The sequence below is a fragment of the Vitis vinifera genome, chromosome 7, assembly GCF_030704535.1.
Source record: "Vitis vinifera cultivar Pinot Noir 40024 chromosome 7, ASM3070453v1".
NCBI classification, from domain to species: domain Eukaryota; kingdom Viridiplantae; phylum Streptophyta; class Magnoliopsida; order Vitales; family Vitaceae; genus Vitis; species Vitis vinifera.
The window spans coordinates 6,101,670-6,173,758 of record NC_081811.1 but is presented as its reverse complement, the minus strand read 5'-3'; the positions used below and the strand labels follow the sequence as shown (position 1 = coordinate 6,173,758).

The 72,089-nt window shown below is 33.7% G+C and overlaps 3 protein-coding genes across 4 annotated transcripts in view; all 3 read right to left on the bottom strand.

Annotated features, from left to right (window-relative positions):
* Positions 1-254, bottom strand: part of LOC100852782 (transcriptional regulator SUPERMAN) — a 745-nt gene extending 491 nt beyond the window's left edge. Inside the window, exon 1 of the mRNA XM_003632340.4 lies at positions 1-254. This exon is cut by the window's left edge and continues 491 nt beyond it. Within this exon, the coding sequence (XP_003632388.1) occupies positions 1-64 (64 nt within the window). The 5' untranslated portion in view covers positions 65-254.
* A 5,218-nt stretch (positions 255-5,472) lies between these two features.
* Positions 5,473-6,015, bottom strand: LOC104879849 (transcriptional regulator SUPERMAN). The gene has a single exon (XM_010654248.3). The coding sequence runs from the start codon at positions 6,013-6,015 to the stop codon at positions 5,473-5,475; it is 543 nt and encodes a 180-aa protein (XP_010652550.1).
* A 7,436-nt stretch (positions 6,016-13,451) lies between these two features.
* Positions 13,452-65,445, bottom strand: LOC100265237 (myosin-9). Of its 2 annotated transcripts, XM_010654054.2 has the most exons (27): positions 65,069-65,445; positions 62,793-62,921; positions 40,930-41,073; positions 40,658-40,803; positions 40,415-40,571; positions 36,365-36,423; positions 35,608-35,767; positions 35,351-35,500; positions 35,124-35,260; positions 34,892-35,038; positions 34,631-34,732; positions 34,469-34,526; positions 34,283-34,384; positions 33,239-33,276; positions 32,933-33,059; positions 32,660-32,830; positions 32,376-32,507; positions 32,180-32,289; positions 31,975-32,035; positions 30,022-30,199; positions 28,629-28,834; positions 28,417-28,536; positions 27,104-27,202; positions 25,618-25,839; positions 21,929-22,068; positions 14,302-14,555; positions 13,452-14,065 (listed from the first exon to the last, which is right to left on the bottom strand). In XM_010654054.2, the coding sequence occupies exons 1-27, from the start codon at positions 65,117-65,119 to the stop codon at positions 14,013-14,015; spliced, it is 3,453 nt and encodes a 1,150-aa protein (XP_010652356.1). In that variant the 5' UTR covers positions 65,120-65,445; the 3' UTR covers positions 13,452-14,012. The 2 variants fall into 2 exon arrangements, with proteins under 2 accessions (XP_010652356.1, XP_059593943.1); XM_059737960.1 differs by lacking the exon at positions 13,452-14,065 and having other exon boundaries at positions 14,351-14,565.
* Between the last annotated feature and the right edge of the window lie 6,644 nt (positions 65,446-72,089).

Below are 72,089 nucleotides of genomic sequence, written 5' to 3'. Positions count from 1 at the left end.
CTTGCTCCGGTCTCTCGGTTTCTTCGCTTGAATTCCTAGCTTCCTCACGAGGGCCTGATTCCATGGCTGGATCAATAGAGAAAATTCTAGGGTTTCTGAGAAAAGGGAGAGGTACTATGTATTATAAAGAGGCAGAGGTGTAAAGGGTGATAGAGAAGAGAGACAATTAAAGGACATAGGCATTGCCATTGAGTTAAGGGTGTGTTTGATGAGGGAGACAAAGTCTTAGACTTTTGCTAGGAGAGGCATTCTTTTAGCCGGCTGCTAGTGGATCCATTTGTACCCTACACATTTGTTTATCATTTTCTCAATGCAGATTTGTCTCTCGTGTAGCTTTCATCTACCTTTGGTTTTCCTAACGTGGTCTTCACTTTGTCTTTTACCTACATGTTTATGATACCTCGTAACAATTTTCACACTAGAAAATATTAGTCACATAATCACTTTTGTCACAATTTTTACCATTCTTTCACTACCACAAAGTGGTTCAATACATTCAATGTATTCTCGCTACCTTTTTCCACGTCCAATCACATGTCATGTAAGATAATGATAATTAAACCGATAAAAATAATAGTACATGTTGCATTTGCATCATCCATTCACACTAGGTTTAAGGTTAGGGTTTAAGGCGAATTTTTCTCCGTTATAGTCTTGATCAATATATAACCAATCAATCGGTCACATGCAATTAAATAAAGGGTGCTTCCATCAAGCATATGAGATTTTGTCTATTTCGGGGAGTAATTCCGAGAATTGATTAGAGAAAAGTATTATTTTTCTTGGGTAATTATATATGATGAAACCCACTTCTTCATTTGTGAGCAAATAGCTATAATAATACTAATAAAATTGCTGACGGATGAGTTGTATTCTATTCTAGAACCCTAGCTTGGTATTTATCACATTCTAAGGAAAGATGTAGGAACCTTCCCACATGAAATGAAACGAGCAAATTAAAAACATTAAATCTTTGGATTTTGTTCTTGTCTTGCAATACGGTTTGAAGTGCTTTCTACGCCACAGCTATACGAAAATACGGCATCCTTATGTCACACCTCATCACAATCAACATCTTATAAACATGATCATGGGCACATTAGGAATTGTAAACTAATGATTCTGATTGTAAATTAGAATTATTTGGCTAATCTGCCTGCCTAGAGAGGAAGAAAAGAAAGTATATATTTGGCAGCCGACAATTTTCGTATCGTAAATACAGTTAATAATGACTTCATTGACATTGATTTTAATCTTAACCTAGCTCATTATTAATGATTATATATCTATATATACTGTTTCATGTGTACGTTTTGGATTTGGTTTGCTTAATTTATTGGAACGACAAAAGTTAGAATAATATCATTTTTAAAAAATTGAATTTTAAAATATGTGGATGAGTATATCTTCTCGATCTTACTCTTCATTAAAGATGATAATGTGACGGGTTTTTTCGGATACCCGTTCCATCCATTTGAAATTTAAATAAACGGATTGGGGGCAAATTTAAGATATATAAAAAAAAAACCCGAAACAGATTCGGGTATTGCATTGTCCCACCTTGCCCTATCTTGATTATATATAAAATTAATTTCAAAAATTAATTTAATTTAATTTTTATTTTCTTATTTTTAATATATAATAATAATAATAATAAAAATTTTAATAAAATAAGTTGTAAAAAATTATAATATTTTAATTATTTATAAAATATTTTTATTTTAATGTAATTAAATTCTTTTTATAAATTTTTTTTTTAAAATTTCAAAAAAATGTTAAACGGGTGGGTATGGAAAATTCGCATACCCTCTTGCACCGCCCTATCCTGTCCTACTTAATTTTTTTAATGGGATAAAAATGAAAATGATTTTGAATAAATGGGATAGGGTTGGGATGGGTCCCCAATCCATTCCCATCCCTACTCTCCCCTTCTCTCTCTTAATATATTTGAATTTTCCATGAAGTAGTTCAAAAGAATGAGCAGACAGAAGGTAGGGGTCATTAACTAAATGAAAATTGTTTTGGTGTGGTTGTCTCAAGGTGTAGCAGTTCGAGAATTCTTTATAGCATATAAGAAAGTGTTGATTTTGACGTGATCTTTATTTTCTCTACCAAATCATGTCTTCGTCTTTTGATTATCTTGTGTACATAGATTAGAAGGTGGATTAATTCCTCATAATGATCCACTAAAATAAAACAAAATTGTTTTAAATGGTTGTTTTCTCTTCTTTCATTTTCCTACTAACCAAACAGGATGCTTTGAACAATATGAGATTTGGAGTCATATGATAGGCACTTCAGCGCCAGATAACAAATAGGAAAAAACGTCCAAATCTTTTGTGGTTTTCTTATACCATCTTGGAAACTAAATGATCTTAACACCCAATTAAGAACAGTAAAGGTGGGCCTCTTTCTTCTTTGGCTTAGAAAGAGCCGGCCCATTTCAACTGTAGAATTTCATAAAAATACAGATTATTTGAAGCCCAAATTATTCGACTAGTTGGCCTGATGTGGTACATTGAATGAGCCAGCTCAGGTGACCCTTCTTAGTCAAACTTTTTGAAAGTCCAAAAGTGTAAGATAAATAAATAAATCAATTGCCCCCACGGATTATGTTTGATTCTTTGAGTAATATAATTGCAATTTATAAAATTGAAAATATTTATACATCATATCTTTTTGAAAAAGTACTCCATCAAGATCTAGTAACCAACTCACTCAACTCAACCAATATGGGCTGGACAAGCCCAACACCTTGGCCCAATTGGAGGCCCACTGAAATGGAGCAGCTGACCGGAATAAATGAGCATGAGGAGGTTCACTCTTTCACAAAAATAGAGGGTTTGGGAGGTGGGGTACACCCAAAATGTCCCTTTTTTTAAGAATGTTTTTGGGGGTGAGGACCCACCAAAGTATATATTTAATTATTTCCTATTAGGGAAAGGGGCATAATGTCACTGAGACCCAAACGAATATTGGGAACATGCAAAAGATGATAATTTGGGGAAAATTTAATTTGACAAGACAATTTGTACCAATGTACTCTCTCTTTTATGTTTTTGACAAATCCCTCTCTTCTGCATACCCATCAAATGATAGAAGTTGTTCTCAATTGTACCACCCCGGATTTTGACTTTTCATGGAGAGATTCAATTTAATGGAAAGAAAGATTACATTAAGCAAAATAATTTTTCTTTCCCTGCCTTGTGTTGTTTTGTAATAATAGTTTAGAGATTAAGAAGATTAATGATAGAAATTTTGTTTTGATGAAAAAGGATAGATAAATCTTACCGTGGATGTGACTCTAGGGTGGTATGATCACTTGATTGATCAGCATGTGATCCTCGGAGATATGCTAATGGATTTTCTACTCATATCTTGAAGGGACTAAGCAAGATGATATTTTCTTTCACTGCTTTGTGTAGTCTTGTAATAATTAAGTTTTTAGATTAAGAAGATAATGATAAATATTTTGTTGTGATGAAAAAAGATAGAAAAAAAATCTTACCGTGCATGTGACTCTCTGGAGTGGAGTGGTACTATGATTTGCATAAGCACATGATCTTCTAAGATAATATTAATTAAAATTTTCTACTCATTACTTGAGCAGACATGATTAATCATCTTCTTTCATGATTAAGGAGAAGAAGGAGAAAACATGAAAAGTAAAGAAAAAATATTATAAAAAATTGTTCATCTAGTCACTTCCTGTATAAGAAGATAAAAAAAAAAGATGGAAAGAGAAACATTTTCCTTGGATGATTCAATAGCAATGATGTCATTGAGATGTATAAGACATCTATCATTTAGTATATGTTGCTAGTGTTGCTTTCTTTCATATTTTTATTTCTTGGTCTTCAATATTAAATGGCTCATATGTTTCCAACCAGGCTTCTTTATCCTTTTGCTACGTCACTTTGGTACACACCAAGGAGAGAGAGATCATTTCAGGCCGAATTGCAAATTCAATTGCTTGCCGATAAACAACCCACTTCATGTAGATATCTTTTACTCTCGGTCAGAGTAGATAATATTTATATTATTAAAACTAGATCATTACAAACAGTAAAATAGAATTGGAACTTATCCTTGATCTTGACGTCAAAGCTTGTTTGATCTCATAAAAAGTATTTGTTTTTTTAACTCTGTAATCCTATATGATGTGATGAGTACATCATGTTTGTATAAAAAGTGATTGAGACATTTGGATAGAAATTTGTTTTTTTAGAATTACATATGTATGAGCTTTTCTTAACTATGTAGACACATTTGAAAGTTGTGATAATTTTTAGATTCAAAATAGATATTATTTACATAATTAAGAGTGAATTGTTACATATCCTTAATTGATTCATATGTGATTTTAAAGTGGGAATTTACCTATGTAGACGCGTCACACATTTGAAAGTCATGAGACATTTTAAACTCAAAATGAACAATATTTACATAATTGAAAGTGAATTATTATTTATCCTCGTATGATTCATATGTGATTTTAATGTGAGAATTTGCTTATGAAAGAAAGCAATGGACGAGATCTCATTAAAGGTTAAATTAATTTTTTTTTTTGTCTCAAATATTTTTGACTTAGAAGTAGAGCAATTCTTCTAGAATTACTGTGAAACAGAAAAATAGTACTTGATAATTCATAATAATATATAGGATACTAACTATGGATGTCTTGATTTAAAACTTAAGCAATTAATTGCTAACTTTAAAGTTATCAATCTTCATATTGAGGTAGTTTAGGGTTTATAATACAGCCATAAATAAATGTTGAGTTGCATGCATATAAATGAGCAAATTACATTGATAAAAAGACATGGATAACGTGCATAGAAATAAACTAAAATAGTAGTATTATTTTTATTGAATCATATGATATGTTTGAAATTATTTATCTATTGTATCAATATAAAATGCATAAACATATATGCAGGCCAACCCTATTGTAATTTTAAAATTGCTTTTTTCAATTGCCATTTGACTTGGTAAGCACTAAGCTAAACCTATGTAACAATTGGTGCAGGGTGCATCCTTAGGAATAATAAAAGTTTTCCGGTCCAAAATTTTATGCTCCTTGTTGCTAACTCCTTTCCCAAGAAGAATGACAAAAGGAGAAAGAGAAAAACACACCCAAAAAATTTTCAAAAAAAAAAAAAAAAAAAGGGTTTGCATTACCTAGGGCAAAACCCTAAAAAGAAAAAGTGCTCTGTGGATAACATACAATGGTATTGATCTGTTAGCAACTTGGTATACATGTGTAAAGCTATCTTCGGATATAAGCTTTTCAAGGGGTCTCCTGAAAATAAAAGAAAATTTGGAGTTGTAAGGTTCCAAATTTTCTTTTCTTTTCTTTTCTTTTCTTCCATATATTCTTGGTTGCCAAACGAATTGTGGTAGTAAACGGCAAGATGAGGAGTGCAAGAAGCTAAAAGTTACACAAAGTAAAAGAAAAAGAAAAAAAAGCACCTAATTATTATTGGAGTACCCAAGTCGGAGCTCCAAGTCCAAATTCTCCTTTGGATCTGACCTAATACCCTTCTCCCTTTTCAAAATTTTAACCTCATCTTCTTGCATGAAACTCTCTACTTTTCCAAGCCCAACAAAAGCTCTTTTGCTGCTCTTCTTCTCCTCCTCCTTGGTATCTCCATAATTCTCTTCATCAGTAGAGGCTGAGGATGGTGATGAAGAGAAAGCAGAGAAAGATGGAGGAAGTGAGGGAACAGCGAGATTGAACTGCAGGAATTTAGCTGAATGTGGTGATGAGAAACTAGGGTTAGGGTTATTATACTGAGAAGCCCAAGGGAGTGAGTGTCTCAACCAGGCTCTATCTCTTCTGTGAACATTCATATGACCCCCAAGAGCTTGAGCGGAACTGAATTCTCTCCTGCAGAAGCTACATGGATAGGATTTTGGAGGCCGTGAAGCACCATATTCTGAGCTGATCAACCTGTTACACTCCCTCGTGGCTTTGACTTGGCCACTGCTCAAAGTCAAAGGATTCTTCTCCATTCAAGCTCAAATGCATATAAGATCAAGAAGAGAATAGAAGAAAAGAAATGAACCCATCTCTCAAATTTTTAGACAGTAGAGAGAGATGTCGGAACTCACCTGAAGAGTGGGTGTTAGCTTAGGTGAAATGAAATAAGAAAGTGGCATATATGCTTCTCAGTGAAGAGAAGACGGTTAATAAATTCTGAAGCATAAGTGAACATCCCATTGAGAGCATACTCACTCGCAGACGTCTAATACTATATCTGGTTTTAATTTACTTGGCCAAATGTATGTCAGGTTGTAACTTGGCTTGCCTCATCTAAGGGAGATTCGACTGGGGAAAAACAAGAATGCGTGTATATAAATATATAGACACATAATAAATACTAGAAGTGATACAATTTAAATAGGCAAATCGCACGTGAGAATTTGAAGAAATTTTTTTAGAATATTTAGGGTTTGTTTGGAACTATTTTTTAAAATAAAATATAGAAAATATATTTAACCACCAAAATTTATATTTTATTTTTTATTTTTTATTTTTAAGGATAGAAAATATAATATTTTTAAATAACATGTTTTAATTATTTTAACTTGTTTTTTTAGGGTTATTTTGAGAAATAATTATACAAAAATGTCAAATAATTAAAAATAAAATCCTAAATATAAAATTTATTTTTAAAATATATTTAAAAATATTAAAAACAGTTTAAATTTTTAGACATACTTTTGTTTTATAAAAATAAGAAAATAATTTTTAAAAACTATTTTTCAGAATTATTTTTAAAAACAGTTATCAAACAAAGCATAAATATTTCTTCTTAATAAAATTTATATTATTTGGATGAAACATAAACAAATTAAGCAAGAGTAGAAAGAGAATTTTTTAGCAAAGCTAACTTACAGACACCTTAATAGAATTGTCGAATCTTAACTCTACCCTTGAGTCGCATGACTGAGCGCCTCAGTCGGGTAGACTGCTAGCTCTCTTGACCCTCCAGTGTAGTTTAACATAAACAAGCAACATTAAAGCCTTTTGTAGTATAAAAATTAATTAGATAAAATGGTTTTAAGAAAATGACTTAAAACTGTTTAAGTGAATGGAAAATTATGATCAAAGTGATAAGACACTTATTCTTTTTTTTTAAAAAAAAAAGACATGTTTTTTAAAAAAGATATGTCAAATGTCCAAAGATATCACCCTTCCAACCTGTGTATGATGTTTTAAAGTCACTATATTCAGAGAACCCCTTTTATGGCTTGTCATTCATTCTAAGTCCCTTCTTCCTATTGAAGTCATTCTTAAATATGGTATTTCATTTTAATTATGTCCGATGTTTTATTTTAAGGGATAATTGTGTTTTGAATCTTGTTGAACTAAAAAATTAAGTTTTAGTCCATATAAGTTCAATATTTAAGCCCAAGACCTAAAGAACGTGTGAGAATTGAGAAGAAGGATATGGATTTTTTATCTTTTCAAAAATGACCTTTATTGACTATGAAAAAAAAGAGTAAAAAAAATATTAATTTAAATTTTATTCCTTTTGTAAACCTTAATAAAATTTAATTTAATTTAGTGATTTGGAAAAAAATACACCATTTTCCAAAAAAAAAAAAAATATTATTATTTAAAAATCAAACATCTTGGAAAATATATATTTAAAATTATGTATATAAAAACTAACTAAAAATATGTCAAAATTATTTTTTTAAATATTTTTTAAAAGAAATTAATTTTCTAAAAATAATAAATTTTCAGAATAATTATTAAAAAAAATTAAGATAAAAAAGTTTGTCAAATATTGTGGTAGAAAATACTTAAAATAGTTTTGAAGGGTATATTGGTCTTTTTACATTTTATATCATTCTTATCAATTATGCAACTTTTATGAGCCAAATCTTAATTTTTGGGTCCAATTGGATCCAAAACACAATTGTCCATTATTTTAATTCATTTTCAAATATGAAATTTTATTCTAATAAATTATGAGTAACAAGTACGTAATTTTACAACGCTCAAGCCATTATTATAAACAATACAAAATATTATTTTGATTTATCATTTTTTGTGAGTTGAAATGCCACTATCACTATCATTATATTCTAAGTATCAAACGATTGCTTCTAATTAAATCATAAATACTTAAGCCCAAAAAAATCGTTTTAAGAACATACTCAAAACCCTAATCACAATAATCCTTATATTTTCAATAATTTCAACAACATAAACATCCAATATGTTAAATATTGGACTAAGTTTACAATGTGCTTATAAAACATGCAAGACTTATGATACAAGTGAAACGAGAGTTTAAGTTCAAAATAATCCATTTGTTGAAAAAAAAATGATAAGAATAATACCAATCTCAAAATATTTGTCAAACTAATTTTTTGTATTCACATAAGCGTTCACATAGATTTTTTTTTTTTTTTTTTAAGTGTAAAAAACCATCGTTGGTAACTATGGTTTTAAGAGTTTCAAAAATATCCTTAAAACCACAGTTTCAAAAAAATTATTTTTAATCCACGTTCGTTTTAATAATATTATGATGTTAATATTATTTTTAAAATATTCTTTATCATAATAACCATAAGAAAAATATTTTTTGTCATGATAATCATAAAACCACAGTTAGTAACTGTGATTTTAAAAATATCATAAAAATCACAATCACAGACGGTAGTTTTACAATTTTTTTTTAAAATCACAGTCATAAAATGTTTTAAATTTTTTCATTGTAAAAAAGTTTATTTATAAGTGGGGAAAATTTCTTACAATTTTTCATTGTCAATTTAAAATTAATTTTTTGTACAAATTATTCTTAATAAATTTTTTTGTAACGACTGTTTTAAAATTATATATATATATATATATATATATCTTTATTTTTTCACATTTTCCTTGAAATTTTGAGACAAGAATTTGGCCTACATGCATTCCCATAAAAATTTATATATTTATGTTAAATAAAATATTTATTTAAGGAAATTTGTTAGAAATAAACTTTAAAAAAATTTGATACATCGTTAAAAATTTTTGGTACATCCATAATTTATACTAAAATTAAAAATAAAAAAATAAAGTTTTAAAATCTCATATTTTTTTAGTTATAGTTACATGAGTTTCCTTCTAATTGTGGTTTTAAAAAACTTTAAAACCATTGTCATAGACTATGACTTTATAGTTATTATGATAATTTTTTTTTTATGGTTATTATAATAAAGAATATTTTAAAAATAATATTAAAATCACAATACTATTAAAACGGACGTGTATTAAAAATAATTTTGAAATCACAATTATTAATTTGAAGAAAAATTATAAAACCACAATATCTGATTATGGTTTTAAGGATATTTTTTAAAATTTTAAAATCACAATTATTAATAGTGGTTTTTTATACTTAAAAAAGAAAAATCTATGTGGATGCATATATGGATATAAAAAATTAATTTGATAAATATTTTGAGATGAGTGCTATTTTTATCATTTTTTTCAATAAATGGATTATTTTGGATTTAAACCCGTGAAACGAAGTAAAAAAAATCAAGAATAGAAAACTGAAATTTAAAAGTCTCTTTTTATAATTTAATTAATCTTTCACTTCTCTTTCTTTCCTAGTTTCTGCATCCTGTAATTTTCTTCATTTATCGCCTACAAAGGCTGACCCTTGTCTTTTCAAACAGGTCAACATCTCATCGGTCGTTGTTCATGTGATGGGCCTAACTTGCTTCTGAAAAAACTGCCCACACCCCCAACACATTAGGCTTCTTTCGGTACTGAAGAGATGTCCACCAAAAGGATCATCATGAACTAAGGGCTTTTTTTAACTTGTACGGCTGTTTTAAAAAATAATTATTAAAAAATAGTACTTTGAGAAAAAATTATTAAAATATGATACTTGTAAAGATATTTTCAAATCTATGATATTTTTTACCACCACTTTGAAAAGTTAAAAAGAGATATCTTTCCTATTTTTCATATCTACTACATGTTAAAAAAAAATTAAATTTATACTGAAAGTACTCTTAAAGACACATCTTTCATAATTTTATAAAATTAAATTTATGTTAAATATGCATATTCAAAAAACACTTTTCTATAATTTTTTTACTAGTCAATATACATTAAAAAAAAATTGAATTTATACTAAAAAAATATTATTTTCACAATACTATAAAATCAAAATTATCTTTTGAACAGACATTTTCGATAATTTTCATATTAGTCATACAATGAAAAAAAATGAATTTACATTGAAGGTATTTTTATAATTTCACAAAATTGAATTTATACTAAATATGTCTTTTGAAGAAACACTTTCCACAATTTTTATATTAGTCACCTATCGAAAAAATTAAATTTATACTAAAAGTGGAAAACATTTCAATATAAATTTAATTTTATAAAATTGTGGAATGTGTCTTTTGAAAATACACTTTTAATATAAATTGAATTATTTCAATGGATGACTAATACAAGAATGGTTGAAGGTGTCTTTTCAAGAGATACCTTTAATATAAATTTAATTTTATGAAATTATAAAAAGTGTGTTAAGAAAACATCTTTAGTATAATTTTTTTTTTACTATGCAATTGATATGAAAATTGTGAAAAAATGTCTCTTTAAAAGACACTTATATAAATTTGATTTTATAAAATTGTAAAAAATATCTTTTGAAAAGACACTTTTAACGTAAATTTAAATTTTTTTAACATGTATTAGATATAAAAATTATGGAATGTGTCTCTTTAAGAGACGTCTTCGATGTAAATTCAAATTTTTTAAACATATATCATTGATATAAAAAATGATAGAAGGTGTCTTTTCAAAAGATATTTTAAAATGGTAAAAAATATCGTAGATTTGGAAATATTTTTTACCATACTATATTTTAAAAAATTAATTTTAAATTCACCTTACAATTATCAAAAATCCTATGAACTAAGCCCTCATGCTCCAACAATTTGGAATTGGGAATGAAAACTAACAACGTTTTGTAATATGATACATGCTCCACATCTAATCCCTATATATTCCAAATTTTATCAAATAGCCTTTTTATTTTTTTTATTTCTTATTTTCATATTCTCACCTCTTATTCAAAATGAGAGAGGTGCATGATGAAATTTTAAACTTGTAGGAATTAAATATATTTAGCCAAAACCTCAAAAGAAAGTAAAATAAAATTAATCCAAATAAAAATATATGTGAAATATAAAAAATTGTTATCTTCTTAACATACTTTAGAACCATCATTCATCAATATTTTGTGTCAAAATATCTATCAATATTTTTTAATATATCCTGACATATTTGTAAAATCGAGTTATTGATATATGTATCAAAACTAATATTTTATATGAATGTAAAGAGAAAATTAATAACTATATTTTATATATGTTTTTTTTAAGGTTATATGTCATCTTTAAAAAGTATTAAGGAAATAAAAAATATTTACAAAATATATAAATTTTTTGTATTTAGATATCACAAAAAGAAATATAAGGAAAAAATGTTTAAAGATTTTTTCTTTTGTAAAGTTCAGGAAAATATATTTTTCAATAATTTAAGTTTCTTCCTTTTAATTTTTTCATGAACAACAAAAAGAAAAAAAAAATAATTTTCTTACTTTCTTTTCTTTCTTTATATTTTTGTTCTCTATTTTCTTTTCAAAATTTTCAAAAATAAATACAAGATAATTCTAAATGTTCAACCATTTAGATTTTTCAACTATTACAAAAGATCGAATGAAATTATTTGGTTACTCCTTCTTTGATAAAATCCTTAACCCTTTCTTTTCCATTTTCTCTTCTTTTCAATCTTCTACTCTTTTTCCCATGGTTTTAAAAATCGGACCAGACTTGCTGGTCATAGTTTCGATTCGGTCCGACCATCGATCGATTACAGTTCTGGTTTGGTCCAGTTAATTGAGTTGATCAAGGGTTGAATCAGAATTGAATCGACGATCGGACCGCTGAATCAGACGAACCAGCCGATTCCCTTTGAATGAGATCATTCAACCTTTTTTTTTTCTTTTTTTCTTTTTTAAAGCCAAAAAAAGGTTTTGATGCATTTTGCACCAAAACAACGTTTCCTAATTAGAGAATCAGATCACTCTATGAGGAGCCCATCCGACCCATTTGTCATCAAGTCCAATAAACTTTTAGTCTTACAAGTTAATGATTTTTACATTCATTTTATACCCCACAATCCCTACATATATATATTATCCATTTTTATGTGGGATTAGTTAGTGAGAAAAAAAATATTTTGCAAGTTGAAGAGCTTAAGCTGGGACCCTCAGGTATAAAAATTGAAGCTTAACCATTATGAAATTTCTTCATTGTATTATATTTGCAAATAAAAATATATAACAAAATTAATATTTTTTTTTCAAATTTTTATTGTATAAAACACTTTCACATTTATTTTTATAATAATTATATAATGTAATTAAAAAATATTATAAATTAATTAATATAATAATAAAATACAAAAAACATGCAAATAAAATTAAATATTATAATTTTTTTCATTTTAAATATATCTTTATATTTAAATATTATAAATGTTTTATTTAATAAAATTTAAAAATATTAATATATTTATATTTCTTTATCAAATATAAAAATAAAATATTATTAAATTTTTTTTAATTATATATCATTTTAATTTCTTATAATTATTTAAAATTTCATATGATATATAAATTATTATTTATGATGTTACAATAAATTTTCTAGTTCAATCACCCATCTAATTATGAAAACATTGTTTTCTCCTTTATTTTCTATTTGCTTTTCAAGATTTTAAAAATAAACATCGGAAAATTCTAAATGTTCACACATTCATATTTTCCAACTCTAACAAAAGATCAAATGAAACTCCTTTCTTCGACCTCAAATCACTCATCCTGAGAAAATTCCTTTACCTTTCTCCATTTTCTCTATTCGGCACCATTTTCTACCCTTTCTCCTTTTGTTCTTTATTTTATTTTTACAAAATTTTCAAAAATAAACATAATACTTGGCTGCACCCTTCTTGGACCTCAAGTCACCCGTGAAGAAAATCCTTAATCCTTTCCTCTCCATTTTCTCTTTTCTTCCCCCATCTTCTACCCTTTCTTAATAATAATAATCATAAGAGAAAAAGAAGAAAGTGGGGAAGAGAGGAGAAAATAATTAGGACTTTTAGGTGGAAAGAGAAGCATTGAAGGAGACATGCCCACTGATAATCAAATCTACAATTATTTTGAAGATCAAGTCAATGTCCATTAACTTATCAAGACGAAATCAAAGGAGTCACACAAAGTGGAAATTGTTACATATCTTTTAATCACAATTTGCATTACTCCTTTATCTTTTCTACTTACCATAATTTTTTTTTTTTTGGTAAATATCGTCTAAAATCTCATCCTGTAATGCTACTTAAAATTTCAAAAGATACCCACTGCCAAAAACTTTCACATTATATATGATATATAAGATTATTAATCAAAGTACACAAAAAATCTGCCACATCCAATGCCTAGTCCGTGATTTCTATGCTTAAGTTTTGAAACTAGTACCTACATTTTTCACATTACGGTTATGGTCTTTAGATTGTCCAACAAAACTGAGCTATGGCCTCCCCAGCACCAAGGGTCATCACTTCATTGTTTCGATGAGTTTGAATTGAGAAGGATGCAGAGATAATTGCAGAAGCGGGACAGGGATGATGAAGTAGATTGTAGCTGAGGAAGGTGACGACCAGAGCTTGAATGGGAGCCCTACAATCTCAATTCATCCGATATCTTTGCACTCGACTGCCACCACCCCCTGCAATTTCCTTACCTCTCATTTCAGTTCTGGAACCCATTGATATTTGTTGCTGTTCTTGTCCATTGACCATCTGGAACACAGCTTGTATCTAATCCATTATACTTTGGGGTGCCCAGTGCCAGAAGGTCCATGATTTATTAGACTACCTTGGATAGTGGTAATGTGACGATTTACCATAAGAAACAGAAAGATCAAAAAAAGTCATCGAATGCCCCCTCCCGATCGCTTTCCCAGTGTTCAGATCCTGCAGAAGGAAACCGTCAAGAAAAAAACAAATGAAGTAATTTGCAACATGTCCAATTTAAACAAAACCAACGGTACTTTAGAAGGTCCTCATTTGTAACAGTGGTTATTTTAAGAGAACTTCGTACATTTGCACCTTCTAGAATTTGATGTCAAGTGGTTAAACATGTCGATCAATGATGTGCTTAGTTGTGAAAGAAGCAAAGTGCACAGTTAGACAAGGAAAACTAAACTGACCTGAAATTTCAGTTACTGAAAGATCCTGAACAATCATCTGGAGAGCATCCGGATGGAAAGAAGAGTAAGTCACTGAACTTGGAACAGGGGTTGGAAAAGTAAAATCAGAGGCAGTGGATGTAGCATCAGAGGTAGAAGAAACGACATCAACCCGGTCATATCTAGCAATAGACCCTGATGTTGAACTCGAGTTTGACGACGTATGCAAGATCATTTTCAGCGCTGAGACCTGTTCTGACATGCTGTATATCATCCTGAGACACACTAAATCATACCTAGTATCAGCCAAATGACATGCAGAAATTTTTTAAGTTGAAGTTGTTTATATAGTTGTAAATCGTAACTCTTAATTACTTGTAAATATCTTTAGGGGGACAGGATCCCTGAATTAGTTAGTATACCTGCTAAATAATAAATCTCACCAAGTGAGAGACATTTAAAAATTATCACTAAGTTCATAAATCTCTGATTGTGTAAGGTAACATTCACATGCAATTTATTGTGGACTCACAATTACAGTGCTTGAAACAATGATCTGGTGAACCAATTCTCCAGCAACTCACTTTCTGGTTCAGGTCTTTCAGCCATTCTTGAGTCTTCTACATTCCTGAAGTTGGATTCTCCAGACATGTGCTCTTTTTTTCTGATTACCATGTGTTCTTTTTTGTCTTACATAAACAACCTTGATTAGTTGTGGTATTTTTACAAAGACATTGTGATATCCACAGCCAGACAAATCATTGAGAGATCAAGCTAATTGGTCATACTATGAATGTGTGCTATCATGTGCGTGAGTGAAAAAAGCTTAAGAAAACAAACAAAAAGTTCAAGAAACTACTGTCTAGGCCAAATCCAGCCCCACTAATCATCCTTAAAGAAGCTCCTTTCACCTTCATTACCAGATGTAAAAATAGAAATACCCATGGTCTCCATCAAGGAGGTTTCTTCTTCCTCCAAAATATCCTGTGCGATCTTTATTTTGTACTTCTTAAGAAACTTCTTCCAATACAAGTCAGCATCTTTTTTACTGTAGCAAATACTTTATCATTTGTGATTTTCTTTTTACAGATTTTTGCAAGTTTGTAGACATTGCAATGTTGATCATGCTAACTGCATTCATTGCTTACTTTCTAAGTGTCCTTATCCTTTCTTGGTTTTCCCAATGGTACAGTCCTGGCAAATGAAGATAGGGCTTTTCTTTTTACAATTTCAATTTCTTTTAGATTTCTTATATTTTCTAGGTTTCCTATGTTTTGGACATCTTATCATTTTAGGTTTCTTAGATTTTTACAGTTCATGATTAGCTAAAACAAGTAGGATTGCAATCCTTTTCCTATTATCTGTATGATGACAGTCAATGAATACTTAATATGGTGAAGATTGGAAGATGTTCATTATTATTTATCAATAATTTTTTTTTTCTTTCAAAATTCTATCAAGGAAAACAGCAAGTTCTTCTTTGTTCCTATTGTTCTTGGTATTCTATCAAATCAACAAGAATTTAGATGCCTAATTCTTAGTATTTTCTCTAAGAAAATCAACAAGGTCTAGAAAATGCTGTTCTTTGTGGTCCATATGCCCACTTTTCATTCGGTATCAGAGCTGAAACCCTATGGAAATCATGAACCAGCTAAAGCTTTGTGAATTCAGATGACTTCATAGATTATGATTCTTCTATGATTTTATGATGAATACACCAAGGATGATGGTCATTCATATCTGCATTGATTATCTCACAATCTTTAGTTCATATTGATAAATCATTGACCAAAGTGTATTCCTAGGAATCAGCACACTACTGCAAATTGCATAATGAATAGATTGTATTCCTAGAATTCAACACACTACTATAATAGGATAGTCTCCCTTATTCATGTAATTTTTCCTCAGTCAATGAGCATTTTTTTTGTTCTTGAAATTTTCTTTTAGACATCTATCAACAAAGACAGTTAAGTTCTTCTTTCTTATTTCCCTTTTTTCTTTTTGTGGTTTATTTGATGTATTTTCAACAAGATTGTGGGGTAAGAGCTACTGTCGAGGCTCTCCCATGGAATCAACAACACTTTAGATGTCTAGCCCTTGGTATTTTCTCTAAAAAAAACTAACAAATTCTAGAAGATGGTCCCTTTTATTGTTACTCAATCATGTCTCTACAAAGCTGTTACATCACCCAGTCTATTTTTCTTGCACCAAATTTTGAATTATATATATATTTGGAAAACTGAAATTCTTGGAAGAATTTCCAGATTGAAGAATAGGAACAATATGGTGTGGCTTTGTATTGGTATTCATGGTAACAAGTTGCTAAAGTTTAGAGGTAATGATGATACTTTTGATGGCAATCATGATGGATTAAAATGATGACAGCAATGGTGATGATAGGGGTTGTGCTGATAAAATGTTGAAAATTAATGTAACTGTGGTGGTGTTCTGGCAGGGGACAGTGGCATCTGGTTGGAAATTTTTGGTGGTGATATTTCTGGTGAAAGTTTATTGAAGCATCATTGATCAGAAACAAAAGTGGAAGTGGGTGATTCTGCCAACAAACATGGAGGTAATAATGGTTGTTATGGGTTGTCTGTAGCGGTAGTAATGGTTACGAGTCACTGGAAGCAGTGAGAGTGATGGTGATGATGATTATGGCTGTTGAAAATAATAACAATGATGGCAATGTTATAATGGAGGTGACTGTCGGATAGCGACGGTGATATGCTTTAATGGAGGTGAGGGTAGTTATGGCACTGCTTAAGTTAAAAGTGTCAATGATTGTCAAAAATGATAGTAGCGAGGTTGCTAAAAATCATGGACTGTTAGTTTTGATTTGGGGGTAGTTGCAATGGCGGTATTAACAAGTAAACTAAACAAAATGTGGCCATGGTAGCAAAATCAGCATCTGGAAGGAGTCAAAGTTGAAGGTGGTGGCAGTGTAGTTGCAGTCCAGCAGAATCAAGGGATTTGTGAAGATAATATTGGAATCTAAGTGATTGTGGTGGCAATTATTCACTAAATTCCCACCCTAATTCCTAGCACCAAACATGCCATAAGCCAAATTATAACCTCCATCACAAAAAAAATAAAAAAAATTGCTTCTTTAAAAATTTGACTTTTTGCCTATGTTGGGTTCCTAGAAAGTACTAAGATAAGAAAAAAAAAAAAAGTTAATAAAAATGATTTTCTCATATTTGGTTTCATAAGAGAAATTAAAATTAATTAAAAATTTATACACTTTTAAATTGTTTAATCTTTACATACACGAGAAAAAAATAAATGAAATGAGTTTAAAGCAACATATAAAAATTAGTTTATTAATTTTAAATCTATTTTTTATTTTCCTTCACTTTTTCTTTCCTTCTACCTTTCCTCTCTATTTTCTTTTCCTCAAATTTTCTAGAAACCAAACATAGTTTAGATTTGTAGCCTTTGCATGTTGAAATCTCATTCTTTTGAACTAGGAAAGTATTTGGTGCCTATTCAACCAACTTTTGTAATTTAGAAAGGCTCATCTTAGAAAGTTTGTACTCACAATCACAAGATGATTAAACAAACCAATAATGATATCTCCCATCTCAAAACCATACAATATTGCAAACTGCATGATCAATATATGTGTGCACATGTGTGTTTCCCATCAATCACCGCTACTTTGCCTTTCCTAGTAGCCTCCTAAAGACAAAAATAATTATTATATAGTAAATAGAGAAATCCTATTTTCTTAAGCAAGTTTCTTTATCTATATCGATCTAGTTTAGCATGAGATTCCTTTCACATTTTTTCATTGAGACTGAGTGAAATACAGCAGTTTGTTCTAAGTTGTATCCTAGCCTACTGTTCCTAAATCTATCCCCAGTTCAATGTCAAGTGGCAATTTTATAACGAATCACTCCATCCAATCCATCATACAACATGATGGGCACTCCTCAAGTTCCCAAACAGATCAAACAAGATATTATCCACCTGTTTATCACCAATCAGCTCCATCAATACAAGCCTCAAAATTATTCTTTGTTCTACCTTATCCTAGAAATATTCTCACATGTTGATAAATAACTTTGACCCTCTTTCACTTTTTTACTGTATGGATAGAGTAGCAAATTTTTTACTAATTCTTGGGTAATGAAGCCATGCACAAGGATATTCTTCCCCAAACAAAAGCTACTGGAAATTTTTCATAAAAAAACCCCCTGTAAGGTGACAATCCTAACAAAATCAGAAAACAGAAATGACACCATTTTTCAAGGTTTGGAATCTTTGGATTGCATATTAATTATGATTTATCTCATAATTGTGTTCGACCTTCCTAATCCATTTATGAATGAGTCAAATTCGTAGTTAGGGGCTTCAATGCATTTTCACTTGTTTAACTATTGCATCAAGTTGACACGCTTATCTCCCAAAATCATAAATGACTTGTTTAGCTCATACAATTATGTATTATTAGAAATTCAACAAAAAACCTTCACTAATAGTTCTACATATGATTCTATTACATTTTCAATTTAATAAAGCAAGTTAAACTACAATTTCCCTAGATTTAGTTTTAAACAGGTTAAAACAGTCATAATTGTGTCCCACAAGGCATAATTGTGTCAAGTTGACACATAATTTAACAGGTTATGCTTTTCAATTTGAACAAGAATAGACCCTAACCAAACCTATTTGTTAATGAGTTACATGATGGTGTTGGTTCCTATCTGAATTGAATTGTGTCTTAGTGAAAGACATAATTTAACAGGCTATGCTTTTCAATTTGAACAAGAATAGACCCTAACCAAACCTATTTGTTGAATGAGTTACACTACAGTGTTGTTTACCTATCCGAATCTAATTGTGTCTTAGTGAAAGAATTCTAACTTATTATTAAAGGAGTTATGTTCACGTTAAGGACCTTTTGGAATACTCTTATCTTGACGTGACACTGATGCAATCCGGCATGATCCATTACAACCCCTGTAATAGTGCCTTGAAGACACTATAAGCTGAAAGTATTTCGGAGTGGGATTAGCTATCAAGGCAGAGATATTAGTGTTATTGGAGAATTTGATGCAGGCTAAAGCTTTGTATCTATCCAACTTAATTGTAGAGGAAGATTTTTCTATTGTTATCTCTTGAGTTTCTAATAAGAAAACAGGTTCATGGAAGTTTGATAGTTGACTCCACAAAATTGTAGATGTTGCTAGTGAGGTGAGATGCACCTTTTCTTTGGTTCTTGTTCAGCTAACGAAGTTGAAGGTCAGTTAGCAAGCAAGGGACAAAGGATTTAGTTCTTTTGTTGGAGATTTTTTTCCTCCATGAGTGCATAGAGCTTTTATAGTGTCCTCATTGCTTTCTCTGCCTGTAGTCTGTACAGATAGTTCTACTTTCATAGAGCACTATATGTTTCTAATTTCTGATAAGCAGTTGTAAATCTTGGAAGGACTGCTCCTCCTTCTACATATTTTTAATCCAATGACATAAATATGTTTGTTTCTGATTTAAAAAAAAAAAAAAAATGTAGCACAAAAAACAAGCAGTATGAGTAACCTCATTGGCAATTACCTTAGTTTCTCTATGGCATAAGGTTATTCTAAGCATTTACAGATCACACTCCAATGGATGGGATGCCAACACTATAGTCAAATAGTCACGTCGTTATCCTTGGAAGGCTATTGCTCAAGTCTTTCGGGAGTTTTCCAAGTTTACTTGATTTGTAGTAGGAGATGGGGAAAGAATTCGGTTCTGGGAAGACTTGTGGTGGGGGGATCAACCTTTGGGTTCTCAATATCCAAGACTATTTAGAGTAGTCACGGATAAAAATAGTCCTATTTCTTCAATTCTCGGATCTACTCATCCCTTTTCATGGAACTTTAACTTTCGACGCAACCTATCCGATCCTGAGATAGAAGATTTAGAAGGCCTCATACGGTCACTTGATTGTCTACATGTGTCATTTTCGGTTCCAAATGCGAGATCCTGGTCTTTATCTTCTTCAAGGCTTTTTACAGTTAAATTTTTCTTTCTTACCTTATCCCAATGTTCTGGTTCTCCTTCAATTTTCCCTACTAAGTGTGTTTAGAAATCTCAAGTCCCTTTCAAAGTCAAGTCCTTTGTCTGGTTGGTGGCACACAAGAAGGTAAATACTAATGACTTGCTACAACTGAGAAGACCCTACAAAGCTCTTAGTCCTGATATTTGTAAGTTGTGCATGAGGCATGGAGAATCAGCTGATCATCTTTTCCTACATTGTTATTTGACGATGGGCTTATGGCATAGATTATTTCAGTTAGCCAAGATGGATTGGGTTCCCCCAAGGAGCAATGGCTTTGGTTTATCGAAGAGAGGGATAGTTTTGTGGCAAGATGCTTGTATAGTTGTAATTTGGGTTGTGTGGAGGGAAAGAAATGCGAGGATTTTTGAGGATAGAGCAAGGAATTCAGAGAATCTTTGGGATTCTATTCATTTCCTTGCTTCTCTTTGGGCTTTTTGTTCCAAGGTTTTTAAGGGGACTCCCCTTATTGTGTTACAACTTGATTGGCTAGCGGCATGTAATTCCTTTGGGTTTGTCTATTCTAGAAAGTTTGTTTGTTTTTACTTTGTATTTTCTTGTTTTCGTATTCTTGTTGTTTAGTTTTCTTTGGTGGAAGGATTTCTCATCCTTCTCTTGTACTTCTTTTTTCTTTTAATATATTCCTTTGTCGTTTCCTATCAAAAAAAATTACCTTAGTTTCTCAGACCAAGGTTATCACTTCCATTGTGATGATACAAGGTCATATATGATGGGAAAATATTGGCTTTTAAGCTACGAAGATTTGATATCTCAAAAAAAAAAAAAAGACTCATGCCATTCTTGCTGACAAATTCAGGCATATTTTTTGTTATGGTCTACTTAGTTCTAGAAATATTTCAAAGGTGGTTTAAATTAGAACCATGACCGAAGTTGATGTCGAACTGAAATACAAAACTTATATATGTTCAATCAAAAGGAGTTTTTTTTTTTTTTCCTTTTGCACACCAGCTAAAGAAGTTGAATATTGCCGGATGCAATGGGTTTTTCCATAATCAAGGAGCTTCTGTTGGGCTAGAAGGTTCGGAGCTTGGACAAACAAAGGAAGAAGATTTAGTGAATGGCTCTCCTTTCCTTATCTTTGTTATTTTGGAGAAGCACAGCCATGAACTTTCAATGAAGATGAGCATTCATCAAAAGCTGGAGGAGAAGTCCCTTTGGGATTGGCATCAGGTCCCACTAGGATCAGTTAATTGTACACTCCTGGTTTCATAGATAGTCTAAATTGTCGATAACAGGATATAGTTTTGTTGCTTGTTGGTGATGTGTGTGTTTTCTCTGTTCTTTGGTGCCACTTGTAAACCCTATATACATGGGGCACCCATTTTTTTTGTTAGGCACCTTTGAATGGACTTTTTGTTTGCCTATAATAAGAGAATCAACTAAAGATGAAGTCTAAACCTCACTGTAGGAATCGGAGCAAAGTAATGTTCCAATATCGATATTTAGGCTTATGCTCAAAGTGTGTTTTATAGTCAATGCCCATTTTGTTAGAATTCCTGTTCTACCTAGCATATCTAACATGTATGAAATCCAACTGGGACATCAAAGGAAATAATGTCTTAACAGGTTATATATTAATGCTACCTGTTCAAAGATTCCTGGAGTTGCTGAACTCTTCTCTCAGTTTCTTCTAACCTCTTACGTCTTGCTTCACTGGATTCCTCGGCTTCTTCCAATTTCCTTTCAAAGTCATCAGCTCTTTGTTTTTCTGATTGCAGCAAAGCCTGTGATATACAGATTTCTTGTTAAAAGAAAAAGAAACATGGACACTACAGAACCAAGTCAAACAGTAACCAAACAAGGAAATTAATTAACAAATAAAAAGAATATTTATTAAATAAGTCATGCAAACTGAAGTAACAAGTTAAAAATGGAGCTCATGCGTCACCAAAAACTGCACATGACATGCTAAGCCAATAGCCATTTTTATAAAAGAATGCATGATGAGCAATCCTAGTTTTGAAATTACATTGCAGCAGTTGATCATCATCAAACTATCAAAATAGTATTTTGATTATATGGAACTCCAGTGAATCATAAAATTCCTTTTAATTAAAAAATAAGTCTAGTTCCTTGTAATTCGGGAAAGTTAAAAAGCAGAGAGATAGAGACAAGGGGAAATTTAGTAAGTCATACAGTTGGCTTAGGGTTGAGTATAGTGTGAGTGGGTTTGGTTTAGGCTGAGAATTCTCAACTTGTTTAATGAATGGATCAAAGTCAACTTGAGAGTATAGCAATCATTATCGTTTATGATTATCATCACAACTTGAAACCCATCCACCAATTCAAGCCACCTTATATATCTGTAGATAAAACATGGAGCTACTTTTTTGATGGGCACTTAACCATTATGAGGACCAAGATGTAAAGGAAGATAGAGGAAACACTTCAAATCTTGGAAAGAATGATCGTAAGAAAAGTAGATGTTAGAGTGCATGATATACATTAGTAGTTCAACACGGTATCAAAGCCTCATTTGGTGGGAGGTCATGTGTTTGAACCTCACTACTGTATATTTACATTTATAATTTATTTAGTAAGCCCAAAAGAGGTTGATTAAGGTTGTTTGCCTATGGGCCTGTGTGTGTCTCCATGTGCAGGTATGGGGTTGCAAGTGAGGGAGGGTGTTAGAATGCATGATATACATTGTAAGCTCAAATCCTACAAGCTTAAACTTTAGGAAAAATTGGTAGTTCAACAGTAGGCAATAGAATGATGTCAACCTTTTCAACATATGGCGGTAGGAAGACACAATAATAGACTTTGATGAAATCACGTGGAACATGCATTCCTCAGCTAAGCAAGGTGAGAACTTGGAATTTGTAGCATGACAAAGTCTGAAGACTCACTTTTCCAAATTTATTTTGTTCAATAGTCAACAAAAAAGCCTCATTGAGCTATCATACCAATCTCAATGTGATTGAGTGGTTTGTGTTTGCAAGATGAGCTTTGAGAAACCTTAATATGGAGGATGGAAATGGTGTGTTACTTGAAGCAGAGAAAACTGCAACCTTCATAGTGAAAATCCCATAGGTCTGTATGGTACCTTTTTTTTTTTTGATAAGTAACTTAATGGTACTCATTTGAGCACACAATTTTTGTTGGTACATATTTTTAAGTAATTTTTATTTAATCATAAGAGTGCATAAGGTTGAATAAGCCTAAGCACTTAAGTGCTTTTGCATAAGCACAAGTTTGCACAAGTGCTTACGATTAAATGTTTTTGGTCTCTACTTGGGTGTTTAATTAATTGAAACCCATTAGGGTTAATTAATTAAATAAGACCCATGGGCTAGAGTAAGTGACCAACCAATGATGGGCCTAGTCAATAGTCACTAAAGCCCACAAGTGTTCTATATGAACTTTCTTAGGGTTTTGGGTTAATAGACTTGATCTTTTATTCTTTCATCTTTCGTAGAGAGTAATACAATAGAAACACTAATCGCCATCCCTCAAGAAGAGTAGTCACTCTACTCTAGTGCCAAAGAAAAGACAAGAGTGATTGGGTGGAAAATCTTTGGTCTTCGAGATCGCCTTCAATACTTGGAATTTGAAGTTTGGGAACATCTAGACCTAAGGTCAATATTTTAACTCTAAAGAATCAAATTTTAAAAATTAGTATTGCTTCCATTGTGCATAAATCTAGATGCCAATAAGTCCTTGCAGCAATTTGATGTCAAGAATGTATTTTTACATGGTGATTTGGAGGAGGAAGTCTATATGGAAGCTCCATTGGGATTTAATGAGAATTTCAATAACAACCATGTGTGCAAGCTATGGAGTTTGAAATAAAAGATCTTAGGAGATTAAAGTATTTCTTAGGCATCGAAATGACTCATTCAAAGAGCAGTATTTTTATATCACAACAGAACTATGCTCTTGATCTATTAAGGGAAACCAAGATGCTAGGATGTAAGCTGGTTGACACCGCTATTTAACATAATCACAAACTTGGTGATGTTAAGGAGGCATTTGTAGACCGAAGTATGTATCAAAAGCTAGTTGAAAAGCTGATTTACTTATCCAATATAGACCAGATATAGCTAATGTTGTGAGTGTCACAAGTCAATTTATGCATTTAACCAAAGAAAGTCATCTTGAAGTAGTCTACAAAATTCTTCTATATTTGAAATTCATTCCTAGAAAGGGAATTCTATTTAAAAGGAATATGGAGTTGATTTTGGAAATGTATACTAATACAGACTAGGTGGGGTCAAATGTAGATTGAAGGTCAGCATTAGGATATTGTATTGTAAATCAAAGGTCAACTCAGTTACTTGGAGAATTAAGAAGCAACAAGTTATGGTTAAATCGAGTGTAGAGACAAAGTTCAAGGGTCATGTCATAGGGAATATGTGAGCTTCTTTAGTTGAAGACTAATCTTGATGATTTTAAAGTAAAATGGGAAGGCACAATGAAGTTGTATTGTGACAACAACTCAGCTATTAATATTGCATACAATCTTGTCAGACATGATCGTACAAAGCATGTGAAAGTTGACATATACTTTATCAAAGAGAAGTTGTATAATGGTCTGATTTGCACTCCCTATGTTTTAATGGAAGGACAATTAATAGATATCTTGACAAAAGGACTTCCAAGTCAAACATTCCATATTATCATGAGTCAGATGGGAAATGGATGATCTATTCACTAGCTTAAGAGGGAGTGTTGACTAATCAGTTAAGAATCCCTCTATGTATGGCCTTTGTTGTTGATAATGCTTTTCCTACTATTTGCAATGGAACAAGTTTCGATTGGATCAATAGGGAAGTCAAAGGCTGATAGTAAACAGATTTTCAAATTTAGGAAATTACTTTTTTTTTTTTCCCTATTTTTCCATGTAATTTTGATTCCTTGATTTGTTTTGATATCTTGATTTTAGGGTAGATATTTTAGAAATTTAATTTCTTTTTCCTTTTTTCTATTGTGTATTACCTATAAAATTGTTCAGACTCATTATTTGAAAGACAGATGCATATTCAATTTCACATCCTTTTATGCAGTGAGAGTTCTATTGCTTTTCTTTTCTTCTTCTTCTTTTCCTCTAAAAGGTTGTAATATTATATCCGATGGATACTTAAAATGTAAATTTGTGAAGAAACTATGATAAAGATACTTAAAATGCAATACTATGCCACATTTGAATAGCCATATAGTACAAGGTAGTGGACTCAATTCTACTGAACAAAACTGTAAGCACAAGTTATCCAACAACTTTGTAAGCAAATAGACATGAAAAATGTAAACAGAGGTACCCCCATCAGCATTACCTTCAATTTTTCCACCTCTGCAGATAGATTATTAATCTTGTCAGTATCTTCAACAAGAGAGAGGGTTTCTTTGATAATAGGAGGTGCTTCTTCAAATGACCTCTCAGCAGCCTCACATTCCTTGACAAGCAATGCATTTGTTTCATCAACTTCATTCCGCATAGCTCGTAAGGATTGTTGCAACTTTGTTATTTCCTGTTCATTTGCTTCTTCCAGTTCAGCCTGTACACATGATTTTAAACTTCTTTAGAAGCTAAACATATCAAGCAGCATAGGTTTATTAATGATATCTTCTTCAAACTCAACACCACTATCAGTATCACCATCAAGCTATTGTAAATATAATGTATTAGACAACCACATTACATTTTGTAGTGTACTTCATTTTATTAGTCCTTGTATTCTTATCTACACAAGATTCATGTACACATGCATGCACTCTCATAAAAAAATCATCAAAAACATTTTTTTCCTTGCTATATAATTACCAAACATTTAAAAAAATACACAAAATTAGAGTTACAAAACATGTTTAATAATTATAAAAATCAAAAACATAATTGAAAATTATGTTTTCTATTTTTAAACACAGTAAGAACAAAAAGTATCTAAACAGCACCCAAATAAATAAATTTAGAAAACGCTAAAATACAGATCTCATACAATACTAACAAAAATTTAAAATCTTTGGTCTTATTTTGAACTTTAATTATAAATTTTAACTTACTTTTTCTCTGTTAGTTGTTCAGCCCTCTTAACAGTGTTTAATATTTACTATTTTATAAATTTTTCAGTTATTTCTTGCAACTAAATGGCCAGTAAGCAAGGTAAGATGGAAAGCCTGCAGTAAAGCCCTTAGACTTATTGATTACAACCATGGATGATAGGAACATGATGAAACAAATCATTGACATTTTAGATCTATACTCAACCTGCTCAAATTTGTTTTATTTTGTTGGACCCAATAATCCAAAAATAAACTGATTGTGTTCTTTTCATTTTTCTATTTCCGGCTGAATGTTGAACCTAATGGACATGTCCGAGATGATTTCCTTCAAATTTTTTGGTTAGTGCTTCTCTTTTGATGCCAATGTGGCAAGATGCAATTGGTTAGAATAACTTTCTTGAGTAGAACTAATTCAATAAATAGGCTATGGCATCATGCACATGATATCAATCTTCTCCGACTGTTTTTTTCTTCCATATGCTGTAGGTCCATTTCATACCTATGTTTGTCTACATTTTACTGTCAGATTGGACTTTGGGTGGGGGTAGGGAAATGACTTAGAAACTAGATCAAACTACTCAAAAAAAGGAAGTGTAAAATTGAAATGAGATGATTAAGGGTATAAGCTAATTAGAAATGGTTAAGTTATAATGGCAAAACAGAATGATAAAATTGGAAATGAGAAGTGAATATTTCCTAAAACTGCAGGATGAGTAGAAACAACATTCCTCATATTTAGTTAGAATTATGATATATTACCCTCAAACGTCTTTCCAACTGCAAACTTCTTGTGAGCTCCTCCACTTGTTTTTCAAGCTTAGCTTTGGCTTCCTGGAGTGCACCTGTTTCTTTAGCAGCCTGAAGAAATTGCAAATGCAGATTAGAACATGTAATTAGCAAATGGAAATGAGAGTATAACAAGCTACAGAGGTTCAGCAGGAACTGTATATTATCACAATATTTTCATTTCTTCTGGTACAAATAATGCATGATTTGTCGAAATTAAAATTGGAAAAGTTGATTTAGTACATCATTTCAAATTGCTTACTGGACACAATGCATATGGATTTGTATATCTATATTATTAAAGCAAAGTATTTTGGGGCCAGTTCAAATGTTTTCACCAAACCTGAGCCCTAAATACAATAAAATACACTTAACAGTAAAGATAAATGTGTGAAAGAGACGGTAACTTGATCTAGCAGTGTCAACAGGAGAGATGGTTAAGGATTTTGATGTTTTGTAACAACTCCTCAAGTAAAAAAATTAACTACTATAACTAGAGAGAGAGATGGTTAATGTAGTCAATAGGAGAGATGGCTAATGTGTGAAAGAGAAGGTAATTCAATCATACGTCAATAGAAGTGATGGTAATGGTTTGATGTTTTATAAGAACTCCTTTCAAGTAGCAATATTGACACCTATATCCAGAGAGAGAAAGAAAAAGAGATCTACACCTATACCCAGAGAGAGAAGGAGAAGGATTCATGGACTTTTGCCAATTAACCTGTGAAACAATAAAGACTGGACCTCTGACCTACCAAACTAGAACCACTGCAATAAAAATTTTAAAAATAAAATAACCACCTACCAAAGTTCTATCATTTTTAATATTTTTGAAATTACTGGATTTGTGGTTTATTTCTAGTTTCTTGGCTAGGCACTCAATAAATGGGTCAGGACACAGATTCATGTAGAGTTTAGTCTTCAAAATACATGGCAGATTCAAGTTAGGGAAGTTTTTCACACAATATACCATGTTTAATCATGGCAGTTCTTGTCATCATTATTGTGCTAGAATGCTTTCCAATCCTCACCTTCCTTCAACTTAGTAATTAAATGATAAAATCTTGCAGCTTAGATAAGCACTCTCTAGAATTTCTGCAATCTAAGATTCACCAAGAATTTGAACAAGTGTTAGGAATAGACAAGTTCAACTTAAACTTGAGGAAAGTGGTGGGTGAACCCAAGTGGCTGGAATTAGTGATTTGTTGAACTGGTTCTTCAAAAGATCGGTAATATCAAATTAGCTAGTTACTTCAATTTGATAGCAAAAGAATACCGATACCCACAATGCTTAGTTGTCTCAGCTCTTTCCTGGCAATTCTCCCCCTCCATCCACATTGTGATATGATTGATGCTCTTTTGAGTTTCTTATAGCATGAAAAATCTCTATGACAGCGCCAACGGGCCTGCAAGTATTATTTTCAAGTAAGCTTGTTCTTTCAGAATATAATAGACAAAGGCCAACATCCTTCAAGCAAAAAAACGGCTAGATAACAACCTGAATGATAATTGCTGCCTTGGTTTCCTTTCTATATCTGAATTCATCATGAGCAGCCATTGCTCGTAAACCTGTCTGCAAGACAAGTGCACAAGACATGAGTTTGGTGTAGACCTTTCTGGCCAGGTGTCTACGAAGATTCTTCTGAATTTTAATTGCAGCCCCCTCCTGCCTCATGTGTGCATATAACTTGCAAGCAACTTTTTCTACAAGTCATAAACAACGAAAACATGAAATTGTACATTATTATAAGAAGTAAACTATAAGAAGCTGATTGCAGCTTGAAGAGTGCCAGGATAACAAAACTACATACATGAGCTAACAATATAAAGCTGTCATCAAATCTTTCAAGTAAGCAAGGTCCTAATCTCAACATCAAGGGTACAGAAAAGGGGGAGACACCGACTGAGAAATAGACAATTTCCTGACTTCTAGTTTAGTTTGAAAAAGAGTAACATAAAATAGTACTGAAACATAGAAATGTTCAATAAAACTTTCAGAAGTGTCAATTTAAACAGCAAAGCATCATCCAAAATCAAATGACTAAAAATAGAATGTACACATGGTTAAAAAAGCATACACTGATGAACATATATATAAGCAAAAATAATACAGTACCACAAAAATATCTTACAAAACTAATTAAATTAAGCCTACTATATTAAAATACTTAAACTTAAATTCATGTATTTAAATTAAAATATATCCAATAATAATTCATTTCATATTGATGTTACTTTTTATGTACTTTTTCTTACTTGGCATCTCCCACAATCCCCTTACCATTTGAGCTAGGCCTCAAAGGCAATTCATGAAAAGCAATTATATCAAGTAATCACATCAAATTATTTACCAATTTATTACAGATTAATTAACATCAACAATGAAATCAGAGAATATTAAAAGATTAGAATCTTGAAAAATGAGTGAGCGTGGAAGATGCATACATAGGAAATTTCCTACATGTAATTTGACTACGAAGTGAAGAATATGAGTGATTGAAATGATCAGAGCAGTGAGAAAACAACAAACACATTTCATTGCAATCTAGCCCTAAGTGCAGTTGTTTGCAATCAAGCTGTCAACTAAGATGTCATTAATATCTCCTTGATATTGTTAAAAAATGGTTTCTACAAGCCAAAAACCCTTCGATATCTCTATTTTCTAAATATTTTTCAATATTTTGATCGAGAAATGTAAAAAAATTGAAAGGTGTGACTTTTCTAGGTGTAGCTTGATATTAGAGACCATTAGTGAAATCTCTGCAATTTTATTGAGATTTTAGGCCATGCATCAGCTGAAAAATTGCAGAAAAAATGCCAAGGTACTTCCATAAACAGGCATAACTAGCAAGGACAAGTTTCATGTTTCAAACATTTTCTAATGGATTCACCTCTCCATAGAGATTGTGCATGAATAGTCGCCACCCGCAAAGCAACATACTGTTTACGAGCAATATGAGTTCTAGTCCGCCTTTGAATAATCTTAATTGCATTTCCCTGTACTTCTGCTCTTCGTGCATCTAACTCAGCCATCTGACCAGCTCTCAGGAAAACTTTTGTATTTCCAATCTGCAAAGCCATTTATAACTCCATTATGTAGATAAATTCATTTGCAAATGCGAAATTGATCAAATATATAAACATTCTGGTCTTTTTCCTTGAAATCTACTTATAGGCTTTCTGTTAATATGGATAGACCTGTTGTGTTGCAGAATCAGATGGCGGAGCAGAGAATGCTTTGGAAACTGAAAATTATGTCCAAGAGAAAATGTTTGTATGGCTCCTGGTGAAACAAAAGATTTTATCAAATGATGGAAGAGTTGGGAGGGGGTGATCACTGTAGCACTTTGCAGCAGCTGTGGAACTGCTGTGGAATCTGCCTAGCACATTGTAAGAGATTGGTCTAGGATAAAACAGGTACAATCAGTTTTAATTTTTCCTAATAAAATCAATCTTTGCCTCTCCTGTTCTATGGTGGACTGGGTGAATTGCAATTTGAGAGAGAGGATGAGAAATTTGGGCGTGGCTATTGAACGGAATGTTGTTTTCACAGTGTGTTGCTGGCATGTTTGGGTTTGGAGAAGTAATCTCTTTCTTATTTCATTGAATTTTTCTCATGATCCTGTTGGAAGGATTAAATATCAGGCCTAGGAGATGCATAAGGTGGTGTGTAAGGAGAGGAGATTTGCTAATCAAATTGGATCAGACTTAGAGGGATTCGTGAAGATTAACGTTGATGGTTGCTCCAAAGCTAATCCTGTGGAGGCTGGAGCTGATGAAGTGTTTAGAAATGAGGAAGGGATTTGGATTATGGGTTTTTTCAATAATTTGGGCATGTTTTTTAATGTAATTGCAGAATTTTGGGCTACCGTTTACGTTTGACACTGGCTTTGGAGCAAGGCTTCGGAATGATTGAGCTAGTGTCTGATTCCCATGTAAACTTGATATAGGGGAGATGTACAGGGCCCTCATCAGCATTTTGATTTGATAAATCTCCTTAAAATTTTTCTATGTAAAGATTGGCTTTTACCATGCGTGTTGAGAAGCTAATATTTGAGCAGATGTCATGACTCATGGCAAATATTAGATTTCAATATAGGGAAGGTTGTCATTGATAGGATTCCTCCAAAGAAGGTTGGGCTTTCTTTGTTTGCGAAGAGGCTGGATTGTGTAGAGGGAGGCATGCAAAGATGTGTTGATTGTTGTCTGGGCCTTTCACCTTCCTTGTGTTATATATACATACACGCACACACACATTCATGACAAATAAATACACACATAGAGCTATAACTATTTCAAGCATACATCAATAATAGTTTAGGAGTTCACTTGAAGTTAAATATATGTGCTGATGTCAAACAAATTTAAATAAGAGCATATAGTTTGTAAGAAAATCTATTAGGAAAATCAGTTTGTTAGGGTATTTACTTGTTATAAGCCGAATGGTTCAGATGCAATTTATTATGGTTCGGATAGGATTTATTCTCCTATTTTTTAGCTAGTTAGTTTTCCTAGAATAAAGGGTGGTCAGCTATAAAGACTGATTGTAATCATCTGTTAACATTTTTTTAAGAAAAATTAAAATTCAGAATTAAATTAAAGCAGTGTTTTTTATTGTTTCCTTCTGTGTGTTAGCTTTTATAGTTATAACTTATTTCAAGCATACATCAATAATGGATTAGGAGTTCACTTGAAGTTAAACATATGGGCTTACCACCAATTTCTGATTGGGATCAATGTTTAAGTATCTGGAGCAAATGAATTTTCTGACACTACTAAGGTATTAACTTAAGGGTTAACAAAAAACGATTAGTCATAACAAGTATGGGCAATCCCAGTATTACCTGAAACCCGGTAAACCCCAACTTTTCCAGAATCTTTTGACATACAAACTTCTCTTCATGACTGCCCAGAAATGCAATAACTTCATAAATATGAAAATAACCATAAAAAATAAAAAACTGCAGAAACTGTAATTTTACGAAGCACCAAACTGTTGAACAAAAGACCAAAATCAGTATTCAGTTTAGAACATAAACTAATACTAACTTCTCTGTCAAAACCTCTGGAGAAAGAATATGAAACCGATTTACAAATTCAGAAAATGTCCTGTGAGTAGGATATCCAGCACAACTGATTCTAATTGCCTCTAGAACGCCCTATATGACAAGATCAAGCATTAAAAACACAATCATACTAATGATAATGGATAACACTACAACAAACAACTACAAATCATACTCACACCAGAACGTAGTTGTTGCATGACATTGGCATTCTCAAATATGGCAGGCTTTAAAAGAGTGTTGGGCTTCACACATCTAATGTAATGAGGTTGTGTGGAATTAAGTGTGTCCATTAAATGTTGTAGTTGTAGCTGCACCAGTTAGACCAAAACATCAGATCTCACCATGTTGCAGTAGCAATGGCATGAATTGATAGCATGACTATATCACAAATTTTTCCAACAACTAATTTACTGATGTAGACTCCAATAAAAATCTCAACAATTACCAAAATAACAGGTACCTTAAAATGAGAACCAATAGAGGAAAACTTCGAAGATTTCATTGTCTCCTCAGAAAGTAGAGGGAAAAGGCCTGCAACAAAACAACATTTGGAGGCACTTAACAAGTCCTGATGCTCAGGAACAACATAGTCTTTGTTTTTGTCTAGAAATTGATCAGACTGGTATTGAACCTGAAATAAAAATGTGCAAAATGAAGATAATTAAGTGTTGAGTGCAACAACCACCCACATCACATGAACTAATCCCAAAGTAAGAAGCATGAATTGACTCACTTCTCCTGCATAATGAGCAATGGTGAAATCTGTGCGAGCCAACTTTGGCTTGATAAAGCGTTTGTGAACTTTGAATGTCTGATAAAGCTTATTCGAAAATGTCTCATGGGTTGACTTTGGAAACATACTGGAAACACAGGAAGTTCGTATAATGAGCAGGCAAAAAAAGTCAGTTCACCTTTAAACCAAGAAGCATAAATCTGGCTGTTTACTTGATATTCTCTAGGACAATACTACTGAACCAAGAAGACGATCCTTCAAGAAGGAAAAAATTACTACAGCAAAGGCAAAGAAATGCTATCATACCAAGCTTCATCAAGCAGGGCAATGATTCCTCCAGGTTTCTGCAAAATTGGTATGAATTAAAGATCTGTGCATGGAAGATAAATCAGGAGTCCATGTAGTAAAAGGTTAATAGCTTAACGGACAAGTTGGTAATCACTGTATGATAAAAGAAAACCAGGATACATGAATTATGAGGCAATTGGATATTATAAGAATTATCACAGTTTGAAAAATGATGACCAAGTCTTAGGAGGCCAAGTCAGTGACCATATAGTCCTCTGGGCAATATTTCTTTCAAGGAATATGCAATCTCTCAACAAGGATGGTATAAGAGGCATTAGAAAACAGGGAGGATGTCTTCCAGCAGAAATAAAATATTGTCCCATGAAAGATTTAAATGATAAGAATTTTTTGAATGAAAGAAGCAAACTCAGTTAGTGAATGCAGAATAATAAGCAAATTGGAAACTTTTCTAAATTATATGCATCTTAAATGTAGTGTCTCAAAGAGTGTTTAGTACTGATCTGGAACAAAAGTACTGAGGGAAAAACCTGTTAAAGGATTCAAGGTTCATTTTAAATACATCAACTTGAAACCCAACAAAACTTAAGGTACTACTGTTACAGTTGAAGGCTAAATTTTCCTATTTTCTACAATGGTTATCGCCTCTTTGTCCAAGAAGAACAAATGTGGGGGGGCCAGGGACTTGGGTGTGTGGACTGAACTTCTACAGTTATGTAAAAATATGCAAATAATGATTTATTCATATGCTATATATAGAAATAGAAATTTTGCATAGAGGAACAATAGAACGCATTGATAATGTCTTAAATCATCCTCCCATGAGAAGAGGACAGCCTTTGCAGCCAAGTCATCTCCTCATGGAATTACAGGAGAATGCTAGAGTCAAATAAAGTTCTGTTTGATAGCCTTCTGATTTAGTAAGCAGTGCTAACCCCTGTGGCATTGATATGGGCAGATGTGCTCCCATCCTTTAAAGTAGGACCACCAAAAAAGAAAATAATCAAACTAAGCATATCAATAAAAAGGAAGACGGGGATAAACCTTTTCAATAAGATCCAAGACATCTTGATTATCAATAAATTCTATGTAGCTCCAGTCAATTCCCTCTTTTGAGTACTCCTCTTGCTCCATCTTAAATACATGCTGAATGACATCATCACAACAAAAATTAGAAGTTGCAAAAGTTGAATTGAAGCTGAAATAGCTAAATATGACTGAACATGGCACCTGGTTAAAATGTTGTTGCAGCTTCTCATTTGTGAAATTAATACAGAACTGTTCAAAACTGGGCAGCATGATATATTAAAAAATTAAATCACAATAATTGATGAACCTAATAAGTAGTTAAAATCATTATTAAAACTTAACCTCTAATTTATCAGTCATTACCTATTAGTTTTGAAGCTTTCAAAACCATAGATGTCAAGGACCCCAATCGTAGATTTTGAATTAGGATCTTGCCCAATTGAGAAATTAATCTTATTCACCAACCTGCATAGAAAAAAAATCATGCACCCTTAGCATCATTTTTAGCATCGTTTCTGCACATTAGTTTAATGTATTAATTCTGGAGAATAGAAAACCATTTGAAATTTTGAATATATAATGAATCAAAGAAATACAATATTGACACAAAAGTTACAATCTTACCAGTCAAACAAGCGAGAATATATTGTCTTCGCTAAGCCATCCCTGCTAACTGCAGCACCAAGAGGATCAAGACTTCTCTTGATAACTTCTTCAGGTGTGACCATCACTCGCTTACATAGTGCATCTTCCAATGCATGAGGATCACACCTGAAATAAGGAAATAGTTACTAACATAGCAAAGAACGTAAGAAAATTGAAGATGGTAAACCATGAATATATCATCCAATCATACATGAGAAGTTCTGAAGTCATTTGAAGATGGAATTTAGCTTTGTCATCTTTCAAAACTGATGAATCAACTTCTTCCCCCTTAGCAAAATCAATATTACCAAGATGAAGAATTGCAGCCACAACTCTGAAAATAGCCTCCTGAGAGAGAGAGAACTTATTCAAAGTTGACTTTGTAAAGACATTGAGCATCTGCAGTCAACATATTTACATCCACAGCAAAGACTATACCTGTTCCTTTTCACTTATTCCAACAATATCCATAGCTCTTCTAGTAGCAAGATAATACTGGGCATCATTTACATCCAGCAGTTCATGGCAATTTGATTGATTAAGGTAGTGAAATGATTTAGGATTTCCCAACTTATATCTCTCGATTTCCTGACAAAATTTGACAACTGTTAAATAGAATATTGTTGCTAACAATTTATCCATTCCAAATCAAGTGGATGCAGTACAAAAGTAAATGATCAAGTTAAGATAACTACCTCTGGTGGTGCTGCACAAAGATGGTAAAAACAATGATAGTTGCGTTCAGGATCTGAAATTTGGCAAACACGAGATCTCTCAAGAAGATAAGTTCTAATGGCTGCCCCTGATATTCGCCCATGCTTATCAAATTGAATCACAACAAATTTACCAAAACGGCTGCGCCAATATGTTTATAAGAAACATCAATAAGGGCAGAACAGCAGTGAATTTCAGAAATGGCACCTATTTAATATATGTAAAAAGAAAATAGTTGGCTCATCTTGTCAAATCAATTTAACTATCAATAAAAATATCTATGACATCCATTTATGCAACCTTATTAGCAACTTAGAAGAATGACTACAACATCCAAATCATACTGTAGTCAAAGTTGTGTCCACCCACTGAAAATCTTCAATTGAACTCAAAAGCACAAGAAGATTGCAACAATTTAGAAATCCCAATAAATATTACCAGCTGTATTAGATTGAAGGCAGGAAGCAGTGTCTTCACAGACGCAAACAGACCACACATAAATGCAATGGCACATTACATGAAAATCTTCTTTGGAACTCAAAATAAAATTTGATGCCAATTTGATGATCAAGAAAACCATTAAATATTAGTAGCTATCTTACATGGAACTGGAAGCATGAATCATTATCTGGCAAAAGCTTTAAAAATCCAACATGTAAAGGTGCAATAGCTTACTAGAAGTGGAATAGGAATAAGCATAACCAATTATCTTATAGCATGATGAGAACAGCATCTCACCTTGAATTGTTATTTCTGACAGTTTTTGCATTGCCAAATGCTTCAAGAACCGGATTTGACTGCATATATCAATTAGAACCAAATCTTCAGATAGATCCAACCTAGAAACTGAATGCAAATAATCTATGTTGAAAAGTGATGCAACAGTATAGATTTCATCACACTATCATTTAGGAGAGGCATAAGACACAAAAACCTGTTTCTGGTATTTAATTGATTTTAAGAAGATGAAGAGAGATTTAGGAAAACTAAATAACAACCTGGCAGCGATATTTGTTAAATGTGATAAAGATGGCAATCCAAAAAATTTTCAATACCCCGAAGGTCACAAAATTTACCAAGTCCCACCAAAAAAGTTATATGATAGAGGAGTACTTCAGGAGCATATGGCTGAACCTACTTGGTTTTTCCTTCTTGAATCTGGAGAAATCGAAATATTGTATAACTTAAGGGTACTTTGGCAATTTAATATTGATAATTTATTGATTTCTATTCTTTTCTAGGATCAAAATGATTTTATTCAGTTATTGTAAAACTTTTCCTTGTTTAGTAGATTTTCCAAAATTTGCAAAGGAATAGAAGAACTTATAGGAAGTTTTTGTTTCTGTAAGTCACACTTGAATAAGCTTCTTATTTCGTTTTTTTTTCCCAATTTTTAATCTTATTTAGAGTTCAACGAGTCTTTCTTCTGCAAAATTTTCTCATTTTTAAAGTTTCCATTTGTTTGGGTAAAGGAATTTGGCGGTCATACCTCTATATAGCAAAAAATTGTAGACAACTAACAACACTATGAATAACAATTCTCTGTAGGTTTTGGCATTTTATACTCTTTCAACAATGGAACTCAATTAATTTCTCCACCGGGTGAGATGCCTGAAGGTTTATCTATCTACCCTTTTTCTTTACTTTTGCTGTTGAGCACACTGTAAACACAAATCCAGCCGCAGTCCCTGCCCCCCCCCCCCCCCCCAAAAAAAAACCCTAATTTTAGTCCTAAAACCCTACCCTTTGATGACAAGCTCTCACCCTACGTTTAGCCTCACTGCCTTAACACTAAAACCCTCAGAGCCCCCCCGCCATCCAAAAATTCCAACAAAGAGAGAAATACCTCTCCTTCACCCTTGATTATCAAAAACCACAAAATAGATGCATCCTTTAATGGGACCAGGTTATGTCATTGGAGCTTTCAAAATGGAAGGTGAAGCTGCTGATTCCGATTCCAAGCCCATGATCTATGACCACCCTCTTTTCCTTTTTATTCAGCCCATAAGAATCTTAAGTCATAGCAAAAATCTTACCCTTTATTCTATTTATTAGCCTTAGTTCCACCTTGCCCACCTTAAACCTTAAAAAATGAAGTTAGCCAATGGTTCTTAAATTGTAGGCAAACTACTTCAAAAGCTTTCTACATCAGATTGTCTGCTTTTACAATACTTGAATACGAAATAGAAAAAATGGCTTTAAGACCCAAATGTTTTGAACAACTTTGAGAATATTTTATAGTAAATAGTGCATTAAAATGATGTTAAGGTCTTGTCATGACCCACTATCATGTTATTGTCTGAAACATATCCACATATTTCAGAGTCATCACTCCTTATGAATGCCAGGAATTTCTTCTCCTTAGGCAAAATGGGATGCCACAACTCACCCTCCTATACTCCTATACAGGGCTAACATCCCCATTGGCCCATGACTCATGAGGTTCTTGACTCTGCACATTCTGATTGAGGGTTGACTCTAATACTACGTATCATGACCTGTTGTGATATGTGGATCTTATCCACTTTAGGTCCACTGCCCTTATGGCTTTAAAATGTGTCCACACATCTCAAAGGAGTCACTTCTTATGGATGTCAGGAGCTTCTCCTCCCCAAGTGATGTGCGATGCCACAGGTCCAATATAAACTATATGAAAAATCCTTGGAGAGAATCATCTCCTTTGAAGAAGGGAACAATTTCTAACTGGTACGTTACTTGATAGACAGATTCTGACTTTGTCAATCAACTTCTAATATATTGTTCCTTCTCTCTGGTATACAGGGAGGATTCTGAATAGATTCAGAATAGCTTAGGTTATGCCAGATTCATTCTACAAGCTCAACAACCAATGGTTTTGCAGGGAAACAAAACACGAGCAGTCAAGAATCACAGAAAATGCTTGAAGTCATAGAGGATGTCGCCAACAGCTTTATTTCCAGCATATTTTCCATTTCCTTAAATGGTTTCAACACTGCTTTTGTAGGTTTTTGGACCACCCATATTTTCTATAGGTATAAGCTGTTTAGTTTTAAATCTTGGTGTCCTGGAAACTTTTGTGGCAATATGATATATATATATATAGCTATACACACACACACACACATATATAGATATAGGCATGCCCTTAATGAAAACAGAAATAGTGTTTGTTTAAGAAAACTAATGTGAAAAGAAAAACAACCAAACAAAACAAAAAGAATGACTAAGACATGCTCATATATTCACCTCACACCTTGAACCTATGTCATCCATGACTAAGACATGGGGACATGGGTCACATATCCACCAAGCAAGAGCTATATAACAAGGACAATCATATCTTTTCTTACAACTTGAAGCTATGGAATAGAGAAGTGTCACATATTTGCCTCACAACTTGTAGCAGGAGCTATATAACAAGGAAAACCGTATTTTTACCCTTACAACCTATCAAAAATTAGACCTGTGCTCCTGCCCATGTCCAAAATCTACAGTTTTCACACCTTAATTTTTTGGAGGTCGCTATATCAGAAACTTTTGTCATGTTAGAAACCAACAACACTTCTTAACTATGTTAAATGGGTTTGGGTATGAGTGCCGGGCACATGTATGTGTCTAGGTGTCAAATCCTTTGCATCCCAAAATTTTAGGACACAGGATGAAAAGGACCTCAATTACGGGTGCGGGTATTTGGATACATCATTAATTATCATATGTGTAGAGAATATTGTTTAGGATCAAGTTTGTTATGTTTTAGTTCTATTAATATTCTAATTTTTAAATTCAAAATAGTAGGTGATTAGGAAGCATCATCTCTTTGAATTTTTCAGTTCTTATTTTCAAGGGATTTAGTTTAGATTAGATTCTATCTGGTTGTTTCCTATTTTTGAAGGATTTAATTTAGCCTAGATTCTATCTAGTTGTTAGGTTTTTTGCTAGAAATGTACTAGATGTTCATTCCAATAAATCAATTGTGCTATTCCATTTATTTTCTAGCCTCTGTTTAGAATATGTTTTAATTGAATGTTAAACATTATTGAAAATTTTCTTTAATTATAAACGTGAAACATATTTATGATGAATCTTTTATTTTAATAGGACGTTGAGAGAAGCATTAGGAAATTAAATAAGAGCATATTTAAATGTAAAGAACTTTTATGAAAATGTATGACTGATTTTGACTTGATCTCTATTAGTTGAAATCTTTCCTTTTTTTTATAAGTGTATAAGTTGAAAACTTTCTTATACAAATTAACTTATTTATTTTAAGATTGACTTAATTTAACTTAAAAAATCTTGTTATCTCAAGTTAAGTTGATAAAATTAGTTTGAATTTAATATATTTTTATTTGTTATCATCTACTATAATTTTTTATGAGGATGATAGATAATTGTTATTATCTATTATGGTTTAAAAAGAAATTAGGAAGAGATAAGAGTCCAATAACTTATATTGACATTATTCAAAAAAAGAATAAAGAAATTAAAAAATAAATAAATAAAAGGATAAATCCGTATCTGATGCAATCCAAGCATGTTAGACATAGATTCCAAACCCATTCCCAAGCATGTTAGACACTGATCCCAAACCCATTCCCATGAAGAATTAGTCGACACAGATATTTTGGTTGAAATTAAAGTATCCATGTATCACAGCTTCTTAGGATTGGATACACAGCCCACAAGTCTTGGGGCATTTCAACTATAGTTCAGCCTTGAGGCTTTTAATTGAGTCTTGCCTTAAGCATAAGCCCTCACATTAAAAAAGATTAGTTAATATTAAGTTAGAGTTTAATTATCTAAACTTACTTCCAGAACTTTTTGTTCAACAGACCGTCCTTCTGTAACAGTATTGCCACCCAAATAAGCAAGGTAGCGCATAAGCATTTTAGTGGTTTCTGTCTTACCAGCCCCACTTTCACCACTGACCAGAATGGAGTTGCCTTTCCCCTCATTGGCCATATCCCTGTTCAAATTTCAAGAAATTTATTAAACCATTTGCCTTATCCTTTAAGAAAGCAAAATTTAGAACTAAACAGAATGCTGGATGACCTATAAGCAACATCAGCAATGGCAAAAACATGAGGGCTCAATTCTCCAAGTGGTGCTCCCTTGTATTTCTCCATAGCGTGTGTATCATATAAATGAGGAAGACCTTGGAATGGATTGATGGCAATAAGAATATTTCCAGTGTAAGTCTGCCAAGATGTCAAAGGGTAGGATATATGTTATAATAGAACTAATCATAGATGAAATAATTAATGTTTTTCTCTCAGCTGGGTGTTACATCAACTGGTTTAAAGCAGAAGCTGAAACAATCTTACATAGATTTGACTGAGTTCATATCTAATTGCCAAATTCTGCAGAACTCCAGGCTCATGCAAATATGAAAGCTTAGTCATGTCAGCAACTCCATGGGCAGGAAACTCCATATCTTTTGGATATAATTTTGATAAATTTGCAACCACCTGACCAATATCAAAGGAGGAAAATGCCAATTAGAAAATTAGGCCCCATTACAAAATTAAGACAAACATTAGATTTGATTTAAGGATGTAACCCCCCTATTGCAGAGGCTATGATACCCAGATCCTTCAACTTCACTGAGCATACCCATGTGGACATAATAAGTAAGTATGGGGTCCTTATAGAAGACTCCCACTTTTCTTTGGATCTAGCTATTTGATTTTCATGGATTTATGTTTTTTATTTTCAACTGCCATAACAGACAACTAAATTGAAAAAAAAAATTGCACTAGAAGTGAACTTTTATAAAACTATTTAGGATAAGAAAGAAAATATAAGGATAAATAGAAACGGAGAGTTCTTATCAAAGATATCTTTGTTTTTTTATTGATATTTAATTGATTTTTCTTTATTTTTTCCTTTTTTATGTCCTACCCAAGTGTATATACCCATTATTCAGATCCCTCTTAACCATATCCACTCATCTTAAAACTTCTGTAAAAGATCAAACACTTGGACACAGACCCATCCATGAACCTATGCAAGATAGTGCACTGATATTAATTATATGATATGAAACAAAGTAGTGAAATTTTTAATTAAAAGCAGCACCTTTTTAAAGCAGAAAACGATGAAGGGTGAGAAAACTAAGTAATGCATTTCAAACAGTAGCTTTTCTACATCTTTTGTGCAATGGAGAATAAGCCTCTAGAGCTCAATGACAAGAAATGATTGAGGTAGCCAACCAGAAGTAAATGGGATGAGGCTTTTATTAAGTGGAGGAAAAAGGTATACATATGAACTCTGACAGGAAATAGTTTTTGGGAGAAAGAAGCTAAAAAGGAACACCAAAGGAATACATATTATTGTTTCCATTCTTTAATGAGGCTGACCATAGGAATCCTTACACAAATTGCTTTTTGAAGAAGAAATGATAAAACATTGGCGAGAAAATAAGACGATTTGTCCAATTGAGAATGTAGAATTTTGAGAAATATAAGCAATGGGAATCCTCAGTAGGGAAAGCATCAAACCAATATTTTGTAGGTTGCTGGTTCATCCCATGCTGACCACATCCTTAATATCTATATTTCCCTAAATGTAACAAGCTTTCTCATATCTAAGGGACCACAAGAATCAGTTTTGGACTCCATTAGATGGGATGCTTCCTGGAATCAGCACTCCAATCAAAACTTAAACAATTGAAAGATAGCAGAGGTTGCTTCTCTTCATCCTTGTTGCAGTTAGAAGAATAGTAGTTCTTCTTTTCTAACCACCTTTTTGATCATTGCTTAATGTAAAGAGGCAAGGGTCTTTTAGCTTTAGTGAACTTATTTGAAAGAAAAGGTTGAGTACAAAGTTAATACTTCCTCTTGGTTCTTTTCCTATAAAAAAATAAATACTGAAGAGAACTGCCAGATTAGAAGGCAAGGGGAAAGCCTTCTCTATCAATGCTGGTGTATGTTGTATAGAGAGAGAGCTATGGGTCTGTAAATCATCAGTTCTTCCATTGGCAATGCTAGCATCATGAACATAAACCAAATCCATAATAATGCCAGAAGCACCTTTTTTAACTAATAAAGATAAAGCAGTTTTACCACTTTGAAAACCATTATTCATTAGAACAGAGCTAAACTTTGTATACCAGGCTTAGGGTGATTGCATGAGTCCATAAATAGCTTTATTAACTTGCAATTGGACCTTTTGTAAACTCTTGAGGATATCCTAGTGGAAGCCTAGTATACACTTCTTTCAAATCTAAATGCAAGAAAACATCTTTAAAATCCATCTGAAGTAGTGGCAAATCAAGATTACCTACCAATGATAAGAGAACACTTATAATGTATTCGTTTTCGCAATCAGATACACCTTATACCTCTAATTGTTTGTCACTATTATATTTGATTTTATACACCCACCAACATTCTGTTAATTTTATTTTTGTTTACCTAACTTGACAGTATCTGAAGTAGTATTTTCATCAAGTGCTTGAAGTTCTTTTCTCATGACTTTTCTCCATTATGAATATGTTACTAATTTTAGAAACATTGCTTAAGAAGGCAAAATAAGATTGAGATACATTGCTATAAGTCAAGTAATTCTAAATAGGAGAAAATGTACATGATAAATGAGATATTGGCTAGTGGATGACGAATTCTTGTTGAACAATATTAAAAGGAGAATGTTGAATATCCATGATTTCTTGAATGCATTGAGATTCGAGTACAACAATGTTGGATATCATCTTAACATTTGACTCACTATCTTAGATAGGAGTTGAATCTAAATTGGAATTCAGAGATGAGTCTACATTGGGACAATAATGGGAAGATGAATCATAACATTGAAACCAAGGAACCTTCCATGTTGAGCCCTTCAAAATCTTCATGGGGGCCCAAACCTCGAGGTGCCAACCATGCTTGTCACAACCAACACCTGGTAATCTAAGGCATTCAACCAGCAGCATGAATCAAACCTGATACCATGTGAACTGTGCCTTTACCACACATCCCGACATCAACCCTAACCATTTAGGGACCCTAACAGGCTTGAAACCTCCTTAGTACCAAACTTTCAAGTTACTAAGGTCACAACACACTTGTATCCTTTTTTTTGTGGAAGAATACCAAGAAAAAATGTATTTTGTGGCATGTGGTTCAAGTTTACCAAGATATACTGGAGAAACATGTACATAACAACAAGATTTCAAAAACTTACAAGCAAAAATATAAACTTTTTGAGATTTAAGAATCTTTAGAGTAGATTTATAACCCAAGAATACAACTTGGGAGCCAATTTATCAAATAACTGGCAATAAGAACTACATAAGACCAATATTATTTTGGGACATTCATCTGAAACATGATGGATTTATTATTCTTTAAAGATGCCTATTTTTCCTTTCAGCTACATGGGGGTATTAACATAATTGGTTTTATGTATAATCCTTTGACCATTATACATTTAGTAGAAAAAAAAAGCATTTAGGTATTGTATACCATTTATCAAACCGAAGAATCTTGATGCAACCACCAAACTGATTAGCAACCATATTACAAAAAACCCTTAAAAACATGAATATCCTATGTTTTCAATTTCAACAAATAAAGCCAAGTAACTTGGGAAAATTTGTCAACGAGCGTAAAAATAATACTTGTGGGTTGCAAATCGTATAAATATGAATGAATCAACTCAAGATTTAGATGTTAAACAATCAAACAGGAGATGGGTTTGTTTAAAAATTGAGAAACCTCACTAGTATGAGACTCAAGAAATATAAAAGGAAAAAAGATGAGTGAAGACATACTAGAAAGGTAACCTAAATGCTTATTTCAAACAAGACTATTGTGAGAGGATACTAAAAGTAAAGCTTTGTCTATTTATTTAAGAGAGTATAAACCATGAGAACAAGCATCTTCACTAATATTTTTTCCCATGCTATAATTTTGAAATACCACAAATGAAGAATAAAAAATGATATCACGATTTAAAATGTTAGTGATTTTCCAATGGATACAAGTTAAGTAAGGAATGGAATATAGAGAACTTCTAAACTAGAATAATTACTAAAGAAATTAATTTTACCATTACCAAGCATGAAAATAGAAGCATCATTTGAAAGAAATATTGATGTATTCGATTTTGATGTAAAACCTAATAAAAAATTTAGGTTATTTGTCGTATGGTTTGTGGCACCTAAATTGATTACCCAAGTTCCATTATTAGAAAGTAAGGATAGGAAGGCTTGAAGATTATTTGAAACTTGAGTAAATAAAGAAGAGTCAAAGACTAAAGTATTAGATTTCCGAAGCTTTTTAAGACATTGGACAAGTTGTTCAACTAAGATAGAAATATCTGGTGTGCTAACATTGGCTTTATCAATAATAAATCCAACACCGATCTTTTGCATGTCCAAATTTGTTATAAGGACTACTCTAGGAAGGCCATCTTTGACATTTTCCTTGTCGCCAGAAAAATCTTGATTTCTAACTCACTTATTACCCATTTCTTTCTTTATTATTGGAAACAATAAAAAAATATGTACCAAAAAATCTTATTGAATCTAAATAATTACTTTGATACCATGTAGAAAAAATAATTCATGTAAGAAAAAGGAATTTATGTGGTTCAATAATGCGCATACATCTACAAGAAAAATGAAATAAATTCATTCATAGGTGTGTTATGGTTGAAGTAATCCCACATCGATTAGGAAACAAAATGGGGGGGGGAGCTTCCTTGTGCTATAAAAGGAAGCCTCCTCCACTATCCATTCCAAAAAAAAAAAAAAAGCTTCCATCCTTTTGTAAGCTTTTATATTATCTCCTCCTAATTGAGAGAAAGGTTATAATTTTGTCTTCATAGTGGATATTTTTCTAGTCTTACCCCATGGAAGTCTTCAATATAATTAAGAGGGTTTTACCACATTAGTACTTTTGCTCATTGTTTTATTTATTACTTTATTTTCCTTTTATTATTCTATTTTCAAATTATCGTTGCGGATATCATTTTATAACAGTGATATTAAAGCCAAGTTTAAGACAGTAAGTGGTTACTTGTGTGGTTAGTATGTCTAAGAAAGTTATGTCAAACGAGTAATAAGAGCCTAAGGAAAGCAGGTTTTAAGTAAGACCATTATGACTCATCCACTTTCCTAAGGACTTTCCTAGTATTTAACACATAGGTACTTATTACTATTATGGGTTACTGTTCATTGTAAAAGTGAAACAAATAATGGCCAAATTTGAAATAGAAAAGTTCAATGCAAGCAATTTTGGGCTGTGAAAAATGAAAGTCATCTTAAGAAAGGAAAATTGCCTAAAAGTAATTGGTGAAAGGCTAGAAAATGTTCAAGACAAAAGTGGGAGCAAATGGATGAGGATGTCTGTCTTAAGCTTGTATTTAGCAGTAGCAGATAATATATTGTCAGCATCTCATAATTAAAGACAACAAAAGAAATTTGGGATACTTTGAAAAAACCATATAAAGCCAAGTTGCTGCATAGCAAAATCTTCGTGAAAAGAAGACTATACGGTCTTCAAATGTCAGAATCTACTTCAATGACTGAACACATCAACACCCTAAAAACTCTATTCTCTCAATTATCAGCTATGGAGCATAACATAGAAAAGAAAGAACGTGTTGAACTTCTATTCAAAAGTCTACCTGATTCATATGATCATCTCATCATAAATGTGGCCAATTGTGTTTGGAGGACAATGTCAGTCTTTAATGATGGTGTGGCTACTACACTTAAGGAAGAATACAGACGCAAAAACAAGGCAGGTAGAATATGATCCTCTCAGCAAACCGAGGCTCTGATTATTTTTAGAGGAAAATCAAGAGAATGTGGTTCTAGTGGGAGTCACAACCAGTACATGTCAAAGTCTTAGGGTAAAAAGAAAGTTAAATGTTATTACTATGGAAAGCAAGGGCACGTGGAAAATGAGTATTAGCATTACAAAGGAGGGATCAAAAGAAACATGAAAGGGAAAGAATTTGTGTCATCAAATACTCAGAGTTGTGTAGCAAGTACTTCAGATGAAGACGACATCTTGTACAACGAGGTAACAACCATTGCAGGAGGTAGAAAAAGATTTGTTGAAGGTTGGTTAATTGACTCAGCAGTAACATGGCACATGACTTCTCATAGAGAATAGTTTCACCAATATGAACCTATTTGAGGAGGATTAATGCATATGAGAGTAATGATTATGCCTTGAAGATTGCTGACATTGACTCCATCAAAGTAAAAATAGATGATGGCGTGATTCGCACCATTATGAAGGTACAACATGTGAAGGACTTAAAGAAGAATCTTCTATCAATGGTGTTGAATATAATGTATGTATAGTATACTATCTTTCCTTGTTAATATAGGTCACATGTATGGTAGTTAGGACTCCTAGCCTTGTATATATATATCTCTCAATTGTAAGTAGAGATTACAATGAATGAGAATAAGGTTTTTCTCCTCTCTCTCTCTCTCTCTCTCTCTCTCAACATGGTATCAGAGCCAAAGGATAAAACCTAATTTTTTCGGTTTAGCCGTGTACTCAATTCCGGCGAACCGTCCAGTGACCGTGTTTTCACTCCGGTCCCCTCACTCTCTTTCCGAACCACCCCGGACAACCTCATCGCCGTCGGATCTCCACCACGCCGGCAACCTTTTCCGGCGAAATTTTCCAGCGACCTTTTTTCCGGGCAAAGACCACATATTCCGAACCGCCGGAGGCTGATCTACACGCCAGTGGAAACCCCACCGGCAACCGGCATCTCACGCGCCCCCACGCGAAGCCCTTCTCCTCCGGACTGTCACCCACGCGCCGGCGCGTGACAGCGCGTGGCTCACTTTCCGGCCACTTCCGACACCTCTCCAGGCTCGTCCGGCGCCGTCTTGGCCTTCTAGCCCTCCGGCAGTCCTCCCCGAGCCCTGCATCTCCATTTTTTCCCTGTTTTTGGCTTTCTTGCCATTCCGGCCACCTCCGACAGGGCTCCCCCTCCATCCCCGAGGCTTGGGTGCTGCTTCTCTTCCTCTCCAGGCACGTCACGACCTTTTTTCTCCATTGATTGCACCTCTCACAGCCGTGGTTTCACTGTTTTTCTCTCTCCGCCGAAATCTAAACCCATCTTAGGGCTCTCTTCTATCCAAATACGTGAATATGACCACCAAAAATCAGATCTTTACGTCTGTTCTCTCTGGATCTCCTCTGATTACCTCAGAGAAATTGGTTGGCAGTGAGAATTATCTCTTCTGGTCTGCCTCTGTTGAACTTTGGTTTATGGGTCAAGGATATGAGGATCACTTGGTTACCAAGGAGGCAGATATCCCTGAGGTTGACCGCGTACAGTGGAGGAAGATAGATGCACAGTTGTGTAGTGCATTATGGCAATCGGTTGATCCCCGGATTCTTCTTCATCTTCAGGCCTATAAAACTTGTTTTAAATTTTGGACTCAGGCCAAAGGATTATACACGAATGATATCCAGCGTCTTTATAAGGTGGCTTCTGCTATTGTCCATCTCAGCCAACAGGACTTGGATCTATCGACTTATATTGGTCAGATTGCCTCTCTTAAGGAGCAGTTCTTGACTGTGATGCCTCTTACTCCTGATGTTGGGGCTCAACAAACACAGCTTGACAAGTTCTTCATGGTCCTTACTCTTATTGGCCTCCGTCCGGATCTTGAGCCTATTCGTGATCAGATTCTTGGTAGTTCATCAGTTCCGTCCTTGGATGATGTGTTTGCTCGCCTCCTCCGTATCTCGTCCACTCAGACTTTGCCATCTGATAGCGCTTCAGATTCTTCTGTGTTAGTTTCTCAAACTACCTCTCGAGGAGGACGCAGTGGTACCCGAGGTAGAGGCCAACGTCCTCATTGCACCTATTGCAATAAACTTGGCCACACTCGCGATCGTTGCTATCAGTTACATGGAAGACCTCCTCGCACTGCCCATATGGCCCAGTCCTCTGATTCTCCGCTGCCTCAGACTCCGAGCTCCTCCGCATCTCAGACATCTCAGGCTTCTATTGCCTCTGTTGCCCAGCCTGGTAATGCCTCTGCCTGCCTTACCCACACATCTTCTCTTGGACCCTGGATTCTAGATTCTGGAGCATCTGATCACCTATCTGGTAATAAGGATCTTTTCTCCTCTATTACTACTACCTCTGATTTACCTACTGTTACCTTAGCTAATGGTTCTCAAACTGTGGCTAAAGGTATTGGTTTGGCCCTTCCTCTGCCTTCTCTACCTCTCACTTCTGTCCTTTATACTCCTGAATGTCCTTTTAATCTTATTTCCATCAGCAAAATCACTCGTACTCTTAATTGCTCTATTACCTTTTTTGATAAATTTGTAACCTTGCAGGACCGGAGTACGGGGAAGACGATTGGCATAGGACGTGAGTCTCAAGGCCTCTATCACCTCACCTCAGATTCATCTCCTGCAGTTTGCATTTCCACTGATGCTCCTCTCCTCATTCACAATCGTCTGGGCCACCCTAGTCTCTCCAAGTTCCAGAAGATGGTTCCTCGTTTTTCAACTTTGTCGTCGCTTCCGTGTGAGTCATGTCAGCTTGGGAAACATACTCGTGTCTCGTTCCCAAAGCGTTTGAATAATCGGGCAAAGTCTCCTTTTGAGCTTGTCCACACTGATGTTTGGGGTCCTTGTCGGACTGCGTCTACTTTAGGATTTCAGTATTTTGTCACTTTCATTGATGACTATTCTCGATGTACTTGGTTATTTTTAATGAAAAATCGAGCTGAGTTATTCTCTATTTTTCAGAAATTTTATACTGAAATCCAAACCCAGTTCAATATTTCTATTCGTGTGTTACGCAGTGACAATGCCAAGGAATATTTTTCAGCCCAATTTACTTCGTTTATGTCTCATCATGGGATTCTTCATCAGTCTTCTTGTGCTCATACTCCTCAACAAAATGGGGTAGCTGAACGCAAGAATCGACATCTTGTTGAGACAGCTCGTACTCTCCTCCTCCATAGTCATGTTCCTTTTCGCTTTTGGGGGGACGTTGTTCTTACCGCTTGTTATTTGATTAATCGTATGCCCTCCTCTGTCTTACACGATCAGATTCCTCACTCCCTTCTTTTCCCTGACCAACCACTTTATTTCCTTCCTCCTCGTGTCTTTGGTTGTACTTGCTTTGTTCATATTCTCACTCCTGGACAGGACAAGCTTTCCGCCAAAGCCATGAAGTGCCTCTTCTTGGGATATTCCAGACTTCAGAAGGGTTATCGTTGTTATTCCCTTGAGACTCATCGGTACTTTATCTCCGCTGATGTCACCTTCTTTGAGGACTCACCATTCTTTTCCACCACTTCTGAGTCTCTTCCTGTTTCTGAAGTCTTGCTCATTCCCATTGTCTCCCCACCTGATGCTATGCCCCCTCGACCACTTCAGGTTTATCATCGTCGCCCTCGTGTCGTTGCTCCTCTCCCTTTTCCTGAGGCACCTGCTGACTCACTTCCTATCCCTTCGGCTTCACCTGCCCCGGCTCTGCCTTCTCCTAATGACTTCCCTATTGCTGTTCGGAAAGGTACTCGCTCTACTCGTAATCCTCATCCTATTTACAATTTTTTGAGTTATCATCGATTATCTTCACCCTATTCTGCTTTTGTTTCTGCTATATCCTCTGTTTCTCTTCCAAAGAGCACCCATGAAGCTCTTTCCCATCCAGGCTGGCGACAGGCAATGGTGGATGAAATGGCTGCTCTGCACTCTAATGGCACTTGGGATCTTGTTGTTTTACCCTCTGGTAAATCTACAGTTGGTTGTCGTTGGGTCTATGCAGTTAAGGTTGGTCCTGATGGTTAGGTTGATCGCCTTAAGGCCCGTTTAGTTGCTAAAGGCTATACTCAAGTTTATGGTTCTGATTATGGTGACACATTCTCCCCTGTTGCCAAGATTGCTTCTGTCCGCTTGCTTCTCTCCATGGCTGCTATGTGTTCTTGGCCTCTTTATCAGTTGGATATTAAAAATGCCTTCCTTCATGGTGATCTTGCCGAGGAAGTTTATATGGAGCAACCTCCTGGTTTTGTTGCTCAGGGGGAGTCTGGTTTAGTGTGCAGGTTACGCCGTTCTCTATATGGCTTGAAACAATCTCCTCGAGCATGGTTTAGCCGTTTTAGTTCTGTTGTTCAAGAGTTTGGCATGCTTCGCAGTACAGCAGACCATTCAGTTTTTTATCATCATAACTCCTTGGGGCAGTGTATTTATCTGGTTGTTTATGTGGACGACATCGTCATTACAGGCAGTGATCAGGATGGTATTCAGAAACTAAAGCAACATCTTTTTACCCACTTTCAGACCAAAGACTTGGGGAAACTCAAGTATTTCTTGGGAATTGAGATAGCTCAATCCAGTTCTGGTGTGGTCCTTTCCCAAAGGAAGTATGCTTTAGACATCCTGGAAGAAACCGGTATGTTAGACTGTAAACCGGTAGACACACCTATGGATCCAAATGTCAAACTTATACCAGGACAGGGGGAGCCTTTAGGAGACCCCGGGAGATATCGACGGCTCGTAGGTAAATTGAACTATCTCACCATTACTCGTCCAGACATTTCTTTTCCTGTGAGTGTTGTTAGTCAATTCCTACAGTCACCATGTGATAGCCATTGGGATGCCGTAATCCGTATCCTTCGATATATCAAAAGTACACCAGGCCAAGGTGTATTGTACGAGAACAGAGGTCATACTCAAGTTGTTGGTTACACAGATGCAGATTGGGCTGGCTCACCCACAGATAGACGTTCCACTTCAGGGTACTGTGTTTTTATTGGAGGTAATCTAATATCTTGGAAGAGTAAGAAACAAGATGTAGTGGCCAGATCTAGCGCTGAAGCCGAGTATCGAGCTATGGCTTTGGCAACATGTGAACTCATATGGTTGAGACATCTTCTTCAGGAGTTGAGATTTGGAAAGGATGAACAGATGAAACTCATCTGTGATAACCAGGCCGCATTACATATTGCATCCAATCCAGTCTTTCATGAAAGGACCAAACATATTGAAGTTGACTGTCATTTCATTAGAGAGAAGATCGCATCAGGATGTGTTGCTACAAGTTTTGTCAATTCAAATGATCAACTAGCAGACATCTTCACTAAATCTCTCAGAGGTCCTAGGATTAAATATATTTGTAACAAGCTTGGTGCATATGACGTATATGCTCCAGCTTGAGGGGGAGTGTTGAATATAATGTATGTATAGTATACTATCTTTCCTTGTTAATATAGGTCACATGTATGGTAGTTAGGACTCCTAGCCTTGTATATATATATCTCTCAATTGTAAGTAGAGATTACAATGAATGAGAATAAGGTTTTTCTCCTCTCTCTCTCTCTCTCTCTCTCTCTCTCTCTCAACAAATGGGACAATTGAATGACCTTGGATATGAATTCCATGGTAAACGGGGAATCCTGAAGGTTATCAAAGGTGCACTTATAGTGATGAAGGCAAAGAAGATTGCTACATGTTGCATAAGAGGACAGATCAGGAGGTGGAAACTTTTGTTGCAAACTCTAGAGAAGAATTGGCAATGATGTAGCATCACAAACTTAGTCACACGTCATAAAAGGGCTTGAAAACCCTCTTAAATCAAAAGTTGCTTCTAAGACTCAAAATTGTAAGTCTACAATTCTGTGATCATTATGTTATCAATAAGCAACATAGATTAAGATTCAGTAGATCTACTGTAAAAATTAAAGGCATTCTAGACTTTGTTCATTCTGATGTCTAGGAATTATCAGTTACATCTCTTGGAGATGCAAACTATTTGGTATTATTTGTAGATGATTATTTCAAAAGATGTTGGATATACCCCATCAAGAGAAAGTCAAATGTTTTTCTAGTATCTAAGCCTTTAAAGCACGGAGGGAGCTTGAAATGGGAAAGAAAATCAAATGTTTGAGGACAAACAATGGAGGAGAATTTTGTATTCAAGAGTTTAATGCATTTTATAGTCAAGAAGGCATACAACGATAGAAAACTGTTGTTTACACTCCACAACATAATAATGTAGTAGAGCGGACAAATAAACCTCTTGTAGAAAGAATGAAAGTTATGTTGAAGACTACAAGACTGTCGAAAACATTCTAGGTTAAAGCAACCAAAACCACATGTTATATAATTAATAGGTATCCATTAACAGCAATTGAAATGAAGACACCTATGGAGATGTGGACCGGTAAGCTAGCGAACTATTCCTCCCTATACATATTTAAGTGTCTTACTTATGTGATGTATAATGACCAAAAAAGAACAAAGTTGGATCCAAAATCTAGAAAATATATATATTCTTGGGGTACGGTGATGGGGTAAGGGGTATTGCCTGTGGGATCCCACTGTCATCAAGGTTATCATCAGCAAAGATGTCATCTTTGTAGAAGACATGCTACAAAGTGAAGAAGGAGATAACACATGTGAAAAGAGAGAATAGGGAGAATCCCTAATTTTTGTTATTGAAAAACTGTTAATAATACACATTGGACTTAGGTATATATATACATGTTAGTGGGACCCACAATACAATAAGGAAAGAAAAGGAAAAGGAAAAGTAAATAACCTAAATAATTGTACACTATCTAACACTTCCCCTCAAGCTGGAGCATATATGTTATATGCACCAAGCTTGTTACAAATGTATTTAATTCTAGGACCTCTGAGAGATTTAGTAAAAATATCTGCTAGTTGATCATTTGAATTGACAAAACTAGTCGCCACACATCCTGATGCGATCTTCTCTCTAATGAAGTGACAATCAACTTTAATGTGTTTGGTCCTTTCATGGAAGACTGGATTGGATGCAATATGCAAAGCGGCTTGGTTGTCACAAATGAGCTTCATTTGTTCATCCTTTCCAAATCTCAACTCCCGAAGAAGATGTTTCAGCCATATGAGTTCACATGTTGCCAGAGCCATAGCTCGATACTCGGCTTCAGCACTAGATCTGGCCACTACATCTTGTTTCTTACTCTTCCAGGATATTAGGTTACCTCCAATAAAAACACAATACCCGGAAGTGGAACGTCTATCTGTGGGTGAGCCAGCCCAATTTGCATCTGTGTAACCAACAACCTGGGTATGACCTCTGTTCTCGTACAACACACCTTGGCTTGATGTGCTTTTGATATATCGAAGAATGCGGATTACAGCATCCCAATGGCTATCACATGGTGACTGTAGGAATTGACTAACAACACTTACAGGAAAAGAAATGTCTGGACGAGTAATGGTGAGGTAGTTCAGTTTACCTACAAGTCGCCGATATCTCTCAAGATCTCCTAAAGGCTCCCCCTGTCCTGGTATAAGTTTGACATTTGGATCCATAAGAGTGTCTACCGGTTTACAGTCTAAAATACCGGTTTCTTCCAAGATGTCTAAAGCATACTTCCTTTGGGAAAGAACCACACCGGAACTGGATTGAGCTATCTTAATCCCTAAGAAATACTTGAGTTTCCCCAAGTCTTTAGTCTGAAAGTGGGTGAAAAGGTATTGCTTTAGTTTCTGAATACCATTCTGATCACTGCCTGTAATGACGATGTCGTCCACATAAACTACCAGATAAATACACTACCCCGAAGAGTTATGATGATAGAAAACGGAATGGTCTGTTGTACTGCGGAACATGCCAAACTCCTGAACAACAAAACTAAAACGGCTAAACCATGCTTGAGGAGATTGTTTCAATCCATATAGAGAACGGTGTAACCTGCATACTAAACCAGACTCCCCCTGAGCAACAAAACCAGGTGGTTGCTCCATATAAACTTCCTCAGCAAGATCCCCATGAAGAAAAGCATTTTTAATATCTAACTAATAAAGAAGTCAAGAACGCATAGCAATCATGGAGAGCAATAGACGAACAGAAGCTATCTTGGCAACAGGAGAGAAAGTGTCACCATAATCAGAACCATAAACCTGAGTATAGCCTTTAGCAACTAAGCGGGCCTTAAGGCAATCAACCTGACTATCAGGGCCAACCTTAACTGTGTAGACCCAACGACAACTAACTATAAATTTACCAGAGGGTAAAACAACAAGATCCCAAGTGCCATTGGAGTGTAAAGTAGTCATTTCATCTACCATTGTCTATCGCTAGCCTGGATGGGAAAGAGCCTCAGGGGTGCTCTTAGAAAGAGAAACAGAAGATATAGCAGAAACAAATGCAGAATAGGGTGAAGATAATCGATGGTAACTCCAAAAATTGTAAATGGGATGAGGATTACGAGTAGATCGATTACCTTTCCAAATAGCAATGGGTAAGTCAGCAGAAGGAGGCAGAGCCGGGGCAGGAGAAGCCGAAGGGATAGGAAGTGAGTCAACAGGTACCTCGGCCAAAGAAGGAGGAACAGCGACACGATGACAGCGATGATAAACCTGAAGTGGGCGAGAAGGCACTGCATCAAGTGGGGAGATAATGGGAAGGGGTAAAACTTCAGAAACAGGAAGAGACTCAGAGGTGGAGAAGAACGGTGAGTCCTCAAAGAAAGTGACATCAGCGGAGAGAAAGTAGCGATGAGTCTCAGAGGAATAACAACGATAACCCTTTTAAAGTCTGGAATATCCCAAGAAGATGCATTTTGTGGCTTTGGCAGAAAGTTTGTCCTGTCCAAGAGTGAGAATATGAACAAAGCAAGTACAACCAAAAACACGAGGAGGAAGGAAATAAAGTGGTTGGTCAGGGAAAAGAAGGAAATGAGGAATCTGATCGTGTAATACAAATGAGGGCATACGATTAATCAAATAACATGTTGTAAGAACAGCGTCCCCCCAAAAACGAAAAGGAACATTATTATGGAGAAGGAGAGTACGAGCTGTCTCAACAAGATGTCGATTCTTACGTTCAGTTACCCCATTTTGTTGAGGAGTATGAGCACAAGAAGACTGATGAAGAATCCCATGTTGGGACATAAATGAAGTAAATGGTGCAGAAAAATATTCATTGGCATTGTCACTGCGCAACACACGAATAGAAATATTGAACTGGGTTTGGATTTCAGCATAAAATTTCTGGAAAATAGAGAATAACTCAGCTCGATTTTTCATTAAAAATAACTAAGTACATCGAGTATAATCATCAATGAAAGTGACAAAATACTGAAATCCTAAAGTAGACGCGGTCCGACAAGGACCCTAAACATCAGTGTGGACAAGTTCAAAAGGAGACTTTGCCCGATTATTCAAACGCTTTGGGAACGAGACACGAGTATGTTTCCCAAGCTGACAGGACTCACATGCAAGCGACGACAAAGATGAAAAACGATGGACCATTTTCTAGAACTTGGATAGACTAAGGTGGCCCAGGCGACTGTGGATGAGGAGGGGAGCATCAGTGGAAATGCAAACTGCAGGAGTTGAAGGCGAGGTGAGGTGATAGAGGCCTTGAGACTCACATCCTATGCCAATCGTCTTTCCCATACTCCGGTCCTGCAAGGTCACAAATTTATCAGAGAAAGTGATAGAACAGTTAAAAGTGCGAGTTATTTTGCTGATGGAAATAAGATTAAAAGGACACTCAGGGGCATAAAGGACAAAATGGAGAGGTAGGGAAGGGAGAGGATGCGCTAACCCAAAATCTTTAGCCATAGTTTGGGAACCATTAGCTAAAGTAACAGTAGGTAAGGCAAAGGTAGTAGTAATAGAAGAGAAAAGATCCTTATTACCAAATATGTGATCAGAAGCGTCAGAATCTAGAATCCAAGGTCCAAGAGAAGATGTGTGGGTAAGACAAGCAGAAGCATTACCAGTCTGGGCAACAGAAGCAATAGAAGCCAACTTAGTGGCCTGATAGCAGAGATAGTCATCATACTCACTATCAGTGAGGGAAGTACCCTGAGATGTGGAGGAACTGGGAAGTTGAGGCGGCTGAGGATCAGATGACTAGGCCAGTGGGCAATGCGGGGAGGCCGCCCATGTAACTGATAACACCGATCACGAGTGTGGCCAAGCTTATTGCAATAGGTGCAATGAGGACGTTGGCCTCTACCTCGGTTACCACTGCGTCCTCCTTGAGAGTTGGTTCGAGAAACTAACACAGAAGAATCTGAAGTGTTATTAGATGGCAAAGTCTGAGTGGAGGAGATACGGAGGAGGCGAGCAAACACATCATCCAAGGATGGGACGGAGGAACTGCCAAGAATCTGATCGCGGATGGTCTCAAGATTTGGACGGAGGCCAATAAGCATAAGAACCATGAAGAACTTGTCAATCTGTGTTTGTTGATCCCCAACATCAGTAGTAAGAGGCATCACGGTCAAAAATTCCTCCTTAAGAGAGGCAATCTGGCCAATATAAGTAGATAAATCCATGTCTTGTTGTCTGACATTGACAATAGACGAAGCCACCTTATAAAGACGTTGGATGTCATTCCTGTATAACCCTTTCGCCTGATTCCAAAATTTAAAGCATGTTTTGTAGGCCCGAAGATGAAGCAGAATCTTAAGATCAACTGATTGCCATAACACACTACATAACTATGCATCTATCTTCCTCCATTGTACTCTATCAACCTCAGGGATATTTGCCTCCTGCGTAACAAGGTGATCCTCATAACCTTGACCCATAAACCAAAGCTCCACAGAGGCAAACCAGGACAAATAATTTTCACTGCCAACCAATTTTTCCGAAGTAATCATAGGAGATCCAGATATGACAGAGGAAAAAATGGAACTTTTAGTAGCCATATCTACTTATCTGGAGAACGAAATATGTTTGGATTGAAAAGAGCCCTAATACGGCTTCAGATCGCGGCTGAAAAAAAAAAAAAAAACCGAGGATCCGCGGCTATGAGAGACCAAATAGTAAATAAAAACAAATGTGGCACTATTGGAATGGTAGAAGAACACTTCCTAAGACACGTGCAAGGCTCAGGGTGGAGAGAAAGTCACCGGAGGTCGCCGGAAAGATTGTTTAGAGGGCCGGCGGAGACAAAAAAAACCCCAAAAAATGCACTTGCAGGGCTCGGAAGGGACAAACACAAATGGAGGATGGCTAAACGGCGTCAGGCGAGGCTGGAGGTGGAAGCGCGTGGTCGGAAAGTGCTCCACGCGCCCTCACACGCCGGCGCGTGAGATTCAGGCCGCCGGAGAAGAAACGCTCATGGTCGGCGCGTGGCTAAGAATCTCCCTCCGGTGCTTTGACAAAATTTGAAGATCTCCTCCTTGCGCACCTGATGGTATGGTCGGTGTCGGAAATCACCGGAAAAGTCGTCGGCGATGAGGGTTTTCTGACGGCGATACAGTTGATCAGAAAGCTTTAGGAGATGGGAAAGGTGACCAGAATGAAACACGGTCACTGAAAGGTTTCCTAGAATTGATTCACGGATAAACCGGAAATAATTAGGTTTTTCTCCCTAGGCTCTGATACCATGTGAAAAAAGAGAAAAGGGAGAATCCCTAATTTTTGTTATTAAAAAAATGTTAATAATACACATTGGACTTGGGTATATATATACATGTTAGTGGGACCCACAATACAATAAGGAAAGAAAAGGAAAAGGAAAAGTAAATAACCTAAATAACTGTACACTATCTAACAACACACTAAAGAAAAATGCAGATACTAAAAATTTCATTGGAAACAAACAATCAAACTAAGAACAATCAAAATTTTCTTAAGTAGTTCCAGAACATAATAAACAAGTACCAATCAAGTCTGAGACACCTAAAGTGTAACAGTTAATCCAAGAAAGAAGAGAACCTTCTTAGCACTCAAAGTTTGTTATGGGAACCGATGTTGCATACTGTCTCTTTCCAGAAGATGGAGAGTATTCAAATTATCAAGAGACCACAAACAGTTCAGATTCATCTTTATGGATGGCAGCAATGCAAAAGGAAGTTGAAGCCTTACATAAGAACTAGACATGGAAACTTATGTCACTACCACCTAGAAGAAAAACTATTGGAAACAAGTAGATCTATAAGATCAAACGTGATAGCAATGACCAAGTGGAGCAATATTGTGCAAGGCTGATAGTTAAAGAATATGCTCATAAAGAAGGTGTTGATTTCAATGAGATATTTTCTGCAGTTTTTTGGCTTACATCAATTCGGATAGTCCTAACTATGTGTGCTAGATTTGATTTACACCTTAAGCAATTAAATGTGAAAATTGTGTTTCTTCATGGAGAGCTTAAAGAAAAAAATTATATGCTCCAATCGGAAGATTTTAAAGAAAATGGGAAAGAGAACTTGTTTTGCAAGTTAACCAAATCTTTGTACGATCTAAAATAGGCATTGAGATGTTGGTATAAGAGATTTGATCCTTTTATTTCAAGCCTTGGGTACAACAAACTTAATTCAGACCATTTTATATATTGCAAAAGGTTTGAGGGTGATGATTTTATTATCTTATTATTATATGTGGATGATATGTTGGTTGCAAGCTCTTAACAAAGATCAAGTCTGAGAATTAAAGGCACAATTGATGAGGATATTTGAGATGAAGGATCTAGGACCAGTAAACAACATTTTAGGGATGCAAATTCACTGACGTAGACAAAGCATAAGATTTGGCTTTCACAGAAAAACTATTTGAAGAAAATTTTATGCCGCTTCAACATGCATAATTGTAATCCAATTTCTATCCTACTTTTTGTGAATTACAAATTATCCTTAAATATGAGTCCTAGTAATGAAGGGAAATTAATGGAACTATCTTGAACACTGTATGCATCTATCGGGAACCCCGGATTACTCCGTTCCTATACTCTGATTCTCGTAGGGTGCATGCATCTATCCTTAGGGATCTCTAAATCTAAAGTAGCAGAAAATAATGGCTTCAAAACCATTTTAGAATAAAGATCTAGAGATTTGAAATTCATACTTGGATCTAGATGTTCCCAGATCAATCTTCTCATAGTGAAGAACATGCCTAAATGCTTTGGAGGTCTCGTACACCCAAAGTCTTCCACCCAATGACTCGAACCATGTCCATGGCACTTCAAAGAGTGGACTTTAGAGGGGTGGATGCCTAAACTCTCACTCTCTCTGGATCTGGAAGACAACAGTCAAAAGACCATTAGGAAACTCTAACCCTATAAAGGGGTATTTATAGGTTTCTCCTACTGGGTTAAGTCATATGGGTTTGAGTCACTTAATCTAACCTAAAAAAAGTCTTAATTAATTAATTAACCATACTAAGGCATCTAATTAATCAATTAGCCCAATTCAGAAACCTTATTCACTATACCCTATGCAACCTTACGTAATTATCAAAACGCCCTTATGCACAAGAGTGAATGAAGAGTCAATTCAATCCTCATAAATTATACCAACATGATATATGAACTCAGAGCGGAGACCAATGGGACACATAGGAATGCCAACTCCCTCATAATCAAACTCTAAAGTTGATTCAACATCTCATTACAGATAATCAACTGCACTTCAATAACCTATGTAATAACAACAAAACGAAGCTCGAGTTTGTCACCTATTATCCACTACATGCAAACTTCTTATGAATTGGTGTCTGTAATCCAACAAGGTAGTGCTATCGCCTATCAAGATTCCAATTACCTTTCAAATCCTTGAGTTACAAGTCTCACTTATAATGTGATCGAATAACATGATCATATGTCCTTTGGATCACCTAATGGGACACACTATCTTAAACCCATGAGATATCATGATGTTCCTATTGAGAATTGTTATTGCCACCAGATTCCATCAACAGTGACTCAATCCTTAGAGATATATGACTATTTAGGGTTTCAACCATAGGTCAAGATCTCCTATTGATTTCAACACAATCTCAATATCCTTTCAAGATTGAGAGTTCATGTAATATAGTAGTTTATGACAACTGATAGTCTTACATGATGATTCACTGTAGGTCTTGTCCAATGTATCACATTCACTAGTGTACTCACCATGGGAAACTCATCCCAACAGCCAAGACAAGTCATCCTTCCAATTAGGAGGTAGTACACTACAATCTCCATTGGATTGCCCAAATCTATGAATTGATTATAGACAACTTATCTACTTGTAAGGAATCCATGACTTGTATCCTCTGTACAACTCTTAATGCACCCAAGTCATGTATAATGTAAGAAATACGGATTGAATGCTCAAATCAATGTTAATGCGTAAAAGGAATAGCAAGGGGATAGTCAAGTCTAACTTTGTTACATCATGTTTTGTTTTTAGGGGCTCAATCCCAATTGCATCTATAGTGGGTAGCTTAATGTTTGCTATGATTTGTACAAGACCAGACATTGCACAAGCAGTGGGAGCAGTAAGTCAGTTCATAGCAAATCCGAGGAGAGAGCATTGTAATATAGTTAAGAGGATCCTTGGATACATCAAAGGAACCACAAATGCTACCTTATGTTTTGGAGAATCAAAATTCATCGTCAAATGCTATATTAATTCAAACTTTGCAGGTGATCCTGATAAGAGAAAATCTACTATGGACTATGTGTTCACACTTACAAGAGGAGCTATGAGTTAGGTTTCAAAACTCCAAATTGTTGTGGCTTTATTGATAACAAAAGTAAAGTACATGGTAGCTACACAAGCTTGCAAGGAAGCTATCTTAACCAAAAGGTTATTAAAAGTGCTTGGACACAAACAAAAGAAGATTTCTCTATTCTATGGCAGACAGAGTGCCTTACACATTGTAAGAAATCCAATTTTTCATTCAAAGACTAAGCAAATAAGAGTTCAATATTACTTTGTTCGAGAAGTGGTGGAAGAAGGAACCATGAATATACAAAAGATTCATATGAAGGACAATCTAACGAATGTCTTGACAAAACCAATTAATACTAATAAATTCAACTAGTGTAGATCCTTTTATGGCTTGACAGTAATATAAGCAACATGACTTTAAGCAAGAAAATGTTAAGGTTGAAGTTGGTTAAGAGACAAAAATGGGGGAGCTTCCTTGTGTTATAAAAAAAGGTCTCCATCCTTCTATAAGATTTTATATTTTCTCCCTCTAATTGAGAGAGAGGTTATAATTTTGTCTTCATAGTGAATGTCTTTTCAATCTTACTCCATGAAGGTTTCCCTCATAATTAGAAGGGTTTTACCATTTAAGTACTTTTGCCCATTGTTTTATATATTTGCTCTATTTTCTTTTTATTATTTTATTTTCAAATTATTGTTGCGGGTATTATTTCATAACAAGGTGTTCATGAAAGAGAGTTGAAAATCTACAAAGAATCCTATGAGAATAATCTCAAATCAACTTCAACATATATTTTTCCAAACTTTATAACAATAACCATAATTTTGGGCACCATCCATAATTTTCATAATTTCTTTCCTTATTTTTCTCTTATAGAAAATTTTCGATATTGAGGTTGAATCTTATCTTTGTTAGATAGTTTGAAAGAGGCCGATAGTCTTTGACGATTGTGAAGTAGAGGGGAATTTGGAAGTGGCAATTGCCTAAGCAAGTTCAAGGGGCTTAGTTTCTTAAAAAAATATAAGTACCTTAAGCAATAGATTAGAGACCAACTTGCAACACTTGGAGCATTGACTGTTTGGATGGGTAGGGAGAGAACTGTGCAACAAATGTTCTAGCCAAGAAAGAAGTTCAAATGCAAGAATCTTTCATAAAGAACTATATTCCCTTTTGATTTGCTTTGGCTAGATAGTGTACCTTCATAAAGAACTATGTTCCCATTTGATGTGGTGTGGCTAGCTATTTTATCTCCATTCATTGGGTGTGTTCAGTGGTTATATGGTTTTTCACAAAGAACTGTGTTCCTGTATATGGCTTACCCCATTGAATATATGAACAAACAGAACTCTAGTATTTCAGATTTTAGACATGATGCCAGTAAAGTGTGCATAGAATTGATGTTTATTTGGTCTTTCCAGCAGGATATGAAAAAATAAGTGAAGGCAAAGCTTGACCATATAGGCAATCTAAGGATTATTTGGAAATGCCCATGAAATTGAGGAGTTCACGCATTAGAAGGGCATGTCAACATGGCATCCTTTTTTCTTTATCTGTAAAATGAATATCATAGAATAGAAAAGGGAAGGGGTTGACCCATTTACATGTAAGTGACAAAACAAGTAGCACAAAGATCCATCCAACTCATGGAAAAGAAAGCAATCCAAACAGCCAAGGAAGTTCAAATATTGAAAATGCTCCAAGAAGTGCCCCATAAAAGAAACAGATGCAAAGACCATTAGATTGAAAGGAACATAATCTGACATCATTAGAATACTATTTACCGTCTTTTCATTACTAGTTTGTATCTCAGCATCCTGTCCAGTAATCTTTGATACTTGTCCATCAATCCAAACCAATGCCGAGTCTTCAACCCAAACATGAGAACCAACAGTGATCTTCACTGAAGTGCCCTGCAGCAGTAGGTAATTCCAGAAGACACAGTTCTTAAATGTGAATGCATTTCTAAAAATAAAATGAGATTACAAAATTTTGATACTCAAATGCAAATGCTTGCATAATTGACAATTTTCACAATATTTGTGTGTGCATGCATGCACAAATGTCTAGTAGGTAAGAACCTCACCTGAAGTTTCTATTAGCATCTAAATATACAAACCATAAATCCTATGTATTGTTCTAAGTTTCTATCAAAATCCATGCATGTAACTATGTCTAGAGAAGTATAGATATTTTATGCCTAGAGATATATAGATATTCTAACTGATGTTCAAAACTGTCAAGATGTTTACTGACATGGCCAGATATCAATATATATATATATATATATATATATATATATATATCAATAAGTGTGTGCGTGCGTGTGTGATAGGTAAGAAGCTCACCTGAAGTTTCATATATTAGCCTCAAAATTTACAAACCAAAAATCTTATGTGGTGTTCTAAGTTTCTATCAAAATACCATGCATGTAACTATGTCTAGAGATGTATAGATATTTGAACTGATATTTGAAAATGTTAAAATGTTTATTAAAATGCTGAGACATCTAAGAATATCAGTAGTATCTTTGATATTATCAACATATTCACTATTATTAACATCTATGGAATATAGCCCAACATCAGGTTGAGTATTTGAGATGTATATCATTACAACCACTAATTCCTATTGCATTATTTGGTTAAGCTTGCTGTTTGTAGTGTTCATTCCTTGCTCTAGGAAAAGTCCGGTTGGTGTCAATGCAAGCACCATATCCAAAATCATTCTCTGCATCAACCTTGTCCCTAGTTTCAAATTTTTTCACATTCTTCACCATTCAAAATTAGCAAAAACATCATTGATTTCTTCTTTAAATGCGATTATGCTTCCTTCATTACTGATTTGATTATTTCTCTCTTTAAGTTGTTGAAAGTAAATTCAAAATATAAATGTCCATTAGTGTTCTTAAATTTCTTTATATGGTCATATTCTGAAATAATTCACAGTTGCTATAGCTAAGATCGATTAATTAAAATTTGGAAAGCACTTTCAGTTTCATTTATAAGAAAAAGCTTTAGAATTTTTACTGAGACTAAAAAAAATATACAATGGAATTTTATTTGCAACTGTATTGCATATGCTTGTCATTGAGCATATTTATCGTCTAAAAATGGCATGGTGGTTATATGTGACTTCTGTTTTGAAATCCCTTTTTATGATTAGTGGAATTTCTTGCAGAATAGAGCAGAAAATACAAGTGGGAGGAAGAGAATTCATTCAAAGTTATCAACCTTCAAAACAAGGAAGAAATAAACAAACAGAAAAAAGATAAACTACAAGAATTGACAACAAATCTGTCGCAGCATAACATCACCCATTTAATCTTATAAAGTGAGGATCCTTTTCTCACTAGGAGCACACAGGACTTAGCTGATATTGTAGACTAATTCATAAAAGAGGCAGCATCCAAAGCTTTAGCACAGTAAAAAAGATATGCAAAGTGAAAAATATATATATGTATATTTTTCCACTGGTTCCCGAGTTTTATCGAAAAATTTGGGGTCTTGACATACCCATTAACATGTTTATATCCTCAAAATGAGTGAAGATCTTCCCCTAGTTCATTATCTTGGACCAAACACATGATCTCATCTCTGACTAATCCTGATAAAAAAACACATCTATCTGTTTTTCTGGCTGCTTGATTCCTCATAAAACTAACAATGCTCCTAGTTTTCTCTTCTATAATACAGGCGGCACACTGACATGTCAATAGCCATAGAAGCCTAACTCTCTGAAAGCCGGCTAGTCCTCACCTTCATTTCTTGAACCATCAAATGTCTTGATCAATTATCATCATATACTTCTTCAGTAATTCTCTTAGTGTTTGTGTGTAGTACATTTTAAAAATTCCACCCTAAGTGTACGAAATTTCCAGTATATTTCCCTAAAAGTCAATAAGCCAGAAGAAAATTCAAAGAACATACACCAAAATTAAATAAAATTTGCTAATATGTAGTCCATGTGGGATTCGAGAACAAAAAACCAAGGCTATAAGCTGAAAACACTCAAATAAAAAGAAGAATAAAATGTAAATCTATACTGAAACACCAAATACCATTTCAATTTTCAACGGAAAGCCCACTACATTGAATTTTTCTTCTTCCATCACCAACTCGAACAATTCCAGCAGTTGGTCCAAACCGGTGCGAAACTCCCATCTTTTGGAAGAATCAGTAACTCGGAATCGAACCTCGAAAATGAAATTCCGGAACAAGTTATTAATGCGATGGTTTTGATAAGCTGATCGCGGTAGAAGAATTTTGTGAAGAACTGATCGAAGATGAAGATGGTTGTAGTTATGGTTGATTTGGTCTGTGGACGTGACATTGTTCGAAAACCCTTCAAATTCGCCATTTTCTCAGGGAATTTGTGTGGTTCTCTCTCTACTTTCTCTGGTTTCTCGCTCTCTCTCTCTGTTTTGGCGGGGAGTGAAAAAAACCCTGCAGAGTGTTGATGGTGGGTTATATACCTAATTACATAAGGTGAGAAAATGTGTTTTCTTTCTCCAAATAATTTGATTCCAATAATATCCAAATTATAAAAAATAAAAAAATGAAAACCATATACAGATTAAATTGAGAAAATATTAAGAATTTGTTTGGAAACTATTTTTTAAGAACAATTCCAAAATAAAATAACAATAAAACATATTTGACAACTAGAGTGTGCTTTTTATTAAAATATAATATTTTCAAATAACATTTTTTAATTGGTTTTTATTATTTTTCACTTATTTTTTTTATGTTGTTTTAAAAAATAATTATTTAAGCATGTTAAATAATTAAAAATAAAGTATTAGATATAAAATTATTTTTAAAATATATTAAAAATATTTCAGATTCCTAAATAGATTTTTACTTTACTAAACATCAAATAACAATTTTCAAAAACTGTTTTCGAAAACAATTACCAAGCAGGGTCTACCATTTGTGGAAGGTGTTCTTTCATAAAAAGGCCATCTTGCTATAAATTTTTAAAATATTTTTAAGCATTATTCTATTAAAATATAATTTGGATTTTATGTGTAACTTATCTTTCAAAAAAAAATATGTTGAATATAAAAATTGAATTATTTAGTATAAAATTTGAATTTGTTTTTTCAAAAAAAGACAATTTTAAATATATCAAAATAAAATAATTAGTCAAAAAGTATTGTATTTTTGTAATTATTTTTTTAATATTGGACTATTAATGTCAATAAATTTCTTGACATTGACTTAACTTCTCCATCTTAGCACATGTTCCACGTCCCCCGTAGTGGGCATTTTGACAAAATTAAATAAATTAATTAATTAATAATCCATTTAAAAAATATATATTTATCAAAATAAGACAATTTTAATATTATTTTCAAAACCACAACGTAAATTAAAAGTTGTCTTTTCAAAAATTATTTTTTCAAAAAATAACTTCGAAATTTAATCAAAATTATCTTGACCCAGACCCAAAATTAAAGAGATACTTAAAGAAAACTAATTGTAATAATTGACACAAAGCTTTAAATATCAAATTAAATTTAGCATTTGGATTTGTCATATCGTCAACCTTATCCTAATTCAATTCACCTTAGGCCAATGTAAAACTATTGAATGATTGGATCTCACGAAATTGAGTAACCTAATTAGTTTATTATTTTTAAAATTAATTATAAAAATATGGAAAATAATTTAAATAAAATATTGTAGATAAATTATATTTTTAAGAAATATTTAAAATATATAAAAAAATAAGTTGACAATATTTCAATTCTAACAAATAAACTTTTATTATAAAGATATTATAAAAGTATTTTCAATAACTATTTTCAAAAATATTCCCAAATAGTCTATGTACTCCATAATCATTGATCAAGCCCATGACAAAGGTATTGTTCAATCACTAAATTAAAGAAAAAAAATCCAATAATTCTGCTTTGCACCGAAAGCAATAGGGAATGAATATCAAACGCAAGTATTCTGCTCCATTCTTTAGTGAAGTCAATCAAAGTTACATCTCTCTATTCTTAATCCAAACCTCATCTCATGGTCTTTCCTAACCTTTTCTTCCCATCATTCTAATTCCATCAAGAGAAGGTCAAAAAGGACAACATAACACCATGTTGGGCTACTTAAAAAGAAAAGAAAAGAAATAAATATATATATATATATATATATATATTATTTTTTATTACATGCTAAATAACTGCATATACCCTATTAACCCACCATTTGATGAATTTTATCAGAGAGCAAACTTAACAAACGATACCATTTCCAATCTCTCATGAAAGGATTCGAGTATTGAATTTAGTATTGAATTGAGAGTTGTTTGAAAATCTGCATCCCTCTAGTAGAGTTGAAACGTATTCAATATTAAGCAATTGGAGGTTGCCTCGTCCCAAACATGAAACTTGTTCTCATATAGTAGATTTAAATTAGAGGTCTTAAACTTTGTGGTTTTTTATCTCTACTATTAATATGAGAGTTTTTTATGTAAAAAATTATCGTGTCTCATTATTTATTAATGTGATTTTGTCATTACTTTGATCATATATATTATCCCTTATATCGCACAGTTTTAATTGGATTAAAAACTCATCATTTATTTAATTTTTTTTAAATACACCAATTCACCCCTCTGGGTGTTATCTACTTGACCTGGTTTTTTAGGGTTATAGATTGATACAAATAGTTAGAAAATATGGAGTATTTTGGGAATGAATGGTTGTTTCGATTTTGTTATTTATAATATATATTAACGTAGGAAATATTCTATATAATATTATTCAAGAAATGAACATATATGAATTATAAATTTGATACACTTTCTTATGATCTCTACCTTGATCAAATTTTATTAAATCAATTTTTTATATTTGCGCTTTGTATCATATAATGAATTAAAATTCTTTTATGTGCATTGTTTTATTCAACTTTATTACAAATATATGAGTAGATGAACACAAAGATTAAATAATACACACAAAGGTTGATTGATAAATTATAATTACATTAATGGATAAAAACATCGAAAAAGATAATTATTGAATCTCAAAACATTTCATATATTTTTTACTTTTTGAATATATATCGTGAATGACGAGACACTCACTTGTCGAATGTATCTCACTTATTTCTATATTTATATCTATTACATACACTTTTTATACAACATCTTTGAAAAATAAAATTTTGAAAATGTTTCATATAATATTCTTATAAAAAAAAAAAAAAGGAAAGAAAGGGAATTTACACAATTTGAGATAATTTTTAATAATTTCAAATTAATTTTAAAAGCTAAAGAAAAGTAAGGGAAAAGTAAAACATGGTTTATTTGAAAATAGTTTTCAACGCCACGTTGGACAATCAATCTTCCAGTTTTCTTATCCCTAGATGTCGTTCTCTTGTGCTTCACCTTTTTCCACGTTATATCAATCAATTCTGTTGTCTCAACATTGTGCCTGAATTTTTGTTCATCGGTTTGTTTTACTTTTGTCCTTTTTATTTTTTTGTCTCACCTTTTGGTATTTTCATTTTCATACCCTTTCTTAAAGCTTAAGGACTCTTTGTTGAATAATTGGGTCTATTCAATTAAATTTTTGTTTTTCAATTTTTTTTTTGCCTTGCTTACTTTTAAGTATTTTATTTTTTATTATCTTTTTAATATTTTAAAATTTCGCTTGCAAAATTTAATTTGTTTAATGTCAGAATTTGCTTGTAATAAAAAAAAAACAAATTTATAAATATTTATTTATTTTTAATATGATTTATTTATTTTGAAAATAATAAAAATAATGGGATATAAATATTTATTTAAAATGAAAATTAAAATAATCTAGGGTCTAAAATAATAAATCATAAAAAATATTTTCTTATTTAATGACAATTTAAAATATTGATAAAAAAAAAGTAGGTTTTAATTCACTTATTTGAAAAACTATAGAAAAAGAAACACAACATTTATACATTAGTTTTATTTTAGATTCATTTAAAAGTACTTTAAAATACATATACTTTCTCATAAGTCAAACAATTATTTTTTGAAATACCTTTTTACTTGATAATATTAAATAAAATTATTAAAAAATTAATTTATCATTTTAGTTTGATAAAAATATCTTACAAATAAATATATTATTATTTTTTATTATATAATATGAAATACAAATCATTTTGAATTTTTTTTCAAAATATAAATAAAATCTTTTTAATTTCTTAATTAATATTGATTTTATATATTATGTCATATATTTTCACTCATCTTCTTAATTTTTTTTAATAAAATTAAATAAAAATTTTGTTAGTTGACATCAACAATACAATAAAAAAATTTTAAAAATTAAAAATACAATTAAAACCAAAATACTTAAAAATTAAATACAATTCAAACAAAAAAAATTAAATTTAAAAAATAAAATATTGATTTTCATTGTATTTCCAACTCTTTTTCAATATCTATATTTTTTACTTATATTATTTAGCGAAGTGAAAGTTGATATTTTGTTTTTATATTTGTAGTTTTAAACTTTTTTTATGTTTTAATGTTAAAATTTTCTTATTTTAATATGTTCTCAGCTAAAAAATAAATTGTCAATTGGTGATATTACCCTATAAATGAAAGGTTATTTGAGGAAATAAATATTTGACTTTTGAAAAAGTTCATATATTTTTAAATATTTTTAAATGGATGAAGATTAAATTGATTTAAAAAAGTTGAGGTTTCTTTTCCCATATTTTTTCAAATTAGTGAATCAAAACCTCTTTATATATGTCATATATACAAAATACTTTATATTCCGTTATTTGAGTAAAATGGTCATTCGAAACCTCATTTTAGAAATCTAACTTTTAATTTTTTTTTGGCCATATTTTAACAAAAATGTCTTTATTATTATTATTTTATAAAAATAATCATTTTTTTTTCAATTTACATGTAATACTTGAAATAGTTAAGGACATTTATATCAAAAAATGAATTACTCTTCAAATAAAAATATGAAAGAGATTAAGAATGTGTTTGATAGTAATTTTTAAATGTTAAAAAAATTAGAAACACTTTTTAGAAACACTACCAAACACATTTTAACAGTGTGTTTGATAGTATTTTCACTCAAAGTATTTTTAATTGAAAGTGTTTCTCTTAATGTGCTTTTAGAAGAATCAATTATCAAGTATTTTTTCAAAAAACACTATAAGTGATTTTTCAAAACCTTGAAGGGTAGCTCAGTTGGTCCCATCTTGGGTTTGCTCCCCAATGGTCACCAGTTTGAGTCCCTTCAAGGTTACTGAAGGCTTACCTGATCGTTAACTTTAGGGCCCCATGAGATTATTTGAGATACACGTAAGCTGGTCCCAGACATCCATGATTATTAAAAAAAAATAATAAGTGATTTTTCAATATTACTACGAGTGGTTTTTTTTCTTCAGAATTTTAAAAGTGTTTCTTAAAATTTGCCAAACACTTAATTTTTATTTTTAAAAAACATTTCTTAGATTAAAAGTGTTTCATAAAATTATTACCAAATTGACTTTAAATTCACAAATATGATAATTATTTCATCTAATTAATTCTCTTCAAAATATAAAATATAAAATTCATTAAGCGTAAATAGTTACCAAATTGTCAATATTTATATATATTGACTTATTTTTAATTTCCTTATTTTTTATAATTTAAATTTAAAATATAAAATAGAAAGTTACATTATATTTAAAAATAATTGAATTTCTTTTTATTTAAAAAAAAAATCATATTCTACATTATTTGAAGCTTTCCTTCCTTCTAAGATTTAGCTATCACCCATAAGTTCAAAACTACTTGTAGACCTCTTGGTGGACGACCCGGGGGGGAGGAGGAGGATGAGAGTTGATTTTCTTTCAACTTTTTGAAATAAGGAGGGAGGACCCTTTTTCTGCCAAGAGGAAGCCGCATAGATAGGTGGCCAAGGGCATGGCTGGCCATGAGGGTGGTTGAAGAGGCCATGCTTGCTGATGAAGGAACATGAGAGTGGGTAATAGCTCGGACAAGAGGGTTTCAGGTTGAAGGGCAGGCGAGAGGAGAGGGAGCTTGACCAGCTTCACCCAGAAAGCTCAGGTATGGCCATCTTCTTGTTTCTTATTTCTCTTTCGCTATTTTTGCTTAGTTTGCGTTGGAGTTCCCGACATTAACGGTTGATTAGGAGTAGGCATAGAGGACCACATACTGGTTCTGACCTCTAGGATGCTCTGGTGGTGTTCTAATGCTTTCATTGTTTTCTTTTATTTGGTTTGTTGATATTGGTTTGGCTCCATTCTTTCCAAACCCCATGCATGACCACCCTCTGTAACTTCCACGTAAATACCCATCATCACCCATGTTGAGGCCTCGCGTCCCTGGTGATCCACGTAGCTGTCAAATGGATGGACGCACGATCTCAACCAATATAGATTCCTAGTTCAGTTGTTCCTGAAAAAGGCGTCCGGACGCACCCTCCGATGGTTTTGTTAGCCATGGTGAGAGAGAATGATCAGTTGGCTTTTTACTAGGTATAACAAGCTTACCTTCCTCTTTGTGTGAAGGTTCATATATATAGTACCAGAAGCTGTGTTTCCCTCTTTAATGGTAGGGAGATATTTTGGCTTGTCATGATGCCACTAGGTGGTGGCAGGGCCATCATCACCCTACGGGTGGCTGACAGAAATCGTGGGAGGCACCGCGGCTGTTAGAGATCGTGGGAAGTGACTTGTCGTCACTTCATTCCTGTCCTTTCACTCTGTAGGTGGCGGAACATGGGTCATGGCAGGCTGTTATGATGACGTGCAAGACTTGCTTACTTCAGTCAATGGTCCGGACAAACATATCCGGATAGTATATGTCGGTCGTCCAGATGTGATGTGGCGATTTTCCTGATGTTATGTTTGTGAGTGTCGTGTGCCTCTCCTTGAGGGAGTCCGGATAGGAGAAGCGCGCCACGTGTACTCTTGGGGAAATCCGGATGAGAATGCGTGCCACGTGTCACCAGGAAGTATGTGCCACGTGTCATCAGGGGGAGGGGTCCCTACAACCCATGCTCGCTTTTATCTCACCCATGCTCGCCCTTATCTCACCCACGTTCCTCT

Coding starts and splice junctions, on each gene's coding strand:
- LOC104879849 (XM_010654248.3), bottom strand. CDS start 6,015: ATGGAGAAGAATCCTTTGACTTTGAGCAGTGGCCAAGTCAAAGCCACG.
- LOC100265237 (XM_010654054.2), bottom strand. CDS start 65,119: ATGGAAGAAGAAAAATTCAATGTAGTGGGCTTTCCGTTGAAAATTGAA. Junction 35,039..35,123: donor ATGACTTCAGAACTTCTCAT/GTATGATTGGAT, acceptor TCCTTATTTCAG/GTGTGATCCTCATGCATTGG. Junction 14,066..14,301: donor TTCAGTAACTGAAATTTCAG/GTCAGTTTAGTT, acceptor TTCCTTCTGCAG/GATCTGAACACTGGGAAAGC.